The sequence below is a fragment of the Rhinolophus hipposideros genome (assembly GCF_964194185.1).
Source record: "Rhinolophus hipposideros genome assembly, chromosome: 1".
Classification (NCBI taxonomy): domain Eukaryota; kingdom Metazoa; phylum Chordata; class Mammalia; order Chiroptera; family Rhinolophidae; genus Rhinolophus; species Rhinolophus hipposideros.
Genome location: NC_138047.1, coordinates 25,266,446 through 25,338,534, shown reverse-complemented (window position 1 = coordinate 25,338,534; position 72,089 = coordinate 25,266,446). Strand labels below are relative to the sequence as shown.

General features: G+C 41.5%; 1 long non-coding RNA gene across 1 annotated transcript; it reads left to right on the top strand.

The window, feature by feature from the left end:
- Positions 1 to 31,843: 31,843 nt before the first annotated feature.
- LOC308501419 lies at positions 31,844 to 71,802 on the top strand. Its single transcript, XR_013993897.1, has 5 exons — positions 31,844 to 32,281; positions 44,479 to 44,665; positions 50,207 to 50,488; positions 52,714 to 52,819; positions 53,256 to 71,802. It is a non-coding gene; the product is annotated as an uncharacterized lncRNA (long non-coding RNA).
- The last annotated feature ends 287 nt before the right edge of the window (positions 71,803 to 72,089 follow it).

Sequence of the window (72,089 nt, the reverse complement as noted above, 5' to 3'; positions counted from 1 at the left end):
CTTAAGTCAATGTTTATGGTTAACAATAATGAATGTAGAAAGCTGTATTTCAAATATATTTTTAGGAGAAGTTTTTAGTTTGAGAGAATTTTAGATTTACAGAAGAATTGCTAATATAGAATAAAGAATTCCCATATACCTTTCACCCGGCTTCCCCTAATATTACCATCTTAATAACTATAGTATAGTTATCAAAACTAAGACATTAATGTTAGTAAAATATTATTAAGTACAGACTTTATTTGAATTTCTCCAGTTCTTCCATTATTGTCCTTTTTCTGTTCCAGGATCTAATCCAAGATATTATGTTACCAAAATAGTCGTCAATGCCACATAATAATTTTGTGAAGATTTGTTTAGTTACAACTAAATAGTATTATTTGGCATTCCAGCTCATCAACAATGAGTTAACTGCAAATGTCATATGAAGCTAAAAGCAGGGGTGTCTCTGTCACTCTCTTTTGTGTTGTCCTAGAATTAGGGCTTTCTCTTCTTCTGTACTTTAAATGATGTGGTCTTGCGTGTGGACTAAGGAATCAAACTTTATGTGTTCATTAAATGTTAGGGAGTATTTATGCTTCCTTTTTTAAAGACAAAAATATGTATACATAGAAGTCCTCACATTTCCTTTGCATAAGAAATGTCTTTGCTATAAAGAAAGGGCCAGTGGATGTCTTTTGTGCCCCCGGTGTGCATGCACCCCACTCTGTAGAACACTGCTCTGTTATGCTCATGCTCTTTGGTCGTACAGAGACTCTACCCTAAACTCTTCCCAATATTAATAAGGTCTAACCTAGGAAAAATGGGATAATTTCAATGTCTTTTTCTCTACTGGCCAATTCATGTACTCCTGAATTATTGATAGGTTACAATTATTGAGTAACCCATTAAGACAGTGAGTATACACCAATAAATTTCTCCAGGGAGCACTTCTTAAACCATCCCTCAACAATCTGCTAAAACTTAATGTACTTTTGGAAGGGTGGTGTAGGAAAAACTTGGAGGCCAGGTGGCGGGTAGCTACAAAGGCTGTCTACCCACCATGATTGGGCTAGCCCCATGTTTTAACTCTTGCGAGTGCACACTAAATACTTGATAGCTGTGTCATTCATTTATTGGAAGAACAAAGAATGTCATGAATACAGTCATATGGCACCCAGTGCCCTTTAAGGAAGTGGGGACTTATGCCCCAGCTGCTGGGAATGTGGTGAAAAAGGTCCTTAACCTCCACCCTCTTTGGGGATTTCCTCAGCTAAAGAAAATGACCTCACCCAAGGTCCACTTCCTTCAGGGCCAGCCAGCATCCAGTGCCTGATCAATTGGGGGTATGAAGGTCTGTGCCCTCTTCCCATCTTGGGACAACTCTGAGGGGCCATCCCAGCTTCAGAGCTTTCGGGGGGATTAATTGAGGCCTTTGCTGGGAATATATCACAGATCAACTTCTCCCTCTGTCCAGTCCTGCTTCCTTCCCCTTTCCTCTACCAGAGCCCTCCCTAATAAATCTCCTTCACACTAGTCTCAGCTCAAAATCTGCTTCCCAGGAAAACACCTGCCATCTATGCAAGTGGCTAAAAGTCAAACAGTAAAAAGCAGTGTGCAAAGGAAAATAAGCATATCAGTACCTGTGGATGCTTCTAGAGATACCCTCGTGTATATATAAAATGTGCATATATAAAAATAGGCATGTACATATCTGTACATTTTGGCCATTTTCTTATAAAAGTTGTAGCACCTTATATTTTGAAATTTATATCATAATAAAGATTTATTTTTAGATATCGATATATAAGGTTTTTAAATTACTGCCTAATATTATGTTGTATGGGCATACCATAATAACAGCTACCTTTTGGATGCTACCTCTTCCTTGGGCACTCTTGCAAACCTCTTTATATTTCTTCAACACATTTATTGAGCACTTGTTATGTCCCAGACACTGTTCTAGGTGCTGGGGATACTAGCAACTATTATTTCATGCTTCACTTCATCTTTAAGAATTAGCTACTATTTTTATCCCTATTTTACAAATGAGAAAACTAAGGTTTAAGTAACTTGGGCAAGATCACATGACTAGTAACTGGTAGCTGGTCTCTAAGTGCTTTTGCTCTAACCCCTCCACTAGCATGCCTCCCATACTTCAACTTCGTTTTCAGTCCTCTCTTGTTGGGCAGTCAGGCTGTGTGCCGTTGGTGGGTGTTATGAAGGATACTGCAGTGAACAGCCTTTCTCATGTATTTTGGGGTGCTGACTCCTCACTTTTAAAAAGGACTGAGAAGCAGAGAGGTGAGCTCCTTATTCCCCAGCTCATTACCCAGATCACTTAAAATGGTGCGCTTTTTTTTCAAAATTAGGGTTTTAAGAAATCAAAAGATACTACATTCCATTCTTAATATGAAAATCTTAGGTTGAGCTTTTAAAATACTTCCATGCAGGCCCTGCGTGGTGGACACATATTTGCAGATAGAGTAATACCTGGATTACCATCACCAGCGTCTCTGGTGGGAAGTGGAATGTTTTTACTGAAACTTCTCTTGTTTGTGTTTCAGAAAAAAATGAAAGCAGATCTACAATCTGGGTCTGGTTTTAATCAGAGCATAAACTTTATGAGACAATGTAAGGCTGAGAATTTTTTAATCTGATATTTTAAAAGAAAAATACATGTTCAAAAATGATGCAAACCAATCACCCTTAGAAGAATAATGGAAAAAATAAATCTCTTGCATAAAAGAGAATCAGGAAATTCCAGAGAAGTTTAAAAGGAAGGAGGGGAAAGCTAAAGTCTATATTGCTATTTATTAGGTTATTTCTTAGTATAGTGTAATATCTGGTTTTGTTGCACAACCAAAATTCGCTTTAGAGGAAATTACAGAGTTCGGCGTCCCTAAGGTGAGAACATAGTGATTTACTGAACACATTACAAACGCACTAAGTATCCCATGACCCATTCATTGTCCATTTAAATAAATATTTTGTCCTTTTCAGAGAATCTTCCCGTTCTGGTCATCAATCAATCTTATATGAGATGATTTAATACTTAATTTGTAATGTCTTCTTGGATATTCTTGAAAATTTCATATGTTCATTTAATAGCACATTCACTGATTGGGGGTAAAAAGCAATTTGGCATGACTTCAGGGTTAGTTGTTGAGATTTAAAGGCATTTTTGTATAATGCTCTGCTATAGTGGGAATAATAAAATCTCAATCTTCCAATAAAGCTACAAACCTATTAATGGATTTCTAGGTAATGTTGTTTCGTGTTCATACTCAGTGGAATATATTTTTCATTAAATATGAAAGTGGTCCAAGTCTGTTTTATACTACGTGTGTTAACTTTACTGTTTCCTGGAGTGTCTGTAATTTCAAAATTAATCTAGTCTTCTTTTTCATGTGTTGTTTTTTTTTTCATGAAATTTGGCTTTCTTTTTAACAGACATAATGACTCAACTATGGAGACTAGAAACTGGCAAGAAAAAGCCAATAAAAGCATCGAGAAAGTCAAAAGTTTCAGAGAAATGAGATTTACCAAGTGATATACAGTATAGTTCCCTCTCTACCAAAGATTTCCATCTGAAATTTATTCTAAAATGGCTCATTCAGTGTTTATTTGTGCCAGTTTCATAGCATAAATCAAATCACGAAGGTTAAATGAGTAAATACAGCACCATTTAAAAATTCTTCTTGGGTTATAAGAGTGTCTCTTTTCTTTTCCCATTGTCTTATCTCTTTCCAAAGCAAGAAATTTAAATTTTTACGTGACTAAAATAGTCACATGTCAGAATCCCCTCGGATTTAAAACTCCAACTGCTTTGGCTTACACATTTCCATTTCCTAAATCCACTGCGAAAAGAACACTGGATAAATTAAATATCTAATATTTTCCTATCATTATTCTCCATTTATTTCCCAATGCTATAAATTATACATGTTTACTAGAATGAATACATTGCCTTTTCTCCTATTGCTTAAATCCCTTTGTCTAGAGAAAGTGGTAAGTGTTCATCCATTATTTAAGTGACTATTTCTATAAGCGAATTAATACATACATCTATTTTAGCAAATGCATTGATAGGATGAAGGTCCACACAAATTTTCTGCTTGAAGTCCCACTTCATAATCTCTGTATAGATGCTTAATAGTGAAAACACACTGCCAGAAATATTAGGTTTTAATATATTATGGTAGTAGTATAAATAACACTGTAAAAAGAAAAGCCTAAATATTTTTTAACAAAAAAATTTCTAGTTTCAAAGATTTTTGCCTTACTCTCTTAATTCTCTAGGGCCCAGAGTAGAAGTCAGAGCTATTACACCTTGCTTGGTGGAGTGTTAATTCAGGTTGATGTACAAGGATCGCCCTGGATTGCGCAGTATAAAAACTCGGGGCTTCATTATCAGTCCAATCTCACTCTGCCACTGCTCTCGGTTCCCCACCTTCAGTTTCCTGGCTCTGATCCGCAAGTTTTTCACTAGTCCCAGTGACTGCTTCTGTGAAGGGAGGAGGTAGAGACAAAGGGAATTTCAGGGCAGCCCTACACAGAAAGTAAGTTTAGAAACGTGAAGTTTGTGGGAAAACACTACCTGTCACTTGCTCCATAGGCCTCCACTGCTGAACCTACACACACGCATTTGCTTAATACATAAATTGACATACATTAAGAGAAGACTTACTTCACTTTAAAGATTGTCTTGTACTTTGCAGTTTATGGAAGATAACCTTCTTCAAATGATACAATACAATCACACACACTTAAGTTGTTTGCAACATTTATCTTATTTGTTTTTATTTAACATTTATTTATTTTAACATTTCAAATACATGGTAGGGGAAGTATGGGAAAGAGACTGAGAGAGAACAAAAGAAATGGTCATAACAATTGTCCTGCTTAGAGAAATTTATTTAAGAAATTGGCTCATATGATTGTGGAAACTGGCAAGCCCAAAATTTATAGGTCAAGCTGTAAATTCAAGAAAGAGTTGAAGTTGCAGTCTTGAGTCCAAAATCCATAAGGCAGGCTGGCTGGATAGAAACTATGTTAGAGTCTATGTTAGAGTCTTGAGGCAGAATTCCTTCTTCTCCCAGAAACCTCAGTTTTTGCTTCAACTGATTGGATGAGGCCCAACCAGGTTATCAAGGGTAATCTCCCTTTAAAGTCAACTGATTGTAAATGTTAATCATACTTACAAAATATCTTCACTGTAACACCTAGACTAATGTTTGACCAGACAACTGAGCCCCACAACTTAACCAGGTTGACACATAAAATTAACCATCAGAGAACTATTATTTTCCTCAATTATAAATGAAGAAAATGAGACTTGGAGAGGGTAAGTAACTTGCTCCAGGTCAAAGAATGAGAATTAAGTCATATTAAACTTTGACCTGTGTAACCTCAGTGTCTAAAGCAGCCGGAGGACATTGTAGAGGATAAGATCAGTGAACTTGAAGACGTAGCATTAAATTAATCTATAGTTGATTATTGACAAATATAGGGAAGGTTGGTGAATGTATACCAGGTTAATATCAATTTTCATTGGCTTAGTATTAACCTGAAAGATTTTCTAATACAACTGTGTTTAATGTGAAGTCAGCTCTACAAGAGTCTATTCCAAAGATTGCAACCATTTCACATAAATGTTTTATGTAACTATTCTGTGCATGAATAGCATGATGAGGACAAATTCATTTCTGATGCTCAAAAAATGGAAAAATAACATTTTTCCATAGAAAGGGGGGAGGGAAGAATTCAGTTATTTCTTCTAGCATGATTGGTCAAAAGGTGGTTTTTATGATTGATAGTTTAGAAAAGTTTCGTTCATCTTCTCAATCAGTATTGATACTTTTTAAGATGGTTGTCAAACTTGGAAAAACCTGTTTCAAGTCTCTTTCATATACGAATTGGTAAAAATATCCTCCCTCCCTATTTATAGCACCCTGAGAGTTACCCTACAGGAATTTTGATCATTTCTATTTCGTGAAAGTTTCATTAAAAAGAGCAAATTGTGTGGTGCAATTATAATTGTCCATGCTGAGTTAAGTGTAAATCCTGACAGGAGAGAGCTTCTGCTTTGGTTCAGCATTAATGAAAAGCAAATTGTCTATTTGTGACTTTGCACACTTGATGTTTGGAAGAATTTACCACAGACTAGTTTTTGGCTCTGTACATTTCAAAACGTATCAAAATGTATTTCTCCTGCTGGATAGTGAGGGACCCTATCGTATCTCCTTTGGGTCATCACACTGGGTGGTATTCCCAGAAGTATTCCTGTACTGGGACGACTAATAGTCATTTAGCTATGCTCAAGAGAAACCACACTCTTCATAAATATAACCCTCTAAACCAACATTTAATGTATGCCCAACTCCACTTCCCCTGAGCCAGATCCCCAAAATGTCCATGTGCTCTCTGACACCACCCGGCACAAGGGACCATATGTAGAATGGAATTGGAGAGGAAAGAGGCAGTGGCTTAACTGATTTTAGTTAAATTATCTTACTTTTGCAAATTCAAAAACAAAAACTTGACCACATTGTAAGGGCTTTCCCAGGGCCTTGGAAGGAGTCAGTGCAAGGGAGGGGCTGCGAGGCTCAGCTTTGCTAACTTCTCAGTCATTGCCCAGGAGGGAGCATGTGCTCTGTGCTAACGAGGTCTCCAGATCTACCTGGCTCTCTCAGCACTCAGCATTCCCATGGCATAACAGGATCCTTCTACATTTTTTCCGTAATCAGGGTTTTAAAACTCTGCAGATTCACTATGCAAAACAGTTTGGCAGTTTCTCAAAAAGCTACACGTAGAACTACTGTATGATCCAGCAGTTCCACGTCTATGTATCTACCCAAAAGAATCACAAGCAGGAACTCAAACAGATACTTATACACCCATGTTCATTGCAGCAATATTCACAATAACCAAAATGTGAAAGCAGCCCAATGTTTGTCAGCAGATGAATGGATAAAACATACACCATGAAATGTGGTGTATGTTTACCACTGGAATATTATGCAACAATCGAAAGGAATGAAGTTCTGACACATGCTAAACATAAATTGACCTTGCTCAATGGATTCCCACTCAGGTTGATATACAGGACTAGGGCTGAACTCCCTTAACCTGTCAAGAGACAATTTCATTTGAAACGAGAGGCTTAATTTACTCCGAAGAATGACTCTATCATGGTAGAATTTGCTACCTAGTAGCTAGATCTTTGGGTATGGGGTTGATGGGGAACCAGGTGCTGCGATCCCTGAGGTCTGTTTAATATGCCTCCTTGGGGATCTGGATAGACACTGACAGCCAGCTGGAGGGGAGGGGTGAGCAGGCAACCTCCTGAAAGTTTCATCCAGAACATAACAGCATTGATATGGGAGGATCATTAAGTGAAAGGGGGGAGGCATGTGCTCCCTGAACATTGTGGCTCATCTCTCTAAATGTATTTGCCATTCCTGCTTCCCCTGCCCCAGCCCAGGTTCCAGTTACCCTCCCAGTCACTTCTAGGAGATAGAGCCTGTGTAACGTAAGGGAAGTAATGCTGCAATTACTAGAGTGATTAGCTCAACAAAAGTTATATTTAGCACTCAAGCAAAATCGGATGTGGTTGTTCCAGCTAGGCAGGTGACTTCAGTCATTCGGGGACCTGAGCTCCTTCCATCTTGTGGCTCTGCACAGGAAACAATGAAATAAATATGGATTTTATTTTTTAATATAAGAGACTGATACATTGAACTAAAGTGCTGCCACCATTGATAAGTCATTTCAGATGGTGTTAATGCCTGAAGTTCAAGTTAATAGTTCCAATGATTTGTCTCAATATACTTGTTAATGACCTAGTGGATGAAGTGAATGGAAATGTGGAAAAATTTGCTGATGACACAAAAGTGTTTAGTTTGGTAAGAACTAAGGGGGATTGTGAGAAACTTAAGATGGATCTAATAAATCTGGGTGACTGAACAAACATAAAGACTGACTACATTTTACAGAGAAGGTAGTGAGGTAATAGACAGTGAAAGAATAATTTAAGCTCTACATAATTTAACCAGTACACACTGATGGACTTAGAATTTATCTCCTTCTCAAAGGAAAAAGACCTGCTATAGGAATCAAATTTCACGAAAATACTTCAGTAAAACCATCTAATTTGCAACAGTCCCGAAAAAAAAAAAAAAGGCCAAAAAAGTCTAGGTATGTATGTATTCAGAAAACAGAGGGGAAAATACAGGAAAACATGGGGTGGGCAGGACTTGGTGCCTACCTAACAAGCTTTCTTCTGCTGACTTTGTCCGAATGTTTCCCCCAGTTACCCCCACCCCCACACTTCATTCAGGAAAGGTGACTTCTCCCCATTCCCAGAAAATGAATAAAAAAATGTATCTAAATCAATAGTCCTTAAAGTGTGACCCCCAGACCAGCAGCAGTAGAATGACCTGACGGCGTGTTAGAAATGCCAGTTATTAGGCCCCAACCCAATATACTAAATCAGAAACTCTGATGGTGGAACACAGCAATCTGCATTTTAACAAGGCCTCCAGGAGATTCTGATTCACACTGAAGTTCGAAAACCAACCACTGGCCTAAACCAGTTATGATAGTCCCATTCTCCTTTGCCAATGATTATATTAAGGATAAGAATTGAGACTTCGTTTAGGCCAATGAGATACAAGTGAAGTCTGCTGTGTGATTCTAAGAAAGGTCATTCTCTCTGATGAAAAGAAGACAGACACTGGCATTTGGCCATAGTTGGATGAGTATGTGATTTCAGGAACTGCAGCAGCCATCTTGTAGCTACAAGTGGGCACATCTGAGGACCACAGAGCCAAAAGATCATGTCTTTGTGCCAGTGAATTATCCAACCTTGGCACCATTCTACCTGTAAGATCTCTTGGTATGTGAGGAAATAAGTCCCACTTTTTGTCAAGTACGTTATTCCTTGTATCTGAAAGCATTCCCCAAAGTACATGACTTCTGTCTCCATTATGATACAGAGGAAGCAAACCTGAACAGGCAAATGTTCAAAACTAGTGAAACAAAAAAACCAAAACACAGATTTTCTTATCCCTCTCACTTGAACATGTAAGAACTATATTCCCTGATCTTCAAGAAAGTGTATTTTTGAGCCTCATTGCTTTTACATATGTGTTAATATAATACATATTTACCTTTCTCACAGTTATTTGTGAAGCATCTTTAGTAATAGAGCTATCCACAAACATAAAAATCCCTCCAGAAGTCAGCACACTTTCCATCCAGGTTAGGGCTCTGTGTGACTACAGGATACACAGGGGAAAAGTGCAAAGGTGTGGTAGTTCTTATCTCAAACTTGGAAAAATAAAGTTGCAACAGCGCCCTTTTGTTTCCCTAAAAAATCCATCATGAGTTGACCATTTATGAATCTCCTCAACTCTTCATGTTGCTATTCCTATTATGGATTAAGAGATGACATGGTAGAGGTAAACATCATCTCCAGGATAATTTTCATCAGAAATAAAAATGCTGAGACAGGAATGGTTGGAGATCTGCACAGAGAGCAGGCAAAAGATATTAAGACTGTGTCTTAATATCCTGGCCATGTGCATGGGACTGTGAAGAAATTCACAAGAAAGAGGGCAGAGAGGGGGAATAATCAACCAAATAAATGTATCCTTTTCTGTGCACCATCCCAGCTTAACTTTAGACAAACTTTTTACAATTAAGCCCCCCAAATGACTAACTGCAAAAGCAGATGGGTTTGTCATCATGCCCCGTATGTCAGTAAACTGGGCTTTATAGGACAGACAGAAGGCATTCTTCCAAAATCAACTGTCCTCCACTGGGAATTCCCTGTCAGCTGTCAAAGAAGCCTGGCTCCATAGAATTCAGCCCTTAGAGAGTGCAAAAGGGGAGAAGATCTCTCAGAGACAAAAAGCAGACTTTGCGGGATTTGGGGGCTTAAGACCAATACCTTTCAGTGCACTCAGAGCGTTTAGGAAAGCCAGCAGCATCTGGATCCCAGATGTCCAAACAGGTCTCCCTCTTCTCAGAGGGAGACCTAGTTTGCTGCGGAGCTCAGAGAAGATCACGAGAGAAGGTACCCAGACACCCAGCCAGGAAGGTGGAAGGGCCAGCTCCAGGGGACAGTCAAGAGGCCAGGCTTATTTATCCAGGCTGGAGGCATGAGTTCAAGATTTCTGTGTTTCTATTTCCTCTTGTTGGAGGGTGAGACTGTTCCTGTATTATGATGGAGTGAATATAGAATAGTACAAGTGATGGGAAGAGGCATTAGATTGTGTGCCTTTATATGATCCCTGTGGCATAGACATTGTTATATACTCACCAAAAACTATCTCCCAGACTCCTTTGCAGCTAGGTGGGGCCATGTAACTGAATTCTGGACAACAGAATGTAGGCAGAAGTGACATGAATCACGCCCATGCCTAACCAAAAAAAAGTCCACTTCAGCCATTATGCACAACCTCTCTTCCTCATCTATTGGTCAAGGGCATAGGATCCAGCAGACAACTTGGAAGGCATAAGACATGGTGGAGCCACAAGATGGAAGGAGCTCAGGTCCCCGAATGACTGAAGTCACCTGCCTAGCTGGAACAACCACATCCGATTTTGCTTGAGTGCTAAATATAACTTTTGTTGAGCTAATCACTCTAGTAATTGCAGCATTACTTCCCTTACGTTACACAGGCTCTATCTCCTAGAAGTGACTGGGAGGGTAACTGGAACCTGGGCTGGGGCAGGGGAAGCAGGAATGGCAAATACATTTAGAGAGATGAGCCACAATGTTCAGGGAGCACATGCCTCCCCCCTTTCACTTAATGATCCTCCCATATCAATGCTGTTATGTTCTGGATGAAACTTTCAGGAGGTTGCCTGCTCACCCCTCCCCTCCAGCTGGCTGTCAGTGTCTATCCAGATCCCCAAGGAGGCATATTAAACAGACCTCAGGGATCGCAGCACCTGGTTCCCCATCAACCCCATACCCAAAGATCTAGCTACTAGGTAGCAAATTCTACCATGATAGAGTCATTCTTCGGAGTAAATTAAGCCTCTCGTTTCAAATGAAATTGTCTCTTGACAGGTTAAGGGAGTTCAGCCCTAGTCCTGTATATCAACCTGAGTGGGAATCCATTGAGCAAGGTCAATTTATGTTTAGCATGTGTCAGAACTTCATTCCTTTCGATTGTTGTATAATATTCCAGTGGTAAACATACACCACATTTCATGGTGTATGTTTTATCCATTCATCTGCTGACAAACATTGGGCTGCTTTCACATTTTGGTTATTGTGAATATTGCTGCAATGAACATGGGTGTATAAGTATCTGTTTGAGTTCCTGCTTGTGATTCTTTTGGGTAGATACATAGACGTGGAACTGCTGGATCATACAGTAGTTCTACGTGTAGCTTTTTGAGAAACTGCCAAACTGTTTTGCATAGTGAATCTGCAGAGTTTTAAAACCCTGATTACGGAAAAAATGTAGAAGGATCCTGTTATGCCATGGGAATGCTGAGTGCTGAGAGAGCCAGGTAGATCTGGAGACCTCGTTAGCACAGAGCACATGCTCCCTCCTGGGCAATGACTGAGAAGTTAGCAAAGCTGAGCCTCGCAGCCCCTCCCTTGCACTGACTCCTTCCAAGGCCCTGGGAAAGCCCTTACAATGTGGTCAAGTTTTTGTTTTTGAATTTGCAAAAGTAAGATAATTTAACTAAAATCAGTTAAGCCACTGCCTCTTTCCTCTCCAATTCCATTCTACATATGGTCCCTTGTGCCGGGTGGTGTCAGAGAGCACATGGACATTTTGGGGATCTGGCTCAGGGGAAGTGGAGTTGGGCATACATTAAATGTTGGTTTAGAGGGTTATATTTATGAAGAGTGTGGTTTCTCTTGAGCATAGCTAAATGACTATTAGTCGTCCCAGTACAGAAATACTTCTGGGAATACCACCCACTGTGATGACCCAAAGGAGATACCATAGGGTCCCTCACTATCCAGCAGGAGAAATACATTTTGATACGTTTTGAAATGTACAGAGCCAAAAACTAGTCTGTGGTAAATTCTTCCAAACATCAAGTGTGTAAAGTCACAAATAGACAATTTGCTTTTCATTAATGCTGAACCAAAGCAGAAGCTCTCTCCTGTCAGGATTTACACTTAACTCAGCATGGACAATTATAATTGCACCACACAATTTGCTCTTTTTAATGAAACTTTCACGAAATAGAAATGATCAAAATTCCTGTAGGGTAACTCTCAGGGTGCTGTAAATAGGGAGGGAGGATATTTTTACCAATCGGTATATGAAAGAGACTTTAAAGAGGTTTTTCCAAGTTTGACAACCATCTTAAAAAGTATCAATACTGATTGAGAAGATGAACGAAACTTTTCTAAACTATCAATCATAAAAACCACCTTTGGGCCAATCATGCTAGAAGAAATAACTGAATTATTTTCCCCCCTCTCTCTATGGAAAATAATGAAATTATTATTTTAGAAAGACGTGTTCACAAAGTATACAGGCAACAAATACAGGGAGGAAGTGTCAGCAAGTGACATCAGGCATGTTAAAAAGTATGTTACTTTTTGGACATGTGATGTATGTGGCACCTGTCAGGGTTTCACAGTGTGTGATTTATTGTGATTTCTTTTCTCATTCTAAATAAGAATTCACTTTCATAACAAATTTTATGTTTGCAATTTTGGATTATTATGATTTTTTAAAATAATCCTTTCAAGATTGTCTAAGTGACAGTCCCCACGAAACTTATCTGCCTCCACGTATCGGGTTTTGCCGCCACTGACTCACCTCCATATAAACATATACTTTATTCTGTGCTCCTCGAGCAAGTCAGGTTCCCTGTTCTAAGAACAGCCCCTTACACCACATAACTTTTCAACAAGTCTCATTCCTCCCTACTCCCCTTATTCCACATTTAACTGCTACTTCTGTGACCGCTTCAAGTCACAGTAACACTCCACCTCCGCATTGAGTCATTTGGCTTGCTTTTCTGTAGAGGCCTCCCCTGCTGGGCTAAATACTGCCCCCCCCCAATACAGGATTAGAATACCTGTATTCTAATCCCTGGAAATGTGAATGTGAATCTTTAAGTCAGTGAAAGGATTTCACAGATGGGATTGAATTAAGGATCTTGAGATGGGAAATTATCCTGGGTTATCCCAGTGAGCCCTAAATATTCTTACAAGAAGAAGAGAACAATATGACACAGAAAGAAGAGAAGGCAACAGAGCCACAGAGGCAGAGATTGGGGTGATGCTGCCATAAAACCAAGGAATGCCAGCAGCCACCAGAAGATGGAAAAGGCAAGGAAACGTATTTCCTCTCCAGGCTCTGGAGGGAGCCCGGGCCGGCTGACATCTTGGTTTTGGCCCCAGTGAAACTGATTTTGGACTTCCGGCCTCCAGAGCTGTGAGAGAAGAAATGTGTATTGTTTGAAGCCACCTGGTTTATGGTAATTTGTTAAGTAGTCGTAGGAAATGACTATACCTCCCAAAAAACCGTCTATTTTGAAAGATCATACTCTCCCCATTCAGATAACTTCTGGTTCCAATAATCTGGTCATAAGACCCCATTTCATGAGACCCTTCACCTACTTCCTCTTGACTCCTTTACTGTGTTATTTCCTTGACTCCTTTACTGTGTTATTTTCATCCACAGGGGACTTGAAGCCCCTCTGTGAAAGCTCATGAACCCTTCCCACTCATGCCCTTTGGCCAGCCAAATATATACTCTGTTCTTGCAATGTTTCCCTCCAGTGGAGCCCGAATGGGTGAGGAGGCAAAGCCTCTCGCTCATTTGTACACTCCTCTGGTCCCACTCTGTCCATTTCCTAAGGGTCTCTGAACTTCCCCAAACACTTACCAACAAACAAAACAAAAAAACCTCTTCAAACCTTCCTTCTCTAAGAATCTTAATCTTCCTAGGAAGAATATAGGTTGTATCTGCTCCTGCCTCATTTTAACCACCATGTCTTTTCCAGAGGGAAATGTTGATTCTTTATTCTGGGAGCTACTGGAAGCAAAGACTCCTAGTTTTTGAGTCAAGAGAGTCTCAAAATATTATATATACTGAATTATTATGTGCAGGGAGCTAGGCTAAGAGCTAAAGATGGCTAAGACACAGTTCCTGCCCTTAGGGAGCTTAGAGATTCAGCTGGGGTGAGAGCAGAAGCAACAGGGTACACATATAAATATTTATAGTAAAAGTAAGAATGTGCAAAATGCCATAACAAAATGTTATGTGGGTGCAAAGCAGGGAGACATCACACTATAACGTGAGTCAGGAAGGCATCCGTGAGTAGAACACAGTTGAGGTGGACCTGGAGGGGTCCCTGAATTTCCCTGATCAGAGTCTACTAGTCTAAGCCAAGGCATTAAGGCAGGAAAGCCCAGCCTATAAGGAAATGAAACTAGAAAGGAAATTTGGGACCATATTTGGGAACCTATGGGGCAAGGGTCAGCAAACTTTTATAGCAAGCCTTTAGATAAAGGGCCAAATAGTATCTTAAGCTGTGTGGTCTCTGTCACAACTATGCTATTGTAGCATAAATGCAACTATAAACAATATGTAAATTAATGGGTATGGCTGTGTTCCAATAAAACTTTATTTATATAAACAGGCAGTGGGCCAGAACACCCAGCTAAGGAAACTGTAAGTCACCAGAAGTCACTGGAGGTCTGTGAGCAGGAGGATGACATTATAATATTACCAAAGCTATGTATTTGCAAAAGTAATTTGGCCATAGGGTAATACTAGAATTAAAGGAAGCTGGGAGGCTGTTATAGAGTTTTGGGTAAGAGTCTGGAATTGGGGTATTGAGAGCAGAACTGAGAAGGCCCAATTTATAGGGCATGGCAACTTAGAGGATGTGGAGAGAAATGGAGAGAGCAGAGTTACATATGGCTTCCAATCTGAAGACTGGGGCTGGGATTTAGGGACTGCAGGGAAAGCTTGTCAGAAATATAATGAGAGGGATTTGGGGGTTGAATATGCCAGCGGATGGTCCCTGTACTCTGAGCAGAGTGGTCAGGCAGCTGGTGTCAGGTGGCTGAACCTCCTTTGTTTGTGCCAGAGGCCATGTGGGACACAGCTGACCTGGGGCGTCAGTGTGACCCCTGGGGCTTCGAGCAGACAGCATATGACACAACTTGAATCCAGCCAAGCCTGAGCTCCGAACAAGCAAGGACCAGGATCCCTGAGCTGCTAGACATTTCGGAGGACAGCCAACACAGAGCATAACCAGCCCCACCAGAGGCAGGTTGAGGCTGTGCCAACTGACCATGGAAGCTGTGTGTGTGGGCCAAATTGCTTTCTAATTACATTGCACTCCAGACAAGACAAAATTGTGTCTCTTGAAAAGCATGTATGTGGAGTCCAGCTAAGTCTAGAGGAGCTCAGTCTTGGTAGAGTCATGTTGTCGAGTTCATGGCCATCTTGGGAAGGAAGATCCGAGAGAGGAGGCAGGGGGAGCCTGTGTGTGACTTAGTGGAACATTATGGGCACGTTGTGAAGAATCAAACACATTTAAACGGAGGAGGTGATTCTGAAAGACAATGTGCCATTTCACCACAAATATCTCATCATTCTCTCTGGGACTCAATGTAACACCCTCCTGGAAAAATCATATAAAGATTAGTTTTTTGCCTGTGTCTTATAGCAAACGTTCTTCCTGCTGCTCTGCCTGCTGAGGCAATTTAGTTGAAAAGGAGCCACCTTAGAATTTGCCACATTTATGTTTGACAAAGAGGCCGTTTACTCACCAGTTACACACTTTCTTGCTGAGATGCAAACGTTAAGGTTTGGCAGGTATTGAAAACGCTCTTTTGATATTTATGCATTTTCTTGGGAATCTGTTTTCGAAGAGGAGCAATAAGAGAAAGATTCCTGACTTAGAGATGTAAATACAATGCTACCACTTGGGGTTATTTATTTCACAGGCAATCAATCAGGAAATGTTAGGAAATATACTCAGAGTGGTTTCAAACAGGATTCCAGTCAAGTGAGTAATCTTTCCATTTTCTTTTCATATGTTATATGATTTTTGAAAAAAAGATGAATTAGTAAAGGAATTAAAAGGCACTCTCGGGTTCAGATCATAAATGTGAATATAAGACTCAATTTTTTAAAAGAATGAAATGGCTTTAATTACGCTGGAATAAATGCTGATAGTGAAACCAAATACTCTGTGTTATATTAATACACACAATATTTTAAATACAACTGGTGATTCCAGGACTTTTTGACAGCTCTTGTAGTTTTTTCAAGGATCAGCTAGCTGTTATCCAGTCTTTTCAACTTGGTCCCAGGTATTCCAGAACAAGTACACACGCTGTAATTTCAATGGTTGAGTTCCTATTGTATTTATATACCATGTGCTCTGGCTGTACTTTTTGGAAAAATGGTTAAGAAGTGATTATGAGAAAAGTTAGGCATGGGTCCTTTATACTTCTTTCCAGCAGTTTCTTCAAGCAGAAGAAGAGACTGGTGGAAGGACTTGCTGGGTTAAGGCAGGCAGAGAGAGCAGTCACTGGAAAGGAAGTTAGTTTGGTCTTCTTACAGCGCTCTTTCAAATAAGAAGTTCTTCTTCCTGGTGTGTGTTAAAGGTTAGCTTGGCCTTTGGAGGACCTGACAGTAAGGTGCAGGTGGCTGGGTCAAGAGCAGATTCTGCTTTAATATCAGTTCTCCTAGTTTGGAGACTTGGGTTGGCCATGGGCCTACACTTAAAAGTGTATCATGAGCAAAGGTTAAGAAGCTACAGTGCTGAGTCCCTGTGCTTATAACCAGGGAATGAGAAGTGGACCTCAGACCAAGTCAGCTCCTCCTGGCTCTGCACAGTCTAAGGTGAAACCCAGCTTCATGTATTATTGGCACAAACCCAGCTTCATGTGTTATTGGCCTTGGTGTCTGCGAGAAAGGCAGCTTTCTTCCCACCAAAAGACTTCACACACAGGCCTGCTCTGCTGATGACAGGACAATCATTGATAGACCAGGCAAGTTGTGCAGAAGGTGACATTATCTTCCTTTTCCCTGCATATCTCTTTTTGTGTACTTCCAGATACCCTCTTCCTTTTTCAGGGACCCAAGGACCTCCTGCTCTTGATTGCTCTTCCTCATCCCCACCACCAATTGCCTAAAAATCTTAACCTCAGGCAAGAATCTCCATGAGTCATTGAAATCTTAGCGGGAAATTTTCAATGAGCATCTTCTCCTGTCATATTGGCATAGACTCCTTAGCTCAGATGGTACAATTAAAGATTTAGTTTCCTATTTAAGGATTTCAGGCAGCAAACTAGCAGAGGAGGATATACAAGGAACAACTCTTCATGCAGATGGCAACTCAAGATTGGCCCCACTATATCCATACCCTGGGCACACATAGTTGGCAATATTTGGAGACAGAAGGTAGAAATGGTCTAATGCTCAGAAAAGAAGGTTGGATGTGAAAAGCCAGTTCATCTGTGTTAACTTTGGTGAATTACATGATTTGGAACACAGTACATGACATTCAGACAGAAGGCAATGGAGATAATTCCAAAGTCATCCTCAACAGAGGTTAGGTTATCTATCACACTGTGGATCACAGACACCTCCAAATAAACTCTGCATGATTTCCCTCTCCAGTTCGTTCTGGTTTGGCCTACTTTCCCTAGCCCAAGTTGACACAGTCCTTGTGTCTATAGCCTGAGAAAGGAAGTGACCTGCTGTGATGAGAGGTTTTCCCTGGTGACATCCATCCAGCTGGCCACAGTGGGGCTCATCTGGGGCCCACACAAGCAGGATATCAGAATGTGCCAAAATCAGCAAAGATAAGATCTTTGCACAGAATCCCTCCATCCTGAGGGGCAAGAGGGCAGGACTGAGAGACAGATTTTAGCTCAGCACTTGCTTCTAACATCTTTGACCCCTGCAACCAAACTATATTCAGGGAGTGGTCTGGTTGAACAGACAAGAAGGGACAAAAAGAAGAGAAAAGTCAAGGTCATCGCTGAAAAACTTTGGGTACTTTTGCCAATCAGATGGAAGCAGCTCTCTCAGCTGCCCTGGAAGGTCACAGCACCCTCTAGATTAGCTCCAAGTGGTTTTGACGAAGGAGTCACTCCAGCCAGAAATTACATCCACCAGAGATCATGTCACTTGATCTACAAGTGACAGCTTTTATCTGTTTGGCCCCACACACTCCCAGACATCATCTTTATTCTCTTCTAATTGGTCTTGATGGCAAGCTTAGGGACATAATGAAATTAGAAAAAGCAACTCTGAAGGGAAACAAGGAAACCAACTTGTAGTGTGGCATTTAGTAAAGTACCTGCGCTAACTGGATACAGAGCTCTGGATCTGGTCTTGCCTGGTCTCCCCACCATGGCTATGCAGCTGGGAGGCAGATATCCCATCTGATAGCCAGGTGGGTTCCCCCAGAACAGACAGTGAAGGTTGAATCTAGTGACTCCAGAGAGCTGGCTCTCCACGTGGCATCTCAAATTGTCCTCCATTTGGTTAACTTCAAGACACACGTGATCTTCCAACCTGTGAAAGAAGAAATGTTTGTTGGAGCTGGAAAAGTGTGAAAGAGTTCTACTCACTAAGAACACTGGGCTGTGCTTTCTGATGTTTCTTATTACTGAAGGCAGGATAACGACCGGTTCTGGTGGGAAGATAGCCCTACACTGCCCAGCTATGCTTCCTGACACTCTTCCACAAGTTCTGTTGTCAGAGGGACCTCCTCTGTCTTGTTCTGCAACCTGAATGGTCTGCTTTTCTCTTGCACAATGGTGTCCTGGACCGCTTGTTGTGTGTTAGACTGTCTGTGTGCGCATAAGAAAAAATTAACAAATACCCTGTTTTCAGTTAGTGCTTTGCTGTGCAAAACAAGGACTGAGAAAGTGGAGGAGTTGAAGATTACACTTTAACTTTCACAACAGATGTTTTTGCATTTATTTTCCCCCAGGAGGACAGCAAGTGCAAATCCTTCATTTGAGCAATTTCCATCCCCTTTGGATAGGCCCTATCTAGCCTCTTGCTGGGAAGTGTGCATAGCTCCTCAACCAAATTACATGGGATGGTTCCAAAGGGAGAAAACGTAGTTTGCGCACTTCAATTTAGAGGATTGCATTAAATCGTGCAGGAATCAGAGACTCACTCCACACCAGTCACAACCAACTCAGACCCTTAGGGAGGAAGGTGCTTGAGCCTCAGCAGTTCTGACACCCCAAAGGGGTGGAAGGAGATCTAATGGCACTTATGAAAATTGGATAGATTGTTATAAAATACTCTGAAATTTTAAGTTATACAGGTGTAGTAGGGATCAAAATTCCAAACCCTCCATCTCCACACAGGCCCTGCCCAGGCCAGCTCCTGGTATCAAGAAAGGGGGAGGAATCCTAATTAGGTTTTCCTTTCCTCAGCATTGAACTACCTTCCGCAGCTGAATTGCTGGCGCTTACTTCCTCAGCAAGTTCAGTGTCCCTGGAACTCCAAGGCAAGCAGAAATCTCCGGAAATTGAAACCATGAAAGCTACAGAGTGCCCAGAGGAAACTGGACCACCCGGAACCTTTCTAAAACCGGTGATAACTGATAAAATTACGAGTCAGGAAAAGGGTCTTTGGTGAACTAGCATTTCTGAGGTCTTGGAACGTTTTCACTTGACTGAGAACATTCGGAGTCAAGTTTTTGGTTTTGCATGTGAATTGGAAAAAATATGTGGTGCAATTTTCTCCTCAGGAGAGCAGAGCAAGGGGACAGTCAGGGAACGCTGGGAATGGCAGAGCCCGAGCCCTGCATCCTGCTCCTCTTCCAGCTGCTTCCTCATTCTCTGGGGAATCTCTTTGCATTCACTACAACTGGACAGACATGTTGCCTGCGTTCACCACTGGCTGGCCTTCCAGAAGCTCAATCACAAAGACTGTTGGTGACAGGGATTTTCAATTTAGCTAGTAAAGTTTCACTGTTTTTCTCAAGTGCATAAAAGGTCTTGACTTCCTTTGTTTCTAATTAAAGACATATGGGCAGAGGATGGTCTGTGCCTTCATTTTACCTCTGTGTAAAAGAGTGTGGCCTAATGGCATCCCGATTTGCCTGTCACTGGTTTTTCTGGGCAGTTTTAAACAGGTCACCTGATCTCTCTGCAACCTGAGAGGAATATGTACCTCATTGATTGGTGTTCTGTCCTATTTCACTGTTTAGTGATATTGAATGGTAATAAAAATGCTTTAGAAGCAAAGTCCTGGGTTGTCAAAATGCCCATCCATCACCATAAGCAAATTTATTCCATAACACTTCAGGTCTTTAGAACTAAATTGAATAACTGCAAAAAGCCTCTGTGAAATGAAAGAGAGAAGGATCAAGTAATAGCCTGATCCAACAGCTCCCTGGGAGTGGAGGTTTTTTCCACTTGGGGAGCTTTAACTCTGTGAGTGAGAAGCACCAGGAGAGCATAGAGTAGTTACACATTTCCACACTATCGAAAGACAAACTATTAGTTTGTTATATGGACCACTTTGTGCCTTGTCTGCCCAAAATATGCATTAACACAAGTCACAGTTCTTGTACAGCAGTTACAATTAATGCTGGGCCAATCTTTCCAAATAAACCAGTGTTTAATTAACGTAACGTGTTTTCAGATCTATTGGTTGTAAATGATAATGTCTGGAGAAGAAGGAGCTAGCATTTATTAGGTACTTGGCGTGCGGGGCGTGCGGGGCGTCCGGCGGGGTCTCTGCTCCCGCTCCCCATATAAAAACGCAGGACATGGTGAGGCCAGAAAGGAACACCCACGGAGCCATAAGTAGGGGAGTCTATCACTATATTCTCACCGGCGGCATCCGCCTCTCTGCAATCCGCTCTTGCTAGCCCCCATCTCCTTCACTCTCCTTCAGTCTCCTCCTTCACTCTCCTCGGCTCCCCTCCGTAGCCGCGGCAGTTATATCAGTGGCCAATGGCTAATGGCTACAGCTGATGGCCAACCAGCCACAGCTGACGGCCATCCACTATCCGAGCCAGCACCTTTCCACATGAGGCCGAGAGCCTGGAAACCGCTCTCTGGGGCTCTGTCCCCACATACTCTATTCCAGACACTGTGTCAAGCAAGTGCTTGTGTGTTAGCTCCTCAAATCCACACAAACCCATGGGGAGGTAACTCAGTGTCTCCATCTTATAGAAGAAAGGAAGTTGCAAAGAGATTCAACAACTTGCCTAAAGTCACATTGCTTCGAGGTGACAGAACTAGAATATAAACCTGGGCAGTGTGACTTCTGGCTACAGTCTTAACCACATGCTACCCTGCGTCCAGGTTTCCTAGGCTTGTCTGATGGAGGAGCCCGGACCAGGTTAGAATTCTGACTCACTGGACATTCATTGATCTAGAATCCTGTATTCAGTTAGGAAATACTACTAATTCCTTCTCTTATCCTTTTCCATCAACCCTATCTTACAGCCTTAGAAGAGGCCATATGTTAAAGAAAGACTCTTCTCAAGGTGAGGAAAGAGGAAGGGAACAACGTATCTGAGACCTTTCCTTCTAAGTGGCATGAAGATTTTTTTTTTTTTTTTTGGCATGAAGATTTTTAAAGGGTAGAATCTTGTCATTATATCAATAAAGCTGGAAAAAATACAGTGCATTGCTTAAGGTAAATTGGAAAAAAAAGTAAAAGGGTAGAGGCTTTCAATATCTCTAAATGTATTAGTCCCAAAGCGTTGATGCCAGCTGCATTACATTTTACAGTAACGATTTTTGTCAGAGTCTAAAGGAGTAGTCATCCCCCTCAGTGTGAATCACCAGAAATGTGCTCAAAGCTGCTCATGTTTAATACACTTGGAAAATAGCACCTCCACCTGCTCATAGAAGCCTGCTGAGTGGTTCCGTGGGGATCCAGGGGTGACCATGTTGTGGTGTATTCCTGGGAGTGGTTTTCTTCTTTTTGCTTCTGGAAGGAGGTCAGAAGCAAAGAGGAAGTGTCTGTTCCATCCTTGAATACATTGAATCAGTATTGAAATCTATTATCATTCCAAACCCTTGGACACAAGTCCGCTGAAATGAAACTGTTCTAACCTTCAGCAAACAGGCTCAAGTGCTGGAAGGGCAGGAGGAAGAGGTGTTGGCACAGAGAGGTCAGAAAAGTGACTCGGGTTATAGTCACACACCCCGACTTAGCCAGGTTCTTTGCCAATCACCACCGGTAAGGTGTTACCCTGGGTTTTGTCCATCATTCATGACCTTAAACCTGGGGTGCATTTAGCGATGTCAGGGTAAATATTGTGTTTTTTGTGGTCTTGCCGATGGTTGTACCTACTCAGAAGACCCTGAAACCATGAGCTGGCCACCCCCTATGAGAACGATCCCAAATCCCAGTTTCCACAGAAGGAGATGAAAGCGAAGAGTTGTTTGGGGGCTGTGTGCCTGTGTGCTCTTTTGTTTTTTTAAACCGGTTCGCACCGTTCAAAGAGTCCTTGGGAGGATTTCTGCTCTGAGCTCTGGCCCTCCAGGCAGCACACAGCCCCTCCACCACATCCTGCCTTCACTTCCTCCTCCCCTTTCCCAGCTCCAGAAGCCAAGCTGGGAAGTCTCTCACGACCCTGTGGCTTGGCCGGGAGGAAGCCTGAACTGGATACAGCTGGCTGTCCTGGGGCCTGGTAAGAGTATTTATCCCTGAGTCTGTGCTTCTTTGCTCACTTATTTTTAGACTTGTGCTGCAGACCTTTCTGAAGGCTCCGATGTGAGTCTACTTTGGGGCTGGGCCACGCCAGGGAAGAGACTGATAGGCTGCGGGTCTGCTGCACACCTGAACAGGGATCCAGGCAGCAGTTAAATGTGGTTTGCTTTAACGGCAAAAAGAGGAGAAATCAACACCCTTAACCAACTCCCTGCCTGTCTCCCAAGAACAAAGGTTTTCTCTTCCACGTTAGCAACAAGCCATGGAGAGTGGTTGAGGACATGTGACCTGGGAATTTGGTCACATTGAAGAGGCAGAGTGAGGAATGTCACGCTCAGGTGCAGCCACTCACAGAAGCTCAGGCCATGCTTAGGAACACAGCTGCGTCTCCAGCCTGCCCTCCGCCATATATCCTGTTACGCAGGCACAGCCTTCACTACCTGCACCGCTCACTGGGCTCCAGGGCTTGGCACCTGTTGCCTCTGGAGAACTGTCCTCTGTGTCCTTCAAGATCCAGGTCAAATGCTCCCATAGCCTTTGTCACCACAGAACAATGATGCATGGGTGTCACCCTCCCCCGACTGGGCATGTCTATTCACTTTATACTGCAGGTGTGCCTGGTAGTACGAGTGGGGTGGAGTGGGGTGGGGAGGACATGGCAGGGATTGTGGGAGATGACGGAGGAGGCGGGGTTTGGAGGCCAGCTTGTGAAGCACCATAGGTAATCCCACATAATAAGTATTCGGTAAAAGCTGAATAAATGAATGAACCAAGTGACTTGCAACAACAAGATGTTATAATGTAAAGTCAAGAACCAGTACATAGCCACAACTAGAAAAAAATGAAACTAGCTAATTCATGTTCCCGGTTTAATTTGTGTTTATTATAAAGCTTATTGGTTTAAGTAAATCTTTATGAATTGACTCCATTTTCCAATTCAAGAGATTTACGGTACCTCAATCTGGGTTGGTTGGGCCAAATGTTATATGTGTAAAATTAAAACATAATTGTAAAATATTGAATATATCTTCTCTGACTTGTCACCAATATTGGCCATATTCAGGCAGATATCATACCCAAAACAATCAGACGTGAAAATAGAAATTATTTTAAAAGAACGAGAATTCACAAGCTGGCAAGGGCCTTTTCATGAGACAAACCATTGCCAGTCACTCAAAGTATTTTGGCGATGTCCCTGCGAATGTTTATACAGATCATCAGAGCTTAGTCATGCTTACTCCTGGACAAGGCCGAGCAGGAGGGGTCTGGACTGGGCGCCCAAGAAGCGAGGCTGCTGCGGGAGCAGCTCGAATGAAGAGATACTAGAGAGGCAGTGGCAGGCAGGGCTGTGTCCTTTCTGAGACCTGTGTTCCTGTCAGGCTATTAACTGTTCTGTCACGCGTTCCCACACCTGTGCGCACTTGATGAAAAGAACTTGCCTTCTCCCAACCCCACCTCCAATGTGAACCTCTTGTGTTGTCAGAGCCGCTCTTCCTCTGGCATCGCTTTGAATTCTTCTGTCTCACTTCTTCTTGCAGTGGCCGAATCTTCCTGTCCATCTCCTCCTTTTTGGATTCAACTTTCCTAACTGCTACTTTTCTGAGCACTTTGTCAACTCCACATACCTCAGCCCACAGGACAGTCATGTTCTCAGCTCGGGACCCAGGAGTCTGCCGATGACTGGGGTGCCCTAATCATTTGACTCAGAAAGGGAATCAGACAGGTGTGAGGTGAAATTGCAGAGCCAACACTGGAAGGCAGGGTTTCAGAGCCAAGTTCAGAGGTCAGGTGAGCAGGTAAGTTCAGCGTGGGGGACCCAAAAGAGCTGAGGACAAAGTGCAGCAGTGAGGCACCTGTCCAGAGTTGACCTGTGAATGGGTGGCCAGAGCAGGATTGACTTTATGATTTGGAACAGCCTCTTGGGAATGGGTGATTCTAGTGACCATGAGCCCAGGAGTACTGCTAGCACAAGTCAGGCACAGTCAGCCTTCAGGTGACTCTCTGGCTTGGATGAAGAGGGGCTCATGGCTATACTGTTCCACAAAAAGGAGCTAAATTCTATAGAGTTCTGGGAAGATCATTAGAGCAGTGGTTTGAAACCTGGAATTATCCTAAGAGTTTATTCAGAATCCACATGCCAGGGCCCCACTCTGGACCTGGCCAATCAGAATCTCAGAAGAGTTTGGGATGGGGTGGGCAGGCATATCTGACTTTACAATGTGGCCCAGGGAACTGGAATACAACAACCTGCCACTCCCTGTCTCAAGGTGGGCACCATCTCTGTTGTGCAATATTCAGGCCACAGGCCATGCCTTTTTTTACCTCTCACTCAGCACAGTTCCTTTCACATAATATACCTAAAATAATTTTTGTTGATTGATTGAATGAATGAATATGTGAATACATAAACAAATACTTCCAGTGACTAAAAGAATTCTTGAACATGTCAACAAATACAGGGAAAGGGCAGATTTCCCATAATGGATTTTAACTACGATTGTAAGCAACACTTCCAGTTACTATTCATAACAACAGCTAAATATGACAATACTGTGGCATATTTTATCAACTTGTGTGGCTCGGCAATATATGGTATTACTGAACAAAACGAGGATTTGTATTAACATCATAGATGAGAGTGTAAAATGAAAGAAGGAACTCCACCGAACTCACAATTAATTATATAATCTGAGGCTTAATTCTGGCTTTAGAAACAATAGGAACCATAATTACATGTCTAAAGCCCAAAATGGAATCCCACAAGTGTTTGACAAGTAGAACATAAGGATGATGGAGTGGTTTACCCATAAGCTTGACCACAGGGCAACCCTGGTGAGTCATGATTTCAGGTCGGGGCAGGATTTCTCATTATCCTCCATTCTTTCACAGTGAGCATATTGAACTATGGGCCACTTGATGGATGTGACTCTGTTTGTGAATTCAGCCTGGCCTGCTGGCTCCATGGATCTGACCTGTATATAGAATAGCCATGCAAATTAGCATGGGCCTTGGGCCAGGAAAAATTAATCCAGGCTTAAAAGCAATCAAGTAAAAGGTGTCAAAGGGCAAATGAAAAGGGAAATAAGACTGGGAACAGTGAGGCTCTATTTTTCAGGTTTCTCTAGCTCACCAACTTGGGATTTTTTTTTTCTTTTGTCACTAGAAAACTTGCCAATGTAGAAAGAGCTGGTGGAAATATTTCCAAATATTTATTGGATGAGAAAAAAAGTTCATGTTGAAAGTTGAAGTAAAGGATTCAGAGAGGACTTCCTTGTCGTGAGATAGAAAGCCCTTGGTCTTGATCTCAGCACCCTGTCAAGCCTGGACAGCATCTGCCACACAGGATTATTTCATTCACTTGTTTTATGGTGTTTGTCTGTCTTCCCCATTGGACTGTAAGTTCCTTGAGGCTAAGAATCGTGTCCATCTTGCCCATCTCTGATTCCCTATGTAGCACAGGCATTCAACAAATATTCATTAACTGAATGGACACTGCATGATGATCTTGACCCAGCCTCCCTGTAGTAAGAGCAGGCCAGCGGGTTGTCAGAACTCCTTGGCTCTCACGTCCTCCCCTGTTCTGGCCCAGGATGCCTTGAACAGTTGTTAGCATTTCTTTTATCCACACTGACAAGCTTCCTGGTGAAACACTACCCTGAGAGATGAACAGAGAATGTGGAGCAGCACAGGCAAACGTGAGAAGAAAAGGCAAGGGCCAGGTCAAAGGGTAGACTGGATCCAGAGAGCAAAAGGTCAAGGGAGAGCCAGGTCTGCAGTGCTAGGCCTGGGAGCACAGGGGGCCTGCAGGTAAGGCAATATGGAGGGCAAGGAGTCAGCCAAAGGCCAAGGTTATAGACATGGAGACCTGGGCACTGAGGTCCCCTGTTTCACAGAGGACCCCATTTATATGCCTTCTGTAGGGGACGAGCTAATAGTAATAGCAATAATAATGACTAATATTTATTGAACTTTTACTATGTTTACTGTGCAGAGTATCCCTCCTTGTGGGAGGAGTTCCCTCATGCTAAGGACTGGTAATTGTCAGAGGTTAGAGGTCAGAAAAGTGAGGGTGTAATGGCCAGGATGGTAGTATCAACTGGAGAACTAGGAATGGCTCAATTCTCTGTCAACGCATCCTCCTCCCGTGGGATTTGATTATGTGTAATAACACACAGTGCAATGTGTATAATAGCGCACAAGGAATAATTGCAGAATAGTAATCAAAATGCCATTTTATAGTAATCTCCCAATTGCCCCCTAGGGAGTACTCCTGGTGAAGCTGGATTGGAGCTTACGGTTCAGACTCAGAACCAAACAGACCTAGTTTACCACAAAAACCTCCTTCTCCCCCATAAAAAAAAAATAATAATAAAATCACTGCATTCACAAATTAAGAATGTCTGTAGGATGAAAAAGGGTGCAAGAAGGAAGGTTTGCCCTCTAGAGAGCACCTGACCTAACTGACCAAGCCATCAGTGTCCTGGATGACATTGATCAGAAGGGAGATGGCCTTGTAGACACCATCAAATAAGGGTGGCCTCTGAGTCTCCTCATTCCATCAGCAGTTCTTCCTTGGAGGACGAGGTGTCTTATGAGCAAGGAGCAATACCAGGACACAGATGAACAGGCAGAAGCATGAAGACACGGGAGGGAAACCCTCCATCCCTTACAGCCATAATAATAATAATAATTAATAATAATAATAAAGTTTACATGCTCTCATTTCCAGAGTACAATTAAATGCACTGTTTAATCTTTATAACAATCATGTTAGGTAGCTGTTATTAGCCTTGGAATAAACAGATTGCTTAAGTGACTTACCCAAGACCATAAGCCTAGGAAAGAGCAGAGAACTCAATACCAAGAGGTTAAAACCCACCAGCTTTCTGCTAACCATACCAGTAACTAAGTTAATCTAACTCGGGAACGTGAGTTGGATATAAGAATGGACCTTGACACTCTGCCAAGCATCCCAGCAAAGCAAGCCTTCTCTTTCCCATCACTGATCCTTCTAAGGGTCTGCAGTCAACACATTTCTTCTTCCTTGCTGACTCCCAGGGGAGGGAATTCTCTATCTGGCTATACCTTTCCAATTTACAATTTAAATAATTAAAAGTTTTTGCAATAATCAATTAATTCCCAAACATAGAGATTAGTCAATAATCTAGGGTTAGTTGCTAGTCTAGGATTTATGGCAAAAGGCACCTTCTAACTATATTGGTAACTTATTGTATAAAATAACATGGTCTAGGTGCTGGAATAGACCAATGAAATAGAACTAAGGATATATTTATTATTAAAAAAAGATATCATTTCAAATTATTGAGAGAAAACATGAATTATTTAATAAATGATGAAAAATACTAGTTAGTTAAAAGAAAATTCAGTTGTATCTTTACCTTACTTCTTACCATCAACATATAGATGCATCAAATATTTAAATATAAAAAACAAAGTCACAAATGTACTGGATAAAAGCATAGATAAATTTTTTTATAATCTTGGGATGAGGAAGGGTTTTTTATACCCCCAATATTATATTGATATAGCATGTAATTTTAAATTTCATATAGCAAGAAGTCATAAATAACATTTAACAAGAAATAATGAACTGGGAAAGAATTATTTGCAAACTATATAATAGACCAAGTGTTATTATCTTTACTATACACAGAGCCCAGAAAAATCAATAAAAGGAAACAAAAGCCCAATAAAAATGCAAACGGATACATATAGGCTGTTCACAAAAGAAGAGATACGAAGCATATAAAAATATACTTGATTCTTAATAATAAGTACAGTTACACAAATAAAACAATAATTAAAGTGTGTGTATGAGTGTACCTATCACACATAAAGACCAAACAGATTGAGAAAATAGTGTTGGCCGTGTGTTGGGAAATGAGTATTCTCCTGCATGCTGGTAGTTGGGATATAAATTAGCATGAGTTCTGCAGGGAAGTCTGGTAATATATACCCAAATTTAATATATACACACTTACTCTTAACCCAAAAATTCCAAAAATTTATTTATTTTTATTGTGGGAAAACTGATATACTATGAAATCTATCATTTTAACCATTTTCAAGTATACTGTTCAGTGACATTAAGTACATTCACATTCTTGTGCAACCATCACCACCATCCATCTCCAGAACTTTTTTATCTTCGCCAGTTGAAGCTCTGTACCCATTAAACACTAACTCCCCAGTCCAGGGATGTCCAAACTTTTTTCAATGTTTTTCACCAAGGGCCATATGCGGTAAAATACACAAACAGCCAGGCCACTCACTTGAGGTGAAGTATGTATTGCCTCACCTGGTTTATTTAAGTCAACTAAATATATTTTTGGAATTTGCTGCAGGCCAATGAAAAAATGGATTGCAGGCCGCAGTTGGCCTGCGGGCCACAGTTTGGACACCCCTGCCCCAGTCCCTCTCCCCTCAGCCCCTGATAGCTATGTTCTAACTTCTGTCTTTAGAAATTTGACTAGTCAAATAATTTATTTTAAGGAGAGACTTGTATAAGAGAAACAATATATATGCACAGAAGATGTATTCATTCAAAAAATATTTCCTGAGGACCTACTATGTGCTAGGTAACAAACAAGATAGACCAGGTTACTTGTCTAATGTACAAGTCATGATCTAAAGAAGGTAGCCCATAAACAACACGTAAGCAATAAAGCATTAATAAATACCATGAAGAAAATAGATTCATGTGATGGTGATATAGGGGGTACTTTAGATGGACAGTAAGAAAAGGTCTCTCAGGTACTATTTATAATAGCAAACAAATTAGAAAAATCTAAACATCTCAGCAACATCCTGCTTAGGTGTAGAGTCCACCTGGCCGGATGTCTACATATGGCAGTTCGCTGTAGACTAAGAGCCTTTCTCAGAACTAACTCCATTAATTCAATGTGCCTTCTGTAGAGTATATTCCTGGAGAGAAAGTGTTTCCAACATTTTGGGGTAGAAAATAATTTAGCAGGGGTATATGCCAATGCTGCTTTATTCTGAGACAGAATGTGTAGATGACAGTTTTAAGTGTTTGATGTCCAACCCTTCCTAAAACTGTGAAATAGCAGCAGGGTGATCAAGAGGCTGATCTAAATCTTCTGTCTGTGGTTTTACTTTTCTTCTGGCAGACTGAGCGACACTGGAAAAAAATTACAGTGTGGGCATGGGAAATATATTCTTCCCTCTTTCTTGACTAACTGACATATTGGAGAGCAGGCGTGAGTCAGGGGTAATGGCATTGCTTATGATTGAGCTGAAATACATGCAACAATTTAAATAGGATCAAGAGCCTGGCCTAACCTTAGCCCAGGCAGGAAATTCAAGGGTAATATAACACTTTGCTGTTAAGTAATGCCATTGGAATAAAAGCATGTTTGGGATGACTTTTGGCTTCCACTTGGAATTTCTGTTTCATTTGCTTCCAGAAAGAACTTTTTCACCCCTTTAAAGTTCTTAACTTGTATTTGAAAAGTTTTTGTAGTTGTATAAATACGATGTATACAAACTGGCCTTGAATTAAAGCTGGATAGTATAGATTACACTAAAAAAACAAATTCAAGACTTAGCTTTAACTCTGTGACGGTATAGCAGCAGCTTTGTGTCATGTAAAAAGCAAGTCACAGGTTAGAAACCTCGCTACAATTTACTAGCTCTGTGGCCTTGGGTGGATTATTTGACTTCTAAACCTCTAAAAGAGGAATAACGATAGTACCCACTCAGAGGGGTTTTGGGAGAACAAACTGTGAGAACATGAAAAGCACAGTGCTAGCCCACAATACAGCTTTTCGCTTTTTCCTTCTGTCCTGGGCTTCATAACCGAGTCTGGCATTACTGAGAGAGTAGAAAAATAATAAGATGGAAAACTAAAATTTATTTTTGTCTGAATTTCTTGGACATGATATGACCAAATCCCCTTATTGGTTTTAAGCCATATTCCTCCAGTGCTGCCTCCTAAACTGAGTGTCCGCAGGAACTGAAGCCCCATCTTCAGTTTCAAACGAACTTGGACTTAACTGGAGCATCTCCGGATAACTCGGGATGATGTGGAAGACTCAGAACCCATGGGAGAACCTGCTGACAGATCTGCGGATGTTTAGCTGGGAGAAGACTCTAGGGGGATATGAGAGATGTCTCCAAATATTTGGAGGGTAATATCATGTGAAAGAGAAATTAGATTTATTCTGCATGGCTCCATATGTGGAGACAGATTCAAGTCTTATATATAGAAAATTTTTATAAAAATATAAGATTGTCAAGGAAAGATGCTATCATCTGGGGTAGGGAATTCTAGATGGTTTCTATCAGAGAATAGCTATTCACTCTCTGGGAACTGTACCAAGAATTCTGTATCAGAAAAGGGCTGGAAGAGGTGCCCTATAGCATTCTCTTCTAGGTCAGGGAGGCTGCAATTCAGGGAGCTACATCAATGCAATATTTTGCGGCAGGAACTTAAGAAGAACAGCCATGGCAGCGCGTAAGGCACTCACAGGACACACAGGCTGTGCTTATGTGGGAACTTTAACCTTTTCTAACAAAGGAATGTCATGCCACATGGAAAAAAAAAAGGCCTTAGAAATGAAATGGAAATGTACATACTTGAGACTAGTGTATCATATTTTATAGGTTCATGTAGACCCAGGGGCCAAATGAAACTGAACCAAGATCTTAGGCATTAAGTTACACTTTAATTTTACCTTTTCCCTCCTGTGATTTTGACATAAGTGATTAAAAATGAACCTGGACCTTTGACCTACACATTTGAGTTTTTTCTTTTTTTCATTTTTTTTTTTCCTTTTCACCTGCAAACCTCTGTTGATTGTTTCATAGAGCCTTGGTCAACTGCTTTTAACAGCTAAACATTAAAGCCACTGAGAGCATAAACAGGAAGCCGGTGTTTAGGTGGGAGTTCCTAGGAATTTTATACTGCTGACCACAGAGGCCAAGAGAGAAAGGAAATAGGAAAAACAGTGTAAATACCTGGGTGACTAATAATTTTGCCCAGCTCAGCTGCCTTGTCTGAACATTTAATAGGAAGTTTCTTCCAGGGGAAACACCCTGAACATTTTTCAGATCCCCGAGTGGCAGTGAAGGGCCGATAGGAGTGTTTACTGAATGCAGTTGTTTGGTTTTTTTATCACGGACTCAGGACAGAAAGACTGCCTATTTCTCCCAGTGATAGGCTCCATTTGCATGCGTGGTGCAGACATTTTGCAGACCATCAGGGTTCCCAGGCCTCTGATTTGTAAAGGATTGTCAGGCCACCCCTTTCCTCGTTCACGTGGAGAGTGCCTAAGAGGATTTAGAATCAAGTGGGCACATTTGCACGGCCTTGTTCTGAAGAGGCAGCTGGAGCGGGGCCGCCCACCTGGCGCAGACGACCGCGGGTCCCGGGGGACGCATTGTCCTCCGAGGGGCCGCCACGGGGACTCCATTGTGCGCGGGGCAGGCCTTTCTCTCCTGCCCTCTGTCTCCCCCGGGCCTCCTCCCCACCCCCCACGCAGACTGCTCTCTCTGGCTGCCCGGATTCCCCCCGCTGCCGCATTTCCCATGCAGAGGCGCGGGCAGGGCTCGGCTGGCCATCTGCACGCGGAGATTGACAGCAGCCCCAGAAGGTCAGTGCCTCAACGATTTCTGTCTGAACAGCAGGCCACCCAGGCCTCCCAAGCAACACAGGGACATCTGCTCCCCTGAATTTAGAACGCTGGTTCCAATTTCATTGGAGCCCCTTGCTAGACGCTGTCCTCTGGCTCCGGGGGGAGGGACGGGTTGGGGCCGAGCAGACGCGCCGCCCGCCCCCAGCTCCCCAGTTCAGAGGCGAGCAGCTGAGTCTGGCAGGAGGGGACGAGAGGAGGGGGGTGTGGGGCCCGGTCCCTCACGTGACCCAGGTGACGTAGTGCGGGGTGGGGCTGGTGGACGGAGGGGGCACGCAGGTCCCCGGGCGCCCGCGACGCACTGAGGTACCCCGGGTTTGCGGAGGAGAGGGCTGCGCCGGCTGGGGCGTGGGGACTTGGAGCCAGCGCGAGGCGGAACCCCGCTCTGCACGGAAGGTTAGGCAGCCCTGCGGCCCGTCTCCTGGATTTTTGACTCTCCCAGGGTTGCTGGGAAGAACGAGTAGCTGGGCAGGAAAGTTTACTGCATCTAGAGTGAGAAATTGAAGCTGTGCCCTCCCTGGTGCTCAGCGCTGGCAGTTTTAAAGCTGGCTGTCGGTGGGCAAGGGCAAAATCCTGCCTCGACAGTTGACATCGGAACTCATCCTGCCTTTCCTGCTTCACATTTGGGCAAAAGAATTGCATGTTTGCTGAGTTTCCACTACTACGTCATAAACTCCTTGAATGAAGACACTTCATCTTATTGTGTCTCCACCACAGAACACAAATGTTTGGAGACTAAATCAATGTGTGTGGGGGGAGTGGGACGTGGGGGTGGGGGGCTCGTTGTGAGTCATGAGTATAACTGTTCTCTTTTTAAAAATATACAAGAAAACAAGACATGGTGCGTGATGAACCTGTACATACGGCTAGGCATTAGTTAATTACTGTGTTGCCTCTTTTCCTTCTTTCCTCTCTCCCTCCCTCCTGCCATGTCTTTTACAAATGTATTGAGTGCCCCTGTGTGTCAGATATCAGGCAATGGAACAGGGATATAAAGAAGTGAGACTCCCAGTCCTCAAGATGTGGCCACTGTGTGAGAGGTGCTGTGTCTGGGTAAACAGCTAACCAGGGCTCTGGGTGATAAGTGCTGTTGATAGGAATGAATTCCCCCAACCCACTTTACCTCCTCATTCTTCAGGCTTCAGGTGAAATGTCATATCCCTGATGCCTTGACAAGATAGGCTTGTCCCATTAAGTGACTTTGTAGCACCTGGCACTTTTCTTTTGTGATACTCATGACACGTACAGGTGTGCAGAGTTCATCATCTCTGTTCAACTCTAAGCTTCTTGAGGCAGAAACTGGCTATTTTGTTGGTGGATAGAGCCACCATAGCCAGCACAGTGTTTGCCCCATCGTGCTCCCTAAATATTGGGTGAACTGATCAATAATCAGACATTTTTTAAGTTCATGAGAAGTCCTTTAATACATTTTCTGTTTGGGATGTGAGGCCAGACTGTGATTACGCCACTCTTTGAGTACCCCATGGAGCTATATAGACTTGGTAGAGAATTTATTATTTTGTGGTGTTCTGCCACTCAGTGATTTCACAACCATCTTTTGCAGAATCAGTGTGAGCTTGGGGCTGCTCAAAAAGAGATACCATCATGAAATAAGTTTGAGGAAGACAGGTTGGGCCCTGACACACAGGTTCCTGAACTGCAGGATTTCAGAGCTTTCAACATGCTTATGTACAGTGTCCTAACCCAAATTATTGGTTTCAAAGAACATCTATTAATAGTAACATTTTGCAGCTGCGGGATAGGGATGAAGCTAAATGGTAACTTTGCCGCCCCATTTCTCCCAGCCCCTGGGAGGTAGAAGGAGCTGCTGTGGGGAGAGCTAAACAAGATTAATTTGCCAGCATGAAGATTGGCTTTTCCACTTGGTTTCTTTGTTACACCACGCGACAAATTTGTTTCTTGTGTTTTTGGCGGTAAGGAGAGAATGGAGGGTGTAGATTCAAAAGGAGTTGGTGCTGCGGGAGCTGGAATGCAGCTCTACCACGGTTTAGCTGTGTGAGTTTGGAGGCAGTCCTTAGCCTCTCTGGGTCTCAGGTACTTTATTTGTGGCTAGAGATAATAGTATCTAACTTAATAGTGGTGGTGCTAAGATTTTAAAAGCTCTTGTATGTATTACAGTTATCATGATGGGTATAAATTTTACTTAAGTGCTATTAATTGATTAATTAAAAATTGAGCATCCACATTCTAATAGATTGATTTAACTAAATCTCCTGTTAGTGAAGAGGGATCACAGGGGACCATGGCCTGGGGGATGAGTTTTTCTCTGCTTGCTGCCTTCTGACCTCAAGTGAAACATTCTGTGTCTGTCATTGCCTTTCCAGCTAGAAGGATTCCAGTTCTGTAACAGTATTTGCTGAGCTGTCCCTCAGTAAGTTTAAGTTGCGATTTCATTAAACATTTTTTTCTCAAGCAGAGCAGTGGAGCAGTTGTGTATAAAGATTCAAAATGTTTGCCTACAATCCATTTTCCAGGACTGATTCAGTAGCCCAGTGCAAAATCCTTAGCCACAAGGTTATGATCCAGAAGACCATATGATTTTAAACAATAGAGACCTACTTACAATGAAAAAGTAAATAGGATCTTTCTTGCCTTGTTTATTGCAGCTTAATTTGACCCTGGGAAAAAAAATCAATAGTGGATTTTCAGAGAAGAAAATTTTTTCAGGGGCTGTATATTAGACCACGGCATAAAAGAAAGCTGTTTCTGGAAATTCAAAGGTATTCTGAAATGATACACACCCCTATGTATAATAGCAACAGTTTTACTCCTTCAACTCTTTATTTTCTGCAAAGGCATTAACTTGGACAGAGATTGCTAGACTAGATGTTTGCAGTATATCTGTTTTCAGATACAATCCCCTATGCACCCATGAAACTGTCATACTTTGGAATAGGAACAACAGGACATGTTTTTTTAAATGTTGGCTCTTTTCATAGATAGAATCTCGATGCCCAGAGCAGTGCTGGACCCAAATATCTTGACATCACTTAACTCCTACAAGGGGTCACTATGTAGGGATCAGCAATTTGCTAAAGATCAAAAGATTCTCTCTAAGAAGGTACTTGAAAAGTATCATCCAGTTTTAGACCTAGAGTGTGTGCATCAGGGTTGGGTACCACCGCCCACCTTTGGCATCCCCTGTCCCTTATTCCAGCCATCGATGCTGCCTCTGAGCAGGTGCCTTTTTATAGGTGCAACCTCAAAGGGCCTTGCCTCATGTCCTAGCCTTACACCTCTGCTGGAGCTTTCAGAGTTTGGCCTGGAGCTTCTCTGAGCCACATGGGACCTGTGCATTGACCAACCCTGAATTGTAGGGGAGTATGTTTTGGGGTCAGACCTTTGACCAATGAAGCATAAGTGCTAATGGGTAAATGCTTTCCTTTCTTCCCCCACGTGGACAGTCCTGCGATGTCTTTCATACAACTCCCCAGGCAGCCCAGACAAAGCCAGCACTCATTCGCCAGAGACTGTGGCCAACCTCATAACTCATCTTGGTATTGGTTTTCCATCCTTCTCTGCTTCATTCTTCTTGTCCCTTACTCCTACTCACTGGATCACATTCCCCAATAAAGTATTTGCACTCAATCCTTTTGTCTCAGGATCTGCCATCAAGGAGACCCAGGCTAAGACCAACTCATTCTGACATTTTTTACCAAATGGAATTATGTGTCTAAACTGTCTTCATACCCTCATCCCATCCCTCTTCTCACTGTGTGAGTCTCCATGCAGTTATTATGTTTTTGAAATGGTTAAGGAGGTTACATCCCTCCTTGCTTTGGATGTGGTGGGTCTCAGTGAGACTGGTAAATCCTGGCTGCCTTTGCTTCCCCCACAGCAGGACCCGGAGTGCCTTTTGCAGCCCTCATCTGGCAACTGGTCAGCGACTTTGGCCCTGCGCTTGTGTCTGCTAACTTCAACCTGGCGCTGTTTAATTTTTCCAATCTGTGTTTTTAACTTCCTCCTCAGATTTTTATTTGTTCATTTTATCTTGCTCCATTTATGGATTTGCAGGATATAAATAAGCAAAGATTGGTGTGAGTAGGCTTTAAAAAAAATCGTATGGCTCAATGTCCCAAAGTCACATATAATACTCTTACCATGTGACGAAGCTTTTTAAAATCATAACAATATCATGGTTTGTATAATAAAAATAGCAGCAGAAAACCTTTGTCTTCATTTGGAGACTATTTGTTAAATTTGTTTAGTCACTAATAAGCCACTGGATTCCTATCGGCTTCCTTCTAGGGACCTGCCACATTGGTATAGTTTTTATGGGTACAGTAGTGAGGGGCATGCCAGGACATCCCATCCAAAGTAAGAGACACATTTTTTCATCTTACACCTCCCACCACAAAGACAGAAGCTCAAAGCCTGATGAGTGCGTTTGAGTTCTGGAAGCAGCATATTCTGCACCTGGGAATATTGCTTCACCGTTCAAAGGTTACCAGATTTGAGAGAGGACCAGAAAAAGAAAGGGCAGTGCATCAGGTCTAGGCTGCAGTGCAAACAGCCCTCCCACTTAGGCCGTATGAGCCAACAAGTCTTCTGGTATTAGAGCTATCAGTGGTGTGACAAGATGCCATGTGGAGCTTGTGACAAGCCTGAGTGGGAAAAATCACAATGTAGAAACCCAGGATTCTGGAGCAAAGCTCTGCCATCGGCAGCAGAGAATTCTATAACTTTTTCACAATAGCTCCAGCCCGTTGCGAGACCCGGTGCAAGCACCGAATCATGGGCATCAACTGACCACGTGGCCAAAGCAGCCCTTCATGACAGGGTTCTGTCAGAATCACCACGTCTTATGGGATAGGCTCAGGAACCATCGGTCGTAAGGCTGGACTGGTACCTTTGGAGGTAAGCACAGCAGGACCAGACAACACACTCAAGCTGCACAGGAGCTCCACGTCACCCACTATTCCTGCACCAGCACCTCGCCATCAGCCCACACCTACAGCCGTGTGAAGGACCCTTTAGGATTAGCCGATTGAAGAGGAAGGAACTCATGCTTGCTTCATGGCTAGGCCGACTCTGCATGTGGGTGCCAGCTGAAAATGGACAGTGTCCACACCATAGCCTCATTCCAGGGTGTCTTGAAAGCCAATGGCAAGGGAAAGCCACAAGTGGTAGCCCTGGTCATCTATGTTGTGTTGAAAGAGAAGTGGCCTGAGCTTAGACCCACGGGTAGGGGCCTAGAAGGAGAAAAATAGGCAGATTAGCAACATCAAGTTCTGCAATAGACACATGCATAGACCTGTGTGAGGGCACAAACTGTGAACATCTTTGTATACATGTTAGTACCCACGAGAGAGAGGCACTAAATATGCCTGTAAACAAAATGACTCACCAATTGTTAGCAGCCAGCATCTGTCATCAGCCATTGCAGTGTTGGCACAACAGGCACATGGATAGAAGAGCCATGGCGGCAGGGATGGAGGTGATACAGGGCCCACTAGCATGGGCACCCACTAACCAAAGCCTTTCTACCTACTGCTACTGCCAGATAGCTAACATTCCAGCAGCAGAAAGTGACACTGAGTCCCTAGCATAGCACCATATCTCAAGGAGACCAACCAGACAGTCTGGCAAACTTTTTGGACATCTTCTACCCTGGAAGAAACAGCAATTCATTTTAACATGAAGATACATATTCTGGACATGGGTTCATGTTTCCTGCCCTTAGGGCCTCAGCTAGCACCAGAATCCAAGGCTGATACAGCGTTAAATTGCCTGTCATGGAATCTCACGCAACATCACACCAGGACAAGGAACACACTTTTCACAGAGGAGTTGTTGGAATGGGAACATGACCATGGACAACTCCACTGGTTCTATCTCATGCTATACTATCTAGAAGCTGCCAGCCATCCAAAGCATAGTAAAGACAAACCTGTTCAGAGCTTAACTGATACACTCAACTCAAAGGTGATACTTTGTGTGGATGGGGCACTTTTCTCCAGGAGGCAAGGTACACTTTAAATCAAAGACCTTTGCATGGCACTGTGTTCACAACGGGTAAAAAACACAAATTTAGGAACCAAGGAGTAGAGGCAGGAATGGTCCTGCCAAGCATCACTCCCAGTGACCTACTTGAAGAATTTGGACTTCCCATCCTCATGACACTCAGCTCTATGGGTTTTGAGGTCCTGATTCTTAAAGGGGAAATTATTCTAACAGGGGACATAGCAACCACCCCATTGAACTATAAGTGTGGCTGATCCATGAGCACTTCTAATTCCTTGCACCAAGAAGCCAACAGGCAAGAAGAAGAGTCACTGTCTTGAAGCGATAATTAAACCTGGTCACCAGGAAGAGAGAGGGCTACTGTTATATCCAGGGACTGGAGGAATAATGCAGAACCTAGGTGATCTATGTGGGTGCCTCTTGTTATGCCCTTCTCCAGCTTTGAAAGAAAATAGATTACAACCTGAGAGGCCAGGCCCTCAGACCCATCAGGGATGAGGGACTGGTCTCGCCACCAGGAAAGCTACTGAGAAATCAGGAGAGGTGCTTGTTGAGAATGAGGAAAATCTTCAGTAGATAACAGAAGAGAGAGAAGATGAACATCAATTGTTACACTGAAACCAGCTGCAGAGTTATTATCTATAAATTGTCCAACTAACGTTCCTCTTCTAAGTTCCCACTAGGAACAGATGCTCACTGATAATTTAGAAGAGCTTTTCCTAGAACGTATAAGAAGTAGATCCAAGTGTTGCAAGGGGTGGAGTGTAGTGGATGCTTTGCCACATTGTCCAGATTGCTATTCAGGAATGAAGGTCTTATTCCCAAGCCCCTGAGAGTGCTGTCAGAAAATGGCCCTTAGCCTTGGGGTTTGCCTCATGTAAAAAAAGCTGCTTAGCGGTCTGAAGCCCATACCTCCTTCCACAGACAACCTGTGCTGAGTAACCCTCTTGCCCTCATTTGGGACAATTCTGAAAGGCTACCAGAGGTCTGGAGTTCCATGGGCTTTCTGATGCTCTCACTGGCACTGCATAACATCTCAACTTGTCCCTGGGTCTCATCCTGCTTTCCTCCTCTCCCTTCATAAATATTGACCCCAAGAGCACTCCTTCATAAACTGCACCTACAGCAGCCAGTAAAACAGGTTATTACCAGGTGAGACAATTTGTATTCATAGGCTGGTGAGGCCTACAAGTGCAAATACTTTGATTGTAAAAAGTAGTCAATTTTATTAACACCAAACTATAAGTATGAGCCTCTTGCTAATTGCCAATTGATATTGATCAAATATATATATATATATATATATATATATATATACATATATATATATATATATATATATATATATATATACACATATATATATATATGGCAAAGTGAACTTTTTTTGAGCATTCCTAAGTAGATTCAGTTTGGGCACATCTCACTTCAGATGCCAGTGTTCCAATCCTGATTTCAATTCTCAGTTTGAATTTTAGCCACTTCATAAAAAAGAATGCATTTTCACAGAGCTCAGTAGATGCGAACATTTCTCAGAGGTTTGATACACAGTCAGAAACGTTAGGAAAATTTGTAGATTCATATATTCATTTCCAGAATCCTAAGGTTTTGTGCCTTCTTTGCATGGCTTTTTCTGTTTTTTTTGTTTTGTTTTGTTTTGTTTTGTTTTCAGCCCAATCAATTCTTGAAACTAAACCACACTGCTAAAGCAAATGTTTAATAATTCAGATATATGCTGAGGTTTGCATTCCATGGGCAACTGAAGGAACTTTAAAACATGATTCATTTTTGTCAAACACTATGAATCTTTTCTTGAATTGATTCTTTTCATATTCCTTCAATAATAGCTCTATAAGCTCTGTGGAGGGTTTGGGGAGCGCAGGGCAGATCAGGAAAATGGAATCGGCATGTCCCCAGCTGCCATCTGTTTGCTCACATGCCTGGACAAATCACCAAAGCAAGTTTTTCTTTCTTGCCATTTCAAGTTCAAGTCTTGTCTCTTCAGCAAGAAAGTTCCATCTTGGGAGACTTGGGAAAAGAAGAAGGTGTTTCTTCTGTGTTTTTGCAAGACCAAATGTTATTGATCTGAGGAAGTAGTTCAGAAAGCCTCTTCCACAAGTTTGCACAACTTTGCACTCTACACTAAATAGGCTAAGTCTTCACATTCTGCTGCAAAATCTTCTGGACAGCATATACTGAGTATCATTAAGGGACAAGTGCAAAGAAATGTACACACTTGATTTTTTGCTGACACTCATCATGTAATGAGCCTGAGTGGCCATGTTCACAGGCAAATTCTGACAAATGATACAATTGAAGGTGGACATGCAGCCCATTCTTTGGACTTGAGTAAAAGATTGAGAACTTTATTCCCTTTCAGATGATCCTTCTGAGGCAAGTGAACTAGCTTTTCCACTTGATATCAAACTTCTCAGATCTTTAACTGGAAGGGGCATATGGACTAATTCATCGTGTGATGTTATCACACATGGTTACAGGTGGGCCATGCCTCCCCTTTTTCTTCCCCCCCACTCTACCCTTCATGGTTTGGCTATCCGGTTAGCTCTAATACTCTCTGGTTAAAAGGACTGCAAGAACAAACACCCTCATTTCCCCCAACTTTGAAGGTAGAGCACATGAACACCACTGGGATGTGGCATGGAGAGGCAAGGAGAACGAAGCAGTCAGGGCAAGTGACTTAGCCCAGGTTCTGTCAGAGTGTGAGTCAGCGCTCGCTTTATCTGGAACCATATGTTTTCTCAATTAGGTTAGGCCACCTTCCTCAGACGGCCTTCACAATTGATTTAGCCAGCACCTGGGGCGTTTGGTCTATGAGAATATTGAGCCCAGCCCTCCTGCTTGACTCATCAATATGCGTTTTGATGTCAAAATGCTTCTAGTGGTACTTTTCCTTCACCTTTAAAAAATATTTGCACTTTCCCCTGGATTTTTCCATTGAAAATCCTGCTATTTAACCTAATGGTAAACTTTTCCAGTATTGATAACTTTGTCATTTTCAGCTCTGATTAGCCATTGGTGGACCATCTATGCCTTGGGCTTCTTTTACAACATTTTTAAGTACTATGAGGCCGGGGCACTTGAGGTAGGGGTGGGGATCAGGGAAAGCAATCCAGAGACAACATCTGGGCAGTCCCGAGGACAGTAGGAATTTACCAATTTAGCAATCCATCTACACTCCTCCAGCTAATGATGGGGCCATTTACCATCTGCTCCCTTCCCTGTCCTTATCTTTTTAATCTAAGTTCTCCTTACTCCCCAGCCAGCCAGCCCTTCTGTTCCAGGGAAACTAATCTGCTTTCTGTAATCCCCAGGGACTAGCTGGATACTGTCTGTCTGTTTTTGTCCATGCTAGCGTTTCTCTGTGAATATGTGGTCAGTACATCCTGAAAGGTCTTGCTCAAACTCAAGGGGTCTAGGCAAGCCTCCTTAGTGAATTCTCTTCTGATCCTTTTATTTCTCTCCTACTCAGAACTTAGGTTTTTAGCTTATACAATGTAATTCTAAAGACCCAGATAAATCACACTGGCATGAGCATGATTTGGATGTCTACAGATAAAAATCATTCAAAGAAAGGTATCAGGATTCTCCTCATGTACTTGTATAAAGATGGGAAATGTAGGGCTTCCAGCATTGCATGTCAGTGTGGAAATCAACACAGTAGGGGGTGTCTACCTTCTTTTCCCAGGGACTCCGCATGTCCCTGTGTCAAGATATGGTTCTCTATGTAAATGTAGCACTGTTTATAGATAGCAATATTTGGGAGGAAATCTGGAGAGGAGGTGTATTAAAATGGGCTTTATAACCACTATTATTTTTCTTTTTTCTTTTTTCTTTGACTATCAGCTGACTTGTATTCTCTTTAGGAATTTGTCCATCTTTGTTTTCCTATAGAAGAATAGTTAATGAAACAAAAGAAGAATAACTTTATAATTGTGTGTAGAGCTTTACTGTTTACATATTATGTAAACATCACCTTCTCTAAGAAACCATTCTGAATTCCCAGGAGAGTTGCTGTCACCTTTCTTTGTGCTCCCAATGCATCTTGTTATACCTCTAGCTTAGCACCTCCAACGAAGAACTGTAATGTCTGTTACATGCCTGATTCCTTAACGGATAGAATTCTTCCAGGGTGGAGAGCATGGCCTTTTCATTCCCGTGTTTCTGTGGTCTGGCTCATGACAGGACTCAGTACACTTTAAAAATACCTAATAGATAAATAAATGGATAGATAAGTGAATGGTATTTCTGTGTTAAGTATTGGATAAAGGCTTGTTACATTACTCTTTGATTATAGTAGAATAAAGAAAAATAAAGGTAGATAAATCTTGCTGATAGCTATGGAAAAAATATTTGTGGGAGAAAGTTTGGAGCTGCAGATGAAATTAAGTCTTTAGATTTTCCTCAGTGTTCTTTTATCCCTGGAATAGATGAGGAGTTAGTTGTATTGATTTGGGCCAGCACTACTGCAGTGTTATGAAATTGATTTAATTATGCCCTATCTTTCCCTAAGAGTTAGAAAAGAAAAAGTGTTCCAAGATTTTAAAAAGTATACAGGAAATAGCTACTATGTAAATTATGGAGTATTAGGTGCTTCTCTTGAGTATTTTCTCCTTCATGCTTAAATGTTAATCTCTGAGTTATGCACTGTAATAATAGATCCAACTGAAAAAGTGTTTCTGGGACTAATGCATAAAATATGTGCATGCAATTTGGAGACTGAAAAATGGCTCATTCTTTGCGGGGAAAAGAATGGTATGAAACTTACTGCCACTCCGGGGAATCAAAACGTGGTTATCTACAAGGTTAGCTGATTTTAAATACTGATTGCCAAACTGTTCAATAAAATATGAATACTTATTATGGCAATCCATATCACATGTTACATATCCCGTTTCAGGGGTGACGTGCACCTTCTTAAAGAGACGTACACTAACTAGGTAATGTCAAACATTATAAAGTGAGTAGAAATTGAGATTGAAGTTCTTCTTTCCTATTGGGTGCTCCACTGGACTTTAACCTCTAGGAAAAGACTAAAACTATAAACAACACCCTGTATCCATGGTAACATGCATAAGAAGGTAATTACTTTTTCTTTACATTTTTAAATTTCAGAGTTTAATAGCATATTATATGCATTGCCTCAGGCCCACAATACCTCTAGTTGGTCATTAAGTATCAGGAAATGCCCTCTCTACCAGTCATTATTGCTTAAATAAAATGCCACTTATAAGCCTCCTGAACAAAAGAGCTACAGTGTCAGTGTAAGAAACACCTTGACTATTGTAGTGATTTGGCACAAGGCGCAAGGACTCCCAGAGCACCTGGCCCAGTAGCCAGGCTCATGTCCTGAGAGCAACATTCACAAGGGTGCCTTTTCATTTATGGTTAATTAGACTCAGGTGTCCCTCAGGTGAACACCAGAAGAGAGGCCCCAAACCCAGGTTTTCATATGGCCAACCTGGCTGCTGCAGGAAGGCTGCAGGAGCAAAGGGTTCTGGGTAAATCCCATTGGCCTGAATTCTATCTTATTGTAGAGAACCACTCCCTGAGGTTTGGGTTGTGTACTATTTAGCTTGTGTGTGTGTGTGTGTGTGTGTGTGTGTGTGTTTTCTTAAGGAAGACTCATATTCACCACAAAGTGTATGATTAAGAAGGTATAAAGGGAGAAACTGCTTTCAAAGTCTATCTGATGTTTGTTCTACATAGGCAGAGTGATGATAGCATTTTAAGAGTAATCCAGAAAAATCGGTTCAAGTTAAAGCCAAAACTCTTTTTTTTTTTTTTTTTTTTTTTTTTTTTTTTGGCTACAGAGGTTCCTTTCCCTTGGCTCCTGTGCACCTGGGGCACTTACACCAGACAGGTGCCCACCTCGTGGCTTGGGTTAACCTGCAGGGACAGCCTCAGTAAACCTGTCCCCAGATGACTTATGCAAACAAAAGGAAAAATATGTGCTTAAAACTAGAGCTAATCTAGGAAGTTCTAAATTTAGATTGGATTTTTCTTCCAAAAGTTTGTTTGTAAATTAGTTTTTAGAACCTGGAGCAAACATTTTCCCATAGAAAATTGTAATTTAACCCCTAATGAAAATTAAATACTACACATTAGCAAAAAATGTTTTTTGTTAGCTGTGTTCTTTTTTTTTACTCTTTCAGCTATGTTATGGATTAAGTGGGCTTTTGTGGGCTGGTCTGGGAGCTAGACCACCACATGCAATGGTTTCTATGGGAAATTAGTCCCCACTGAGAAGCTGGATGTGAACACTGCTGCCAAAGAAGAGAGAATTTCCTCCCACGCCTTTGATGATGCCACCCAGAAGCAAGAAGGGACAGCCTTTTTTGTGTAAGCTACATTCATAAATTTGGTGTTTGTATTTTGGGAACTGCCAGCACTTAATTTAGAAAGTATTACAACTATATTAGGCCGAAGGTGAACTCGACAGAGTTTCGACCAGGAAGTTGAATAAGAAAACATAAACAGTAAAGCAAAACATGGACTCAAGATTGGAACGGAGATAGACACTGGAATTGAAAACTTCATCTCAGGGCTGTGAGCACAACCAACATTCCAGAGCCAAACAAGGCAATGAAAAATTTCTTTACTAGAAAAAGTAAAGAAATTCAAAGGCAGCAAAGTAATGGATTGTAATGTCGATCACAGAACTTCTTTTATCCTTGTCTATGTTGACTCTAAAAGTTAGTAAGTTCCGAGCAGTCTAAGCTATCATGAAATCACGTGTCCATCCCACTCTGCATCCTTGATTCACATCATAGCTACACGCCTCACTCCCAAAAAAGCTGTGAGCAGCAACAGCTCTTTTACTAGACAATTCCCTGATTTGCTCCCAAATGCCAGGTGAAGTAAAGAATTTTTCAGCAAGAAGGAGGGGTGAAGTGGGATGTGGGGGACAAAAAAAATGGAACCATGACCATCTTAAACTGTTAAAAGATTGTCAGGGGAAGAGAGGTCCCTGTGTGTGTGTGGGAGGGAGAGAGAGAGAGAGAGAGAGAGAGAGAGAGAGAGAGAGAGAGAGAGAGAGAGAGAGACATGATTCCCGGGGAAAGGAATTAGAGCAGAGGGCCAGGAGGAAAGCAGAGGAATGCTGTGCAAGATGCATGCAATGATGCTTGGAATCTTCTCAAAAAAGAACACCAGAAACAAAGAAAATGTATATGATGAGGTCAAATTTCTTGTGGTAGCTAGGAGGGAGCAGAAGATAAGTTCCTATGCCAGAATAGAAATTGTGGGGCTGACCCAGGACTCCCCAGATTGCCAAAATTGGGAGTTTGTGCCGTTTTCCTAATCTCCAAGGTACAGGAAGGTCTCCAGTGTTCTTCAAGCTCCTCAGAAGGAAATTGACTTCTGTTTTGCTCACCCTCCAGTTTGGGCACCTTTGGGGGTTTGGGTTTACGTTCCCAGCTCTAGTCATGACCCTCAGGAAACTTGCAAGCTAGGTTGGCGTCCAGACTCCCTGTGATTTTGAGGAAGTCGAGAGGGTTTCAGACACTATGTTCTCCGTCATCACGTATGTTCTATCATTTGGGGAAATTTGTTCCAATTGCCACCATTAGAACAAAACAGCCAATGAGAGATTTTGCAAAGCTGTTTGGAAAGAGCTTCTCAGGGTCAGTTAAGAAAAAGCCCACACTATAACATGTTATTTCCACTGCACCAAAACATGACAATGGCCAAATGCAAAGTTGCTGTTGGGACAGAAAGGGAAATAGCACTCTGATGGTAGAAAAAGATTGAAACTGTAAAGTAAAATTATATCAATGATAGGAGATTTTCCCGCTCCTATGGGTCTGGAATTTTGAACATCTGTAGGACTAGTCCTGTCTCATCTTTCAGGACTAGATGCTTACTGCTTTCATATATGTTAATTTCCAAAAAAAAAAAAAAAATCTTGTTACTTAGTTCAGTTAATCCCTTCTTGGAGGAACTAAGTGAAGAGGAATAGAAAATGAAATTTAAAAAATAGATATTATAGAACTTTACCCTTGAAACCTATGTAATTTTACTAACCACTGTCACTACAGTAAATTTAATTAAAAAAATAAGAGAACAATGAAAAAAATAGATACGTTCCAATCTAATGAGACTGTTGGAAGCTTGACTTGGTGGGAAACCCTGCAGCTGTGCCCTTATGGTACAGTGACTTCTTCGCTCTATGAGGTTTGGAAAGCATGGTTTGGATAACATGGATCACAAAAATATATCAGTCTCCCAAATATTCAGCCCAAAAGTTTATGTTCAGGTGAACACTACTATTATCATTCATACCCGAAGGGCTACATTTCTCAGTCATTGTTTTATGCTCTAGCGCATTTCAATGCAGGATTGAAGTTCGGTAAAAGGGACTGTATATACTATCCTGTCAGTTCCTAAACTTAAATGTGTTTATTAATGTATATGATCAGACTAAGTAATTTTTTTAAAAAACCTACTGATTGGGATACACTAGAAAAAGGTCGTTCTGAATCACTGAGTGTCTGGATGATGAAACAATTTGGAGCACACATGAAGTTTGACTGTCGTAAGTTGTTCCATTTGACTATTTATTAGACTTCCCTCAGCAAGTTATTGAGGGAACTGCTTCACCAAAATAATATAAGTGATTTGTCTTGGCTCATCCATCGTTTGCTTCTATTCCACATGTGCCTTAAATTGGGCTGGATTACATTCCCTTTACCTCCGAGAATCACAGATCATCAAGAGGTGGAAAGGGAGGGAGAGATCATTTAGGCCAAAGGCTGGCACACTTTTCTGGTAAGAGCCAGATAGTAAATATTTCAGGCTTTTACAGGCCATATGGTCTCTGTCACAGCTACTCAACTCTGCTGCTGTAGCATGAAATCCATCATAGATAATATGGGAACAAATGAGTGTGGCAGTGTTCCAACTAAATTTTATTTACAAAGATAGGCAACAGGCAAAATTTGGCCAGTGGGTTTTAGTTTGTCAACCTGGAAGCTAATCCAACTTCCTTACTTTACAGATAAGGGAAAAGAAACCTGGGAAGACTGGGAATTTCCCAAAGGCACTAGATGGTTCATAGCAAAGCCAGATCCCCAACCCAAAAACTGAATCTAGAATCCACCTTTATTTCTACCATGCCACATCAGCTGTGTCTCGTTTCATGAAGCTTTTTCTGCCCTGTAGATGGCATAGGGGTGAGTCAGAGTGCAGTATTTGAAGAAATTATGCTCCTGTAATAGTCAATTATTTAATTGATTTTTAATTAATTAAAATTTAATTAATAAATTTAAAAGATTTTATAGGAGATTGTCACTAGCTATTGACATTACTCCTGGTACCATTATTATGTTTCAAGATGGCATCAAGCGTGAAAAATTGAAAGATTATTATTATTATGTCATAGGGTCTCATTTTAACAAGGTTTTTCATTAGAGTTGATTTGAATAAAGCCAGCAAACTAGGGTTTCCAATTCGCCAAAGAACAGACTCCAAACCAGATGTTCTTAATGTGGCATACAGGGAGTTAGTGAACTCTGAAATGTATGTAGAAGTTTTGGTGCACGTACTGCATACTTTTTTCCTCAGGACAGAATACACAGTTTCCTTCAGATTCCCAAAGGGATTTGTGACCACCAAAAATTACAGGATTTTATATGGTGAAAGGTTCCTGTCCAGCCAGGTTGCCTGAACAGGCTGCTGAACAGGGAATTAAGAAACTCCAACCAACCTTTCCTCTCATTTATCCTCAGTGGCTGGCTCTCCAGAGGGTAATTAGCTGGCCACCAAGAGGGTCCAGAGGGGAAGAGACAAGTAGACATGATTTGGTTGACGCATAAGGATACCTGAGTATAATCTGTGGGATGAGGTCAGGATCAGAGGTCCCAAGTGCAGTGACACTCAAAGTGAGCAGAGAGCAGCCTTGCAGTTCCTGGTTAACAGCTGGCTCAGAGCAAGACCCTGTCAATGACTGGGTCCATAGAAGATAGAAGTCAACTTCCAGAAGCAAGTACATGTACTTGACATCTGGCAACATGATGGACTGAGTTGACTCAGCCACTCCTCCTGCTACAAACACAGGAGATCCTAGATGAAATAGAGTGAAAAAAAAAGTTTGTTAATGTTGTTTTGCAATACAAGTTGAATTCAAAAGAAAGAAATGGAAACTCTTACGTGCCAGAAGTGAAGAGGCAACTCAAATCAGAACAGTCAGTTTAAGCTGAAGCCACAGTGGACCAGGAAGCTAAAAGCTAGACTTTTAATTCCCATGCATGGATAAGAAACATGACCTTGAGTCTACTCAAGGTGAGGAGTTAGAAGAAAGGTTTCAGCCTAAAACCAGAACTACTGAAGAGCTGCTGGTTTGTGAGAAGGGGTCCAGAAAACTCCATCTAATGGCCCAGACAGGCGGTAAGGAAGCTTTTTTCCAGGTAGGAAAAAATGTCTATTGTGAATCAAATGAAAAGCCAATCTTACAGTTCATATTCAGGGGTAGTATCTGAATTTACACGTATCGATCAGGAATCTCTGGCTAAGGAAAAACTGGTCCAAACTAGAGATGTCCAGTGGATACCTGCACAGGATTAGGGCAGATGCCTTATAGTCCACAGAACATGGACTCCCAGAGAAAGATACCCTCTACTGAAGATGTGTGTATACAAGATTACACACACACACACACACACACACACACACTCACACTCACTCACACACAGACAAACTGAACCACCATGGGAGAAACAAAACTAAAGATGATTGAACAATCTGGAAGATACTATAAAATAAACATTTAAGAAATGTAAGATGTAGGAACCATTAGGGAAGAAGAAATTAAAAACAACAACAAAGGCTTGCAAAAGAACCAAATAGGAATTATGGAAATGAGAATTATAATCATTGAAGTTAAAAACTCCACGGATCTATAACACAACAGTTTCTACATAGGTGAGGAGAACTTCACTGAACTGGAAGGCAAATCTGAGGAGATCACTCAGAATACTGCACAGAAAGTTAAAGGCATGACAATCCATTCGACTAAGTCCATAAGATCCAAGGACAGCTTAGACTACTAGGCCATGACAGCGAGAGCAACTCGATCCATGTATTAGGGTCCTACTCTACTTGGCTTAGACGTGTGGTCCATCCTGGTCAGAATTGCTTCAGGAGGGAAGTGGGCCTGAGCCTGAATATTTGGGGTCTTGGGAACTCATGGTGAGGAAAGTTTGGGAAAAGGGGGCTATATTCCTGACAGGCCTGACATACCCGCCATCATCTGTCTGTTCAAGGCTTTCCTGTTCTGTCTTGAAGTTAGCTCTTACCTGAAAGAGTAACTTCAGGTTACTCTTGAGTTTCTTACCAGGTCTGTGGTCCTCTGGCTGAGCAGAACCTTGCCAGGGCTTTACGAGCTGTCAGGCATGCTTTTCTAGAAGACATGCTGATCACTGCTTTCCTGAGCAAGGCCTGACCCCAGGGGGAGGGGCATATTGCAAGGCCTGAGGAAGGAAGACCTTATTAGGAACGCTTGGAGAAGGCAGCTTTCTACCCCTGAGTAGGATACTAACAAAAGGATGAAAAGTAGGGTGCTAAATCTCAAGTTCACTGAGCAGCTTCCCTCTATGGAATCCCCTGGCCAATAGCCAGTCCCTGGTCCCTGACCTACTGCTTGTCTGGTCTCTGAAAACTGGCTGCTGTTCCACCCAGATCTGCCTGACCCTTTCTGGTTCGCACCTCAGATACTATGAACCGCATTCTCTTGCCTGCCTCTCCTAGGCCTGGCACCCACTCAGTGGCCTGTGCTTTGACACAGCCCCCAGCTCTGGCTTGGTCAAACCTTCAGGATGATTTTTTTTTTCATAACCAAGCAGGATCTCTTTAGAAGCTGAGCCCTCATTTTGCTTCTGTTCCTAGGAATCACATCTTTTTCTGCGAAGCTCCTGACATGCAGGAGAGCAATAGAGGACACACACTTGCCACAGGGGTCCTGGAACAACTTGATTTGGAAGCTGGAGATGAATTTTCACAGGCCCATTATTTGGGAAAACCACAGAGAGCTGCAGTTATTAGCATTTTGCAGTGAATTGGGCAGCGCACACTAATGGCCAAGGAAAATAATACCATTAGGACCGTAATGGTGCAATAGCATCTCTGCAGACAGGACTCCCATTGACTTCAGAGGGACCCGACCAACAGGTAATGTGAAAATGCCCTCTGCCTCCTTCCCTCGTTCAACATGTACCTTTTCCAAAGCTGAACCAGTAGTGGGAGCCAATTCTGGGACAAAATGAGGACCTTTGTTATCTTAAATTACTTATGCCATCTAACTCCCTATATACAGCAAAATGTCTCTTAATAAAATCACCTTGATTTCCATAAGTGTGTAGTCCATCATCACACTGATGATTTTATTAGGCCACTAGAAGGTCCCCTCAGAGAGTGCTGAAAGTTGGGCACGAAGGATGTCAGTTTAGTATGCGGGAAGATGAGTGTCCAGTTTCCTATCAGAAACTGAAATCTTGACTCTGGATATCTGAACAGACATTCAGATTAAATGATATCCCAAGGCCAAATCTGGAATGAAGATATTCTTTATTATAACTCAAAATAAAATCCTGAAGAAACGCCCCTAGGTAGGCTGCTTCTACGTAGCAAAGAATATGAGAATAAAATGTTTTCAATTAGTTTTTGCTCTTATGTTAAGTCACAAGAAGGAGGATAGTTTATTTAATTTTTCTTCCACTCCCCATGAAGCAGACCTGATACATTTTGGATTTGGCTTGTAGTTTTGATGGGTGCATGTGACATATTTTCTGAAGCCTTTTTGTAGCAGTCTAGTCCAGGGTCCAGGCCATTCAGAGATGGGTAGGATGGAGGGAGTACAAATACTCTCTCTGTTGGGTGCCTTCTCAGAAGGCAGAGCAATGGCAGTGAGGAAGAGCTGCCTGAGCTTGAGTCCCAGTTCTGCTGGGAATCAGCTGTGTGACTTTGGGCATATCACTTCCCCTTCTGTGCCTGGGTCTCCTCATCTGTCAAGTGAAGATAATAACAGTCTATCTCATAGAGTTGTATTAAAGATGAATATCTGTAAAGCACTTACCTTGTAATAAGCTAATTATTAGCTAAGTGAACCTTTCTTCATTGCCAGAGGAAGTACATACTATCACACACCTAAGAGAGAAATCCCTCCGAAATTCCACATACAGAGGAAATCCGTTCATGGCTATGTGGCTGCTGAGAAAAATATAGACATTTCCAAGAATATTTGGGCATTCTTAACTGAAAGGACATATCTTTATTAAAGAAGAATAGGACGTTGGTGGACTAGGGATGTGGGGACAATGTAAGGTGTCCTACATACAGGGTCTTCTGCCAAATGAAGGTGGCATTAGCATATAGCTCACAGAGGAATTGGAGAAGTAAATAAAATAGAACTAAATTGAATAAATAACCCCTGTAAAAATTATTGGCATGAGACAAGCACTCAGTATACATTGGCTGTACATAGGCCTGAAGTGCTTGCACACAAGGTCCTGTCTGAAGCTCACCCTCATCCGTTACCAAGCTCATTTTCACAGATGAGGAGTCAGGGGCCCTGAGCAATTCCATGATGATTGTATGGTAGGTGCAAGAGCCAGGGCTGCAGCCAGGGCAATGAGGCTCCATGGCCAGCGCTTCTTAGGAAATGCCTCTCTGTTTCTCATCTTGGTGTATTGAGAGTGTGAGGACCTCCTAACCGGTTCACAAGATTTGACCACCATAGAGGACAGGATTTTTACTCCCCTCAGCCAGCAAGGTGGCCAGTACCTACCTGAGTGACTCCTACCTCCTGCAATTCAGTGACGCCATTCTGGGGTCTGGTTAATAAGGGGGTCACTGTGGGAAGGAAGAGCTCTTCCAAGATCCTACAGTGTGTTGGTTCTCCAAACCCCCAGCCCCTGCAAGCACCTCATGACTGGGGGAAAAACCAACTGCCCTGTACAAGGTTTTTAAGCACACTAATTAGTGGGCCAGCTATGACTATGTAGCAGAACCCCGTAATGCCTCATATGCTGTCCTTTTGTAACACTGTTTATTCAGGTTTTAACCATTGAGGGTCTTTTCTCCTTTCTCTCACATGCTGCTAATCCATGGAATTCATTAGTTCCTATTCCTTATTGCAAATGACTCAGTGACCGTGACACGGTCTTTCTCATTGAAGATTATTCAAAGACCTTGATGAGCAGTATGATCCAGCAACCCGGCTTCTTTGTGTGTCTAAACAAGCAATTTACAAAACAGAAACAAAAACAAAACAACACCAAACCTTAAGGAGTAGAAGGCAGGGAGGTCTCTAAAACATCTATATTTAATTTGCACTGGATCTTGGAACTGCTAGGAAAGAAGTGCTGATGTCCGTAACGCTGTGGTTCCATCTGCAGGTGGATTGGCCTTTGAAGTGGCCAACTGGCATTGCATTGTACTGTCCAGTTTATGGAAGATTTTCATATGGGTTATCTCGTGATGCTACCAAACCCTGTGAAGCAGGTAGGACATTTTAAATGTAAAAATACAAACCTCTGAGAGGTTTAGTGACTCACCCCATGTTACTCACTGGGCTCAGTGGGTGTTCTGACTTTTGGCCCAGAGTCCAGCATGTTCTGCCACCGAGCCTCCATGCAGAGAGTAGAAAATGGAGATAACTCTGCATACAAGCAGCCCCCAGGAGGGGGGCGGTGAGAGTCTGGATAGATTATTAGAACAGGACAATTTGAACAGCTTGATGGGATTTAATTGTTTGGAAGGTATTCAACACAGTATTTCCAAACACTAAAGAAGAACGCTGGAGGCTGTTTCCCCAGATAATAATGCTACTTTAATTTTGGAGAGTGCTTTCATGTTTACAAAGCACTTTCACAATTTTCTTATTTGATTCTGGACCCAATCTGGGATTGGTGTGAAAGATTTAATTTTTCATTAACAGGTGAAATAATGAATTGGAAAGAAAACAAGGTGATGGAGATGAACAAAAGGGAGACATGCAGGCCTTCTTGCCACCTCTTTCCTCCCCGCTTACCTGTGACTTACAGGCCAGGTGTGCCCCTGGTCAGGGAATTGAGTCCTGAGCCCGGTTCGTCTGCCCTACAGGCACCATCCACTTAGCTGTCTTGCCCAGGGAGCTTTCTGACCTCATAGGGATATGTGTTTTACTGCCTGCAAAGGTGTTTTACTGACTCAAGTTAATGTCCCTGGGGACTCATTTGAAAGCAAGCTATGGGTGAACCAAATAGTCCAGATGTAGCTGTTGGGAGTGAGGGACTGGGGAAGGCATTACAGGCCTGAAGGGGTCTTAAGGAAGCATGAAGTATGAAACCTTCCCCTAAATGTGGATTTAAACAATCCCCAGGTGAAAGCTAGCCTTTATTTTTTTATTTCTTTCTTTTTTTTTTAAGTCTCTGTGGCCAAGGGGATGCCTGCCCTGCCAGGCCTTGACAGTCTGCCTTTCTTTGGGTGGATTTAGCTGCAATGGCTGCTGAGGCCTCCACACCATAAGGGTGTCAGAAAGAAGTAGGAAGAGACGAGGCTACGGCTGGGGCGGGAGCCAGGGCAGAACCAGCTCTGAGGCCACCTGAGGATGAGAAGGGGAGTCAGTAGCCGGAACTGCAGCATTTACAGTTGCTCAGAGATGCAGGTCCACCCTCCGCACCTGTGAGCATTTTTTCCTCTGGATTATTGATTAGCTTTCTGGCTGGTCTTTTTGCTTCGACACTTACCCTTTTATAGTCTGTCCTTGCACTCCAGTCAGAGTGATCCTTTTAAAACATGCTGTCACTGCTGCTCCAAGCTGGTCTGAAAGACCCTCCCGGGACCTGCAGGACTCCTGCCCCTGCCCCTCATCTGGTGTCATCTCCTACCCATCTCTTCTCTTCTGCTCCAGCCGCATGGCTCCTGCTGCTCCTGGATAGCCTCACTTGCTGCCCCTTAGGGCTTTTGCACTAGCTGTACCTTCTTTGAGAATGCTCTTCCCCAGAAATTCGCAACTCTTACATTCTCAAGTCCTTCAAATCTGGCATCAGATTTCCCCTTCCATGTAAACTATCCCAGCCTGCCCTGTCTCCTTACCCTGCTGTCTATTTTTTCCATAGCACCGTTAATTTTCCAACCCACAAATTTACTCATGTATTACATTCGTGTCTTCTCTTACTAGAATGTGAACTCCCCAGGGGCAAGGACATCTCTGTCTTGCTCAATAACATGTCCCTAGTGCCCATATTGTGCCTGGCAGATGGTTAGTCTTCAGTTAGCCTTGGGTGGGTAAACGGATGGCACCCAGTGGGCTGAATGCAAGCAGATGTGATGGTCCTCAGTTGCAGGCTATGGCTGCTCCAAGGTGCCCGGTATCTCCTTCATGTGGGAACAGGACTCCACTGGAGACTGCAAATGCTCATGTGGGCTTCCAGCCTTCTGGAAGAGGGGATGCAAACACTGGGCAGGGAGTCTGGCTCCTGTGAAGCCAGCTAAGAGTCTTCTCATTTCTGCGAGGAACTGAAACAGAAATCCACTTCTCAGGCTGCGGTGGGGTGAGAGCTCCAGGAGAGGAGGCAAACACCAGCCCAGGATGGGACAGCAAGACTCACTCTAAATCCTTCTGCTGCCTGGAATCTCACCAACCCGGGTCAGAATTGGCTCTACAACGACTCAGCAGGATTGTTTCAGGCTAAAGTTTCCAGGGATAGCTAGCAGAAGATCAGGACCAGACCCTGTTACATAGTTTGCAGGGAGCAGCCTAAAATGAAAAGGTGGGGCCCCTTGTTAAAAACGTATTAAGAATTTCAGGACGGTGACAGCAGACCATAAAACCAAGAGCGGGGCGGTTTTGAGGACTGGCTATGCAAATGGCATTTCACAGCTCTCCCTGCCAGAAAATTTCCTAGGACAGATGCAGGTCACTTATGCTCAAGATATGTTGCATGTTTCTCCTGAGGAAAGAAGCCCTAGGGTGCAGTGGGAGACAGTCTTGGAGAAAACCTAAAGCTACCAAAGCCTACCCTAGAAACTAGGAAAAGGACCAGATGTCCTGCTACAGGATAGGGGAGGGGTGTGGTGGGGGAGGGGCAGAAAGGCGACATCAAAAGTGGCATCTGAGACTAGACTGGGTTGATGTCCATGGGAAATGAGCAGCAGAAACTCTGGAACATTCTCCATTCAAAAAGGTGGTCAGTGATCAGCAACAGGTAGAGTAGTGGAAGCAGAAATCTGTCATTAGAAGAAATAAAGCCCAGGTTGGGTCACGTGATTGTGGCCTGTTAAGCTGGGAAGCTCAGGGCCTTTCCGTATGAATTAGCTGAAAGGAGGGGCTTAGTAGGTGTGCATGGATACTAGATGCTGCAGGAGGTACTACCACCTTTCATGTGGATAGCACTATACATTTTAAATATATATGTCATATATTTATATATATGTCTACATATATAGACATATATATGTAAACACACACACACACGATGCCAAAAACATGTGTACACATTTTAAGAAAAGGAAACACTATTAAAATTGTAATACTCAATATATACCAATAACAAAAGATAACTATAAGTCACATTTGACTTCTGCAATTACAAGACGTGCTCAAAGTGGTTACCATCAGCTTCCAGACACATCTGATTATGGTGTACTACTGCTTGAGCAACGTTGACCAAAGTGTCCACTTGTATACATTTTTTTGGCACCCCATACACACACAGTCACACACACACACACACACACACACACACACACAGTCTGACAATTAAGTTCACGAACTTGTTGCAATGATGTTGCTAACCTTTTTTGATATCAGAGGGATTATTCATTATGAATTTGTACCAACTGGACACACAGTTAACCAAGTTTACTATGTGGAAGTGCTGAAAAGGCTGCGTGAAAAAGTTAGACGACCTGTCTTTTTGCCGACAATTCATGGCTCTTGCATCACAACAATGCACCAGCTCACACGGCACTGTCTGTGAGGGAGTTTTCAGCCAGTAAACAAATAACTGTATTGGAACACCCTCCCTACTCACCTGCTCTGGCCCCCAATGGCTACTTTCTTTACCCAAAGATAAAGGAAATATTGAAAGGAAGACATTTTGATGACATTCAGGACATCAAGGGTAATATGAGGACAGCTCTGATGGCCATTCCAGAAAAAGAGTTCCAAAATTGCTTTGAAGGGTGGACTAAGTGCTGGTGTCAGTGCATAGCTTCCCAAGGGAAGTACTTCAAAAGTACTTGAAAAGAATATGACCGTAGTGATATACTTCAATGAGGTATGTAGCACTTTTTCTTTGATGAGTTGGTGAACTTAATTGTCTGACCGTGTGTCTGTGTGTGTGTGTGTGTAAATTTTATACACATAATGAATTCAGTGGATTCTCTAATTAACTCTACTATGTTAGCAGAGTATCAATTTCCCCAGACCTGTGGACCGACTCTCCCAGGTTGACAGAGTCAGTAAGGACCAGAGAGGGCACTGGAATGCAGTTCGGTTTTCTGGCTTTGGGTCCAGCACTTTCCTGCTTTCCTTCATGATGCTCCTGTCACTGGTGGCTGCCATCTTCCCAGAGTTCATGGCCTGAGACAGACAGACAAATGCAGGCCAGGGCATCACAAGCATATGACAACATGCTGACTGGTTGCCTCAAACAGGCCAGTAACCTGCCAGCACAGCCAAATGGATATGTAAGCTGCTGGGAAGCAGGATACCAGCCTCGCCCTCAAGAAAATGTAGATTTTCAAAGAGATTGGATGTTTCCCTCATACAAACATTGTATGCACTGGTTTTTGGGGTCATTTGATAAATGTGAGCTACAGATTGAATTAAGATGAATAAAAGGATGTTATCCTAAATGAATATGTATTTTGAAATGACCCATTAACCTTTTACCAGAAGGATTCCTTCCTTTGAAGCATTGGTGGTTTCCTGCACTAAAAGGTATGCAGATGATTTGCCAAATCACATTATTATGCACAACTAACTGCTTTGAGAAAACTGGTACCTGCAGATGCACACTCAGTGGGTTCGAGTTAAATACCTCAATCATTAACATTTTCTCTAAAAATTAACAAGAGCAATTAGTCCATGTCAATGAAATAATCTCTTGAGGAGTTTCTTTTTTTCTTTCTTTTTTTTTTAAGTGAAGCTCCATTTGAGTCACACAAATAAGAAAATGCATCTTAAAATCATTTCCATTTTAGAATAGGCACATGTTAAAAACAGCTGAACTTATTTTTCCCTCTTCAAATTCTGCAAAATTCACTCCCAAGTTTACTTTCTATGCCAAGTCTCAGAGCTGAGCAAATTTTTATGGTCTAGTTATAAACCCTAGAAAAACAAGGTTTATAGGAAATGTTGACACAACTTTAACTAAAGTGGTGCTAGCTGACACCTCTATATTTTCAATTTGGGGATTTCTACTGGGAAAATATAAACGCTAATTCAGCAAAGGAAGCCAACTATAATAAAAATGTTGTAGTCTTCCTGTTCACCCCATGAAGTTTTACTTCAAAAGATGCCAGTGCAACGTGGAGGTGAGTTAGCATTAGAATGCTCAGTATGTAAGGCACCTGCAAATCGCTCAGCCTCCAGGTTACTATAAACTTTGCCCGGGAATGCATGAGCTCACCATGAGTCATGGCTGCCCACTGCACTCCAGTTGAGAGGTGGTAGAAGATTCCAGGTCTTTACCGAAAGGTGTCTACTATCCTCTCACTGAACGCCTCCAAATGTACCCTAAATCACGACAAAAGGAGATTCTTCACAGACCAGTAAAGCAAACCTCTAAAACACAGAGAAGCCAAACAGATGACAGTTAAAATGGAGGCATACTCTGGAAGGTTGATTTTGAATGCAGTAGGCTCCATCCGACTGCGACCAGTAGCAGTGCCAGTGGGACCCAGGTGGAAGGGCATTCTGCAACACCAGGACAAAGAGTCAATGACAATTCCGATTTCCCCATCCCTCTAAACAGCCCAGATGAGAAGCACATGTGTTCCATCTTTAGGCTTTGCTTTTTTTTTTCTCGTGTGTGTGTGTGTGTGTGTGTGTGTTTGTGTGTTTCCCCTTGTGAAACAGGAGGAGGTGGGAGAAGGGGTGAAGTTTGACTCAGGTCCAGAGATAAAGACTGACACACACAAATGGACCATAATAGGGAGCAAAGTGAGTTAAGCTGAAGTAAATGTTTTAAAATCCTCAGCTAGATAGACTAAACAGCATTGGCCTAGGAGCCAGGAGACCCAGCTGTCTGTCCAGGCATTCTCACTTAGGAAATGCAACTCTAGCCAGCCTGCGAAGCCTCCCTTGAGTCCCTGTTTTGTCATCTGTAAAATGGAGGCCAGCCTCCATGACAGGAGGAGCAGTGAGGAGGGGAAAGTAATGTCTCTGCAAGTGCTTTGTGAATTTTAACCTGCAAGTCGAATGGGAGTATTATTTTGTGTTGATTGTATTGCTATCTTGGAAAACTATGTTCAGAAAATGGAAATATTTTCAATTGAAGGAAAAATCCATCAGGATAAAAGGGGGAAAAAAACCCTTTAGCGTATTTGTAACGACTTTTCGAACTGAGTTGCAGGGGCCCTTACTGCTGACAACTTTGCTTTGTGTTAAGTCTAATCGTCTACTAAAAAGGCCATTTGGGTTACACCCCAATTACCATCACATATGTCTAAACTTCACCAGCTCACAAGGGACCACTAAGTTACATATCTTCATGAACAGAAAGTATGTCGGATGATTATTTTTTTCCTCCCAGGTTTCTTAGCCTGTTGGCAGCATTTTCCCAGAGTGTTTTCGAAAGCTTTCCCAAGATATCCTCATAACGCTGGCAAAAAATACGAAGCATACTTTAATGCTTAACTTCTGCAGGACCCTGATTGTTTTTCAGGTTGAAAACGAAGACAGCGAGTTTCTGGATGTACCTGTCAAGACTAAATGATTGTTCATTTCCTGTGAATTGGAAATAACGTAATAACATGCAGCTGGGGAGCTAGGCTGTGTTTCTTGCTTTAGCCTCTTCCAGAAGCTGGGTCCCTTACCAGCTGGGAAATATTACTGTATGAACGTGCTGAAAAACTTAGGGGAAATGAAAAGAACAACCACATTCTAGATGTCAGCAATCAGTTTGATGGTCTTACCTGTACCAACCTGAGAAGATTCTAATAGCAAAGGTATACAAAGATTAATTTAATTTAAAATGTGCTCTTAAGGGAAAAAAAGGAAGGATTTACAAAGCCACAAAAATCTTTCTCTAGAATTGAGCTGATTAGAATTAACTCTGTTAAAATTATGCATGCCAATGAATGAGTGAGTTTGAAAAAATTAAAAATAATAAAGTATTTTCACCCAAGGGAAATGGATTAGTATGAATCAAAGTATCCATGTTTTGCTAATGCAGTCATAACCTGGAACAAACACACACGCACACACACGCACACACACAAACACATAAATTCAATGCTGAGTTTAAAATTGTAATTCAGCAAAATGTAATCACAGGCACTTATTTTAAATGCATGCTTATAACATTTAGTATAATAAATTACATTTAGTTGTTTCATTAGCCATCATACTATACATTGTGATTATCAGATATTACGTAGATGCTGAGAGATGGAGACAATGTTTCACTTCAGGTGGCTCACAGTCCAACTCATCTTCACAATTAATTAGAGAGAAGAGGTGGGGTAGGAGCAGAAGAGATGCTTAGATTATTCAGGTCCCCAGCTTCTCCTGGGAAGGGAAGGAGAGGAAGGAGACTGAGGCAGAAGGAAAGTCTCTACCAGTGGAATCTTAAAAGAGCGCCATTGCCCAGACCTGTGTATGGAAGCAAAGAAATCTGGGGCCTGAGAGAGTGTAAGGGTGAGATAGCTGCCCAGGATCACCTTGTATGTGTGGTTGTCAGCCTTGACTAGGCATCAGAATTACTTATAGAACTTTTAAAAATATAAACAACTGGGTCCTGTCCAGTCCTGGGCTAAAGCTTGGGAATGACATATTAATGTTTAAAAACAAAACAAAACAAAACTCTACAATTGATTTTGAATGCTGAGCTAGGTTGAAAACCATGGGTAGGTGGTAGCTGGAAATAAACTGAAAGGTGAGTTTGACAACAATGCAATATTGCACTTTATCTAAATCTCTCTTCATCTTGTTTGAGTCTAAAAAAGGAGCTACATGTCTTGAAGTATATCAGATAGACAGAATACGATGAGGATGCCGTAATAGAAATCATACCTGACACTGCTGTAGCTCTTTGAGACTCATTGCCTAATGGACAGAACAAGTACACATCCATTACATCATTTCTTTCCCCTCCCTTCCTCTCTTAGCGCAAGAATCATCACCCCATCTTACAGATAAGAAAACATGCCACATCCTGCCAAATCCCCTAACAATGTGAACAGGTGGGTTGCCCCCCATTTTGTGTTCCTGCCCCAGATGCAATTTTTTAGACCTGACAGCTGTTTGTGCAGGATGCCTGGGGATGGAGACAGGATGGTCTGCTCTTAGATGGTTTTATGCTCATGCAACAGAGAAAGAAAAGAGAATTTAGCAGTCAAACACCTAGCTCCCAAGTTGACTACAAATGGAGAGAAGGTTTGTGTTTTACTTTCACCTTAAAGCGTTGGCTTACATCCAGCATGTATAATAGTTTTTGGCTTTCCATTTTACACAAGTCCTTTTCTTAAGTTAACATTAACATGTCATAAATCCCATGTCTATTTCATTGCTTTCTGGGATTCAATAGAGAAGAGATGGTAAGGAGAAAATAGTGCAGTAGAGACAATAAGTAGCAAGTCCCCCGGCAGGCATCCTGGGGCAAGCTGCCATGGTGGACTCCTTGTGTGCTTACTTCTTTCACATCAAGAGAAGCAAATGGTCCCCAGATCAAGGATGGAAGAAGAGGTTAAAAAATCTTCCAGTTATGTTTGGGTTTATTTCCCTGCCTCCTGAGTAAGCTTTCAGTTACTTTGTTCATATGATTCAACTAATCTAATGGAAAGAAATAATGATCACAGCATTTGAGGCAGATGGATGGCTTAGGGCTGTAAGTTATCTGGGGAAGACTGTTGGGAATGGACTTCAGGATAAAGCTATTACAAAGCACAGCAGTAGAAGCTATGCTTTTGCTGATGCAATTTACCTGTTTAATGAAGTTAGTTCACATTTCATGTTAACATAGACAAAATGCTTCCAAGGTAAGATTATTTTTGAAGGTCTGTGATGCAGCAATACCTACCACTGTAGCAAACGTGCAGTGTTAAATGTGATGAATCAATGTCCTCTCAGATACTAGTATTTCACAGATCAGTATAACTCATTGTACTTAATGGTTTATCCCATCATACAAAAATGTATCTACAGAAAGTATCCCTCAAGTTTTTATAAATTACTACGCTGACCATGTTATCATATTTTATCTTCTTCACGTGTGAGTTTAAAAGATTGATGATGTTATAATTATGTTTAAATCACATCTGGTTTTACAATAGCCTATGGAGAAACATTTCTGACAGTAACAGAAAGGAACTGTATGGAAAGTTGAATATATGGAATATAGCTAACTTTTTAAATCAAATATGTAGAGCTATTTTGGGGAACAGGAATGGCAAATAGGTTTCACCTGAGCACTGACCAACTGGCAGCTCACTGAAGTGATATTTTGAGAAAGCTGATCTGGGCTCAGCAAGAAAGTGTGCCAAGATTGACTAGTGATGCCTGTCATGGAGAAAGGACCGGGCCTGGCATCATGTGTTTGCCATCTCCACTGTGGGAAGAAAAGGAAAAAACTGAACTGTATAGTGAATACATATTTCACTACGAACAAAGACTGTTGAGATATGTGAAGAATTCCTCTGATGGCATAGCTTTTTCCAGAGCGAAGACTCCATTGATCGTTTTGGATAGTTTTAGATTTAAGAGCCTTATTAAAGGTGTTTAATGCATATCTGGGTTTCTAGAAGAGTAAGGATTATTCATTTTTCTCAACATGCTACCCTGTTATGTGAAATTCTGGAATTAAGTCTGTCATTGTTATGGTAGAGAATGTCAGTCTGAATATTCCAATTACACAAGCTGCACGCAAATAAGGCTTTTTCCTTGAATTCCATCATCCTCAGGTACACTTCAGCCGAGTTAATTTTCATGAATGTAGTTTTCATTGCAGTCAAAGCAAATGCTATCGTTTACACTGGTGATTATGAAGCCCACGGCGAAGTCATTAAGCCCACCATATTTCTAAGTTTCATTTTACAATATTAGTGAGGATACAACTCTAGCAAACTCATTTGTTTCCTGTTAAAGATAATATAAATGGAAAGGAGAGTAGGGGTTATCCCTCTGGAGAAACCATGAGTTTAAGATGATTAATGTTGCAAAGAAATAACTTTCTTATTGAATCAATGGCCTTTTCATCACATGAGTTGTATTAAATTGCAAAATTTAATTTCAGATAGAAGAAAACATTCCTCAATTCTATTGTAAATAATGACATATTTATACACATATCTTCAGCATGTTTTCTACCAAAGATTTATCATTTCAGATGATTTTTATTATGTTACTTAGTTGCAGATTATTCCTCATAGTTTTCTAATAGATGGACACTTTTTATTATTTATTGATTGGGTCTTTGAAGACATGGGTTGACTAGGATGGGTTTTGGTTCTGGTTAGTTTATATAGCCAGATAATTGATGAGTCATGAACAAGAACCTCTGAGAATTTGTTATTTATTTCTGTACTATTCCCCCTACTCTCCCTTATCTAACAAATCCATTTTCTGGGACTCTCAGTCAGCAAATCATATTCCCATATTTCCAACGGTCATCTAAATGTGACCATGGACCATCTTTCCACTTTCTTCCAACCAGTGTAAGTTCAACCAGAAGTCTGTTTTAACTCATGCTTTTCTCAATTTCTCCACAGACATTTCACATGTAAGGTTTTGTTTTAAATTATGAAAGTAGCTTGTTTGAGTTGTAGGAAGAAGCAAAATATGTTTTTTTCTGAATTCTTACAGAATGTTTTAAAAGTGCACATTATCTTGTCTGTTTCCATATCTCATTAATTTTTGGGGATCCTGAGACTGAATGCTGAGGCTGGCACTGAGTCCTGACTGGAGCCCTGTAGGAGATATGTTCCTCCTTTGGGGGTCATTGTTTTAGAGATGGTTGTATTTATCAAAATGGAAAATTGATCTAAACTTATGTATATGCAGAACCTCGGGGAGAAGAAATGTGGAGGATGATTTGTCTTTATTCAACCAGCACAATACACCAAAAAAAAAAAAAAAAAGACAAGAAAAGAAAAGATAAAAAGATAACCTTTATTTTATATGTAGATATATTGGGCCAGATGAGTAGACAGTGGTCATTTGCCCTCTGGCACTGAGACCGCAGTCTATGTTGTTGGGTGGAACTATTGCTGTTGGACTATATCTTAATTACCTCAAGGGAGAAGTTTCTCCTTTCTTCCTCGGTCAGCAGACTGCTGAGCCCTTAACACTGGTCTTAGCTTATGTCCCTGCAATTGTGAAGCTTGTCCTTGGAGTGAGTGGTATGATAAAGGTTATTAGGAAATAGACGGAGTAAATCTGGTTATACTAATGCAGCAGCACATAAAACAAAAATGGAAAGATGCCACTGAGGATATTACTAATTTTAAATCTAACTACAAACACATTGTCTTAGAAAATTAAAATTCCAAGTGGGAAAATTACATTTCACCATTGTATGTATTGATAAGGATAGGTTTGCTATTTTAATCAGAAAACGTTAAGCAGAGACATTATTCCCATAGACCATGATATAAATGATGCCGCACTGTAAGGCATGACCTGTCTAACCATATAAATGGTGGCCCTTCCAGTAAGTTTTCTAAAATGTGCTAAATAAATGGTGGTGGGGGACGTCCTACCCTATGGAAGCACATAGTAACAGCACCTGATCTAGGCTAGGGGTTAGATTCTTGGAATAAATGACATTGCAGTTGAGACTTAAGATCAGCCTGAGTTAGCCAGACCAAAAGGAAGAAGAGTTGTCCAGGCAAAGGGAACAGCATGTACAAAAGAATATGGACAAGGGGTTATGAGGCCCAGTTAACTAAGGAAAGAATATAAGGGACATTATGGCTGCTCAGTCCCATTGGCGGTCAGGAAGGCTTTTATTTCTAGTGTTACAAACCCAGATCAGCTGCACTCAAACTTGATGGATTCCAAAAAAGGAGGAACTCCTCACCTCCCACGTTTGTTTTCTTACTAGGTCTCAGCAACCTTTCCCCATACAGTACAGTTGAGTCAAAGCTGAGGCTAATGTAACACTTGAAGAAGATTCCCTGCCTTCAGACAGATGGGTCCCAGTAACAGGCTCCCGTTCCTGCCACCTGTTCAACTTCATCAAATGTCAAGCATTTTGACTGAGACAAAAAAACAATCAATCTGATTGTGACACTCTTCTGCTTAAAGTCTCTTGTTTTAAGGCTTTTGGAGATTAAAAAATAAAGTCACAAAACAAAACCAAAAAAACATCTTTGGGGATAAAGTTCAAAGTTCTTAAATGGCTTACATGGTATAGGCATCTTCCACAGGGTATGGACAATTTCTATCTTGTCTCTTAACATACAGCACAATAGCTGGCACAGAGAAGCATTATGGAATGAATGAATGAACGAATGAATGAATGAATGAACGAACGATCAGTCCAAACAATCAGTCAATCTTGCCCTGCCCACAGTTTCCCCCTTTAATCTATTCCAAAAAGAAGAGGATTGGCTTCCAGGCAGGGCAAGCCCCCCTCCGGCTCCTCAGTTTTCATAAGAGATTGCCACTCCTCCTCCAGCTCCGTGACAGTTGAAGTTTTTAGTCTGCTCTTTCCTCGCATCCTGGAATTGTGGCACTCTGTGTACAAGCAGTGAAGGTGTGTCATTTCAAAATCCCTGCAACTCGACACTTAATCAACATTTTGGTTTATTATCCTAAAGAGAAAAATCACACCAGGGTGAAAAGATGTATGCACAAAAACATAGCTGCACCGCTTTTATAATAGTGAAAAATTAAAGTGATCCAAATGTCCATTAATAGAAGGATGGTCACATAAATTATGGAATATAACACACAGTGGAATATGAAGTAACCTTAAAATGGAAGAGGGAGAGTTTATTATGTTTTATCAAATCTGAGATACCATTTTTTTTAAGATGCATCATTATTCTATGATACTTAGAAAGAAAAATAAATGTTGTCCATTAAATGACACAGTGCTTTCTTGTTACCTAGAATTTTTATTCTATACTTATCAGCTCTTTCAGACTTAGGTATATTTTTATAATATGTCGCTCTTGTGCATGCGTGAAAGAAAAATATAAGCATAATAAATTAATGTTTCTGAAACTTCTTTATGTTAGACTCCAAGTTTTCTGAATGCTTATTAACTCAGAGTTGTCAATGTCCTGTGTTTTTTTTTGATGTCATTAACAGTGTTTGGATGCTGAATTTCTTAAGAATATGTAAAAGAGATAAAGGCATTGGACTCCTAAGCCGTTTTTGCTGTTATGTAGAATTGGCCAATCTGGACTTCAGGAAAATTGATAAAGCACTTCAGATTCACTTCCAACAAATGGCCTTCCATAATGCTCCCTCAAAAATTGTGTTCCTCGGAGTTGAAAGAGAATTCACCTCTGGCACATGAATTTTCTCCTAAGCCCTTAATACCCATTCTGCGCGTTTTGATGATTTTTGTGAATGTGTCTGCAATGGCCACTGCCTGGCCAGACACCAGCAATTGTAAGATGCAGCCCAATTCCAGGCGTAAAAAACAATGTAAAAAAAAACAAACACACAAAAAAACAAAAACACACACACCACACAAAAACAAGCATGTATAGTAAATAGTAAATACATATATGTAGTATATATGAAAGTATGTGCTTATATCTAGTTGTATAAATATGAAATGTATAAACATGAAGAATGTTCATCCAAATATTACCAATAGTTGTCCCTAATTAGTGAGCTTTGGTATAATTTTACTTTCTTCTTTGTATTTTTCTGTATAGTTGGCACTTTTTTTACAGTAAAGATGTAGAACATTTTCAAGAGTAATAAACTTACGCTTTAAAAGAAAAGAGAGGTAATATTTATGAAAAATTGCCTAAAATGTGCACATTTCCACTTACAATTTGATTCTATATCCTATGGGTAAGTTTTAGGAGGTCTGTAAGGTCCCTAAAATTAGACCTATACTTTTTATTTCCCCATCACACTTAGCACAAAATCTGAACTCTTCTCCAGGACCCACATGCCCAGCCCCTGCCCTCAGCCCTGAGGTCACATCCTCCTACTGTTGTGCTAGCTCTCTCCCCTCCCACACACCCTCAGTCCTTGAACACACAAACTCCTCCTTCCCTATGGCGCCCTCCTGCAGGCCTCTTAATAAATGATAGATAGCATCTTAATAAATGAGGCTATCCCTGATCACCTAGTCTAAAGAAAAGTTCCTCCTCATTCTCCAGCACATAACCCTGTCTTGTTTTCTTCTGAGTAGTCATTATTACTATCTGGGAACCATTTCAGTCACATATTTGTAGTCTGTCTTTTCTCTCTAGAATGGAAATGCCATGTGAGCAGGATCCTAGGCTGTCCTGGTAACTTGAATCCCCAGTGCATGTGGGTTAGCTCCTTGGAAAAGCAGGTTTATTGGAAATACCAGTGGAAGACAAAGGGGAGGGGACAGGAGGCAGGCAGAACTCTTAGACCACAACACAGATCTGACCCCTAGGAAAGGAGAAAGGGAAGGAAGGAGGGTCAGTGAAAGAATCTCAGACCACAGCATAGTTCTAAGAAAGTTCTGGCCAGGCTCATGGGTGGTCCTTGAGCCAAAATCCTTGGGACCCTCACCTCTACTGTGCTCTGTCATTGGCGGGGATTGGGAGCAGCTGGTGGGGGCCGGGGAATGGCGGCCTCAGTGAGAACATGGTGGTGAACCCAGAAGGGAGGCAGCTGGGCTTCCCCACAGCAGGAGATCCAAGCAGCATATTCCCATGGCTGCCACAGATTGGAACAGAACAGAATCTTTATACATATCTGTTTTACAAAAATGAATGAATGGAAAGTTTTCCAAAGTAGTCCAGAACTCAGAAGTTAAGAACTACTGCTCTAAAATTTCCCTCAGGACAAGTTACACACTCGTATCACAAAGTTTTTATTCTCATGGAGTTTCTTTTACTGAATTGGGTGATAGTATTCTGACACCAGTCCCTTGACAGCGATAAAAGAAACATCGTCATAAGACGTGTTGCCTTTTTCACTTTAAAGTGCCATTGGGACACTTATCACTATCTTGCTCAGTATCTTCTTTATGAAGATTCATGGGGAAAAAATTCTCTCTAGTCTCAGTATCAGGAAGAGTTGTGCTTTACTCAGACAATTGGTTTGTATATTTAAACAATTAAATAATTAAGTAATTGAATTAATAAACTGATTAACAATGTCATCAGAATTCTCGGTTTTTAATGTGTACCTGAAAGTTTGGAACCAAACTTGTGGTCCATTTTCAGCAAATGCATAGGTACTCCTAGAAATATTTTCATATATTGTTTCAGCAAATATTGAGTTTGGACCAATCATTTTATGAGTTCATCTTATTTTTCACACCCGAATCCTTTTGCCCTTGTTCACAACTTATTTTCACTTTCTCTTCTTATATTACATACATTTTAATAGGCCACCTTGTATGTTTTGAACTATGGTGAGGTATAACAAATTGGGGGTTGTTTTCTTGTTCAGTGCTAAGCATAGTAACATGGAGCATGACTTAGCCACAATCCTCAGCCTCAACTCCACCAGACACTCCTTTCCAACTCCACCCTGATGCTCACTGCCTTCTTTCTGATCCTCTTTCACTAGAGTCTTTACCACACTGTATTACAAAGATGTGTTTGGGGGTCTTGCCTGTCCTGAAGCAGAGCACTTTGATTAATCCTTATTCGTTTAGTCAGGTCAAAAAGTATTACCAATACTAATTACCAATATCGTGCTCAGCCAAACCCTCTCCCTTATTTCATCTCCAACAACTTCCACTGCTAATTGTGGGGAATTTTCACTTTCTACTTTATTCATTTCCAAATGGCTTGTAATTTTCATGAAGATAATAGTTTTTTTTTATCCTCAGAGGTAAAAAAAAGTATAAAGATATATTAACATCTGTATCTAGGTTAACCTCTAAGAGGTTTTAGTGTTTTCCTCCCAACCATCATTACAATGGAGCTTTAGAATATTACCTAAGATGTCTGTATACAGCAGAGAGTACCCAAAACAGCAGAAAAAAAAAGCCATAAACCAGATATTTATTTTAATCTAGAGCTGAGAATATAAAATCATATTATAGGTAAATTATCCCCCCACTCTGATGTCCTATGTATACTTAATCAATAAAGACAACCAAATCAGAAAGAATACCAAAAAAAGCAGAAGTGTCCAAACCAAAAATGGAATGAGCTCCATTATTTAACTGCTAAATCTGTTCATCACTAAAAAGTAAATGCATTTGACCACTACAACTTTAAGGGAGAACTCAAAGAATCTGATATGTGGACTATTCAAAACTCATGTGAAATCAAGAGGATGAGCAGATATCTTATTTAGAATGATTGATGACCCCTGCTGTGATGAGCAAGTGTGAAAAACATATGCTGCCTGGTTTGATGTGTTTGGGCTGCCAGATGGTGCCTAACCCCACCCCACCCCTGAACCTGCCCTCATTGTCACCCATTCCAGTTCCTGCCTTATCCCTAACCCTCCCTCTTGTCATCCCCAGTCCCTGTAATCCATTCCCCACCCAAAGTGGGGGGTGTGGGGCAGTTATATGTGAGTCTTAGGTATGAAGTACAGATGTCTGTTTTGCATATTATTGGGTAAAACGAAGAGCTTAAATTAGAATGATTTGTTTCCTAGGACATATAATAATAGCATCTAAATGTCATGTATCTGTTTCTCCTACTGGAAGCTTGTCTTTCTATTTTCATTGTCAAGACAGTTTCTAGAACAAAGTAGGTATGTGATAAATGTTTGTTGTATGAATGACTTGGATAAATAAATGAAAACATGATCAGTCTATCTAAAAATCCAACGAAAAGGAAGGGAAGTGAATTTGGCATAATTTGGTCTCTGTATATCTAGGCTTTCTCCCAGTGCTCTTGAGTCATCTATGTAATAGGTTGTTGTAGAATTTGCTGGAAAGTCACATCACCCTTCTCAGTTTATTTCTGAACTAAACCATTTCGCCCTCTTGGAGAGCGGTGACATCACTTGCTTCACTCTAGTCTTCCTGTGCTGCTCCTCTTTTTCAAAACATACCCCCAGTGGAATTGTGATCACATTTGCAATCACTTTCCATTACCTGAATTATATAATTCATCTGGTTTTACAGGTCTATACTCTTTTACTGGGAATCAAATGCTCCCCTTTTAAATTTATAAATGTGTATTTTTACTATGAAAGTAATGTAAACACATTACGAAAAAAAAATCCAGAAAGTAGGGATGAAGGGAGAGAAAAAAATCACTCATAAGACTAACTCTCTGTCTAATACAACCTCTACTAAGATTTTGGTAAATTTCCTTCTAATACTTTTTCTTAAACATCTGTTTTTACATAGTTTCATATGTTTGTACTCATCATACACATACGATTTTATTCCCTGGTTTTTAAAACTAGTCTTGAAAGTAGAAACAACACTATTTAGCAGAGAGAATTTAATATAAGAAATTGGTTAAATAGGTATTGGAGAACTGAAAACGCATGAAGGAGACCCTGAAATAAAACAAGCATAAGTACAGGAAGCAGATACTATCCCTAGGGTGGAGAAACAAAGGGAAAATGTCCAGGTACACAGAACCAGAAGCTTGGGAGAGGGGGCTGCAGACCTCAGGGAAGGGTCACCACCAGGGTTGGTGCTGATAGCTCTGAGCTGAGGGGTGATGAGATGGCTTCTGGGTGTGGATAAAAGCTGGAGACTGGAACCCACTGCTGGTGAGATGAACTGCCCCTGTCTAGAGTGAAGGGCCATAGTGGGGTAACCGACAAGACAGGAAGTGCACAGGGAGGGACCTGTTTCTTCTCCCCACTCCTGCATTCTATCTCTTTCTATCGTCATCCGCTGTTGATGGACTATAATAAGGAACCAGCAAGCAAAGCAAAAATTCAGTTTGCAGAGTTCTAGCTTAAGCACAGCAGGGAAATGAGAATTCCAAGGTGGGGGCCAATAACTGATAACTAACCCACATCTTAAGCTTTGTTTTGGATGTTACTAAACAGCTACATTTTTAACGACTGCATCATATTTCATACAGCCACTGTACCTCCTTTACTTAACCATTCCTTATTGTTGGCCATTCCAGTTTATGGCCAAGATGTTGCTTTTGAAAATAACAATGCAATGTTATTTGTTTTTCCATTCCCTTAGGATAAATTCTCAGAAGACCAATCTCTGTGTCAAAGGACAGATGAAAAGTGTTATGACTCTTATTGTGTATTGCCCAAATGCTTTCCAAACCAGTTGTTTCAGTTCATGCGGCTACCTCCGGTATGTGAAAATGCAGCTAGCACATAAGATGGTCGGTTAAAGCCTCCCACATTCACAGACAATGCTGTGCCCTTATACAATTCAAGACAATGCCTTTGCTCCTCAGAGCTTCCCATCCTGATTTTATAAATAGACAAACACCTTTTCTATATAACTTATATCAAGTAAGACACGTGTTAACACTATTGCTAATGTTCTAGACTAGCGTATAGTGATTTGATTTGCTAACTTTTGGGTATGGTTCAAAAGCCATCTTTTTGGTTTAGCAACTCAGTTGTAAAAGCTTCTTCTTTTTCCTTTCTCTTTTCACCTTTTATTGTTTTTTGAGCTCATGCAACTCAGATGCTCAGCCCTCTTAGAGGCTATTCAAAAGCATCCCACCCAGGTCTTGGACTAAGGGCCCCAGCTCTCCTAAAGCCAAAGAGTAAGCAGAGATTGTAGGACCCATCCAGTTGGTGAGCTTGACAATAAAGAATAAAGACCTTAACGTAAATACAAAACTCATGATAGACTGTATGCAAAAGCTGACTTACTTTTTCCAAAATGTTTTTAGAGAATATGAGTAACTATCTCTGCCTTTGAATTTATGTCCTTGTCTCTTAATTCTATGTTAAAAATACAACCTCATTATATTTGATTTTTTTTAAGATACCAGTAATCTGGAAAACAGAAGTCTGTGCAGGATTTTCCAATGTCTTTAGATAGTGACCTTTTAAAATAATGTCTTGTGTTGATTGTCCAGAGGAGGGTGGAATATGTAACATGGGGAAATACACATACTCTGTATGCAGTTGTTTTGATGTAAAAAGAAATTGTATGAAATTATATTCTTTCCAATAATAGTATGCATTAACCATACAATGAAATATTATTTGGTTCTATGTCTTTAATGTCACTTGTATGAATAAATTCACAAATCAGAAAAAATCCCTTTGTATCTCCTTTTTTGAATAAGAAGTTGTATATAAATACAGACACACACTATTATCTACACGCATAAAGCCCATATGTATGTACAAATGTGTACTTACATTTGTATTCACAAACTATTCCTTGGAGGGCTAGATTCTGTTAATTGATGACCATTTCCACTTCCTTTAATTAACTTTAAGAAGACAGATTTCATATAGCAGTTTGTTCTATTAAATCCAAGTCATCTCCTCTAGGCTCCCAAATTTATGATCTCTAATTTAAGCACACCT